Here is a 72,089-nt window from a genome sequence, read left to right on the forward strand (position 1 = left end):
CACCCTTCACTGTGGGAAAAGCATGCATGGAAACAGACTGTTTGTTGACATATTAGTAATGCCAGTTTCTATGTCATTATGCGCATGCTTTAGAAAGTGCTGTGCTCCCAAGGCTGCACAATTGCTCGTGGTTTCCAGGGGAAAAAAAATGTCCGGCCTGCCCCTCGTCTCTGCTTGATTGCTTCACTTCAACTTGTTCTCAGCAGTCCTAAATACCAGCAGTGAAGGCTTGTATTTTTAGTTCATGTCTGTGGGATAGTTCAAGCTCAATTCTAAAAAGTCCATCTATCAGTTTGTTTGTGTGTGTGTGTGTGTGTGTGTGTGTGTGTGTGTGTGTGTGCGTGCGTGTAGGTGTGTGTGTGTGTGTGTGTGTGTGTGTGTGTGTGTGTGTGTGTGTGTGTGTGCGCGTGTGCGTGTGTGTGTGTGCGTGTGCGTGTGTGTGTGTGTGTGTGTGCGGTGCATGCAGGGATACGACTGGCTGTTTTGATTGTATTGAAGGGGGAGAGGGGCTGTGTGGGATTTACCTGGCACCTGATTGACAGGTTGAGTCCCAGGAGGGCGACTATCGGCCAGAATGGAGACCTGAAAGAGGGTATACTATACAGTATGTATCTGTTTTAATAATCAGACTTTTTTGAAATCTCAATGTCCTTGTTTTTTCCCTCCTGCTTCAAAATGAACTGATTGCTCTCTGTGTGCACATAGTCATGAAAAAGAAAGAAAATCGATGTCCTCCCTCTTTGCAGGAAAAACCCAAATCAGTCAATAGAAGTCTGTTTGTGCCATTAGTTCTGCAGCATCATGAGACAGTCACAGCTCAAAAGACTTTGGACACACTGAATTGACGACACACGTATGTGGTTGTAGAGCCAGGGCCACGAGTAGCTGAATTACACTCAAACAAGTGGCTCTTTAACCGTGAAGCCAAACAAGACTGTTCTTCAGACAATTTGTGTTTTCCAGGCCCCATAAAATATCCTTTGATGATGACTAGATACTAGATAAGCTGGTCTCCCTGTGATGACAGCACAATGTTGTGTTTTTTTTATCTACTGAAATATGTCAGAACAGAAGTATTTATATATGAAACAGACTGTTTGCATCTTAGTGACATTAAAACAACAAGTAATGCCGTCAGTAAATATGAATTGATGGTGTTTTAGAGACTTAAGTTGCAAAAATCTACAACTACAATCCGTTCGTAAAAGATCAGTGACAAATGGAAAAGATCCTTCGTATATTGATGCAACACTTGCATGAGCTCCTTTTGTGCTCCAAATGTTCAGCAGATGTGTAACATATGTGTTAACACCTCGATCAGAATCAAATTGTCGAACATGTGTTAGGCAGCCAAAATAATCTTTGAAAGCATTAAAGTATTATTTCTATCAACATGTAATGTCCATACTCATAAAGACTCAACCATTCTGAATGATATTCTCTTTTCCCCCATATGTGTTACCTCCCTTGTTCACTGTGGGTCAGAAACAGTTAAGTATTTGAAACAGGGCAGCAATCGCAGTCTTGTAAGTTGGCCCAAATTGTCTATGTGTAAACCAAATTGGTACCTCTGAAAAAGCCCTGCGGCACATACACTGCAGTGTGGAGCTTCCACTCGCAACATGTGTGGTGCTCAACAGTGTTCTGCTGCCTGGACATCAGTAAGAGCTTGTAGAAAGTGAAGATTTAAAAGTGGAATCAGGGATTCTGGAGAATGCTTGTTATCAAAATCACTTTAAGTCAAAATCAATGAATATCGCCTCTTGATCCACTACCTGTCCATACATTGTGTGCGCTGCAATAAAATCCAGTATTAATACACAGCTTATAGGCTCTGTAAACGGGTATGTAAACAAAGGGTACATACAAACAAAGGGGGCCCACCGTAGCTAACAACATGCCCGTTTACAGAGCCAATTGGCTGTCTAACACTGGATTGTTTTCTCTCACTGTGCACACAGTATGGACAGGTAGCGAATCCTGAGAAGATATTCACTGATTTTGACAAAAAGTGATTTTGACAAACCATATTCTCCACAATCGCTGACTCCACCATTAATGTTTTGCATCAAACTGTGTCTGAAATCTAGATTCTGATGTTTTAATTTCCCCAATGGGATATTTGGGGTCATTTTCAGTCCCTGATCTTTCAGTCAACAATGTCGAAATACTGTTCAAAAATGATTTGCATGTGTGTTGGGGAATTGATGGACTCCCTGTGCGATCTTATGCTGTATTATTTAATTGAAGACACAAGATGTCAAAGGCCAGCAGAGAAACCTGACCTCTTGTCCATTTTTCTTTCCTTTTCCTGTTTATCTTTCTTCACCCGCTGCTACTCTGGTACGTTTGTCATTGTGTTTATACTTTTTTTTTTTTTCAGAGAATCCATACGTCAAAGTGTCTGTTTTGTAGTGCTGGAGCTAACACGGAGGCAATGCAGGAATGGAGGCAAAAGAAGCAGAATATTCTGACTGTGACATTGTCATTGTGTCAACAGCTGCTCTCTCTTTTTCTCTGTACTGCTGTGTGTGTGTGTGTGTGTGTGTGTGTGTGTGTGTGTGTGTGTGTGTGTGTGTGTGTGTGTGTGTGTGTGTGTGTGTGTGTGTGTGTGTGTGTGTGTGTGTGTGTGTGTCAAACTGGCTCCAGCTTGCTCTGGGACTGATGCTTTTATCAAACCATAATCACTACTCTTTATGTTTTTAGTGTAAGCCTCACATTTGACACTGTGTAAGTGTTAGTGGTCGTGGTCGCACCCCATAATATCCTCTGCTGTTCTGTAGAAAAAAAATACAATACGCAGAGAGCTACTGAAAAGTGTCAAGTGATGGATGCAAATGTACTGTACACCTTATAATTTAAGTATCTTAAATCATAATGTATCTTGACAAGGACATATAGTCAGCCTGGGCAACCTCCAGTCAAGCAAGCACACAACTCTTTCATCTCTTTTTGAAATAATGGTCCATTGTTATAAAGTCAATACAATGTTTTATATTGTGGATGTGTTTTGTAAAAGGCTGAAAAAAAACTTATATCCGCTCTAGCTCCACAGTTTTTTTCTATTTTTCAATCTCAAAATGAAAACCAGTGTTTCAGTCTCCCAGCATCACCAATCGAGATTCAGCAATTTCACGAAGGAAGCCATAAACACAGTGTAACATTGTTCAGGTTTTATTTTGGGCTATATACTTTGCATCTTTTACAGTTCTGTGGGAAAGAAAGCCCATCATTATGCCTCATGTGTAAACACAGGGGATTTTTTTGGTGTTGCTAGGAGTGGTGATGCAGGCAGAAAGGGCCAGAGGTGGAAATAATTATTCATTTATCTCGGACTACAGCTGACCATTTTCTTTGCCCCAGGCAGACTGACAGTGAATTAATGGCACTGGCCGTTAATAAACCTGTTGTGTGGGACCTAATCCGAGTTTATCGAGGAATCCACCGCAGGGCTTTACCACACTACATCGTCTATATACAGCACCTAAAGGCTGCAGAAAGGAAGTTGGTCAGTTACAGTTTCCACGTTGTGCATACTTTCGTGCACACAAAGAGATATTCTTGAATATTGCAAAGGAAGATAGGTTTGTCAAAAGAGCTGTTTCAGTGCTGGCCTCCTGCGTGGTCTTCGTAATGTTATTCAGATGGGCCCAACTTCAGTAATGGAAACATTGTTGAAATGGAATGCCCAGTCCTCTTTTGAAACAACTTGTGCACTTATGTAATGTGTTCAAGTTGCATTTGTGTTTCCCTACATTTAACACGACTAAGTAAGGATTCAGAGCAAAACACCCTCTGTTAAATCAATGCATGGGGCTGTGTTTCTGGGGGGACTAGTTTGGCAGCGAGACTGTAGAGAATATATTCCAGTCCAGTTAGAGTCACAGATTTCATCATGATGATCACAAGGTTAACAGTATACATATGACGTCCACTCCACATTACAAAGATTGTGATTGACCAATGCAGCACTTTGCCAAATGATGTTGTGAAACTTGTAGCATAACTTCGGCCTGGTTCCATTCTTTTCCTGGAATTGCTCTGCATTGTTTCGTTGGAGCCCCCTGCATTGACATCCCCTCTTCTACTAAAGAGACTTAAATATCCCTTATTTTAATAGCGAATCGTCACATTTCACCACCAAACAGCAGTGTATAGTTGTTATGAAATTGTTCATACAGTCTGAACCAAAGTAGTGGCCTGATAAAATGGCCAACGAAAATCGCAATCACTATGGAGTCACACCGCTAGCAAGGCTTACATTCCTACATTATTAACACCACAAGGTTCTAATGGTGGAGCAGAAGAGATCAAGGCTGCTGCAGTCTTCAGAAATGATTCATCTTTTCAGTGCACTGCCTGCAACATTCTTTCGTGACAATAAAAGCCTAACACTGTCTCCCGTTTTCAAGGAATGCTCACTATTCTAAATAAATGTAATCCTCACTCTTTTGATTTAGAGTTATAGCGCCTCACTTGACACCGGGATCATCATTGTGATAAACTGAACAGGAGGAATGCGAGCGGTCTAGTCCGAGCGCTTGGATCCTCGTGGCGTTTGGCAAACTACTGTCAGTGTGTGAGTGGAAGAGCTGGAGAGGAGGTAGGGAGGTAAGGGAAACTATATAACAGAGCAGGCAGGGACAGCCACAACCAGTTGCCACGGCGATGACATGTTTATATAATCTCACCCTTCTTTAACTTCTCCTCAGTTTTTGAAATCCCTCCGTTCCTCCTCCACCCGTTTATTCTCCGTCAGTCTCTGTGTGCGTGGAGTGACAGAGGGTGGGGTGGGGGCCAGGGGGGAACACTAGAACCTTATCCTAGCCCCCATGGTGGTCACACTGCTGCCTGCTCCGTGGATTGGACAAGCCTCTGTGAAAAAAAAACCCTGGACCATTTCCTGTCCCGGGCTTCCCGCCTAATACCAAACAGACCTCTCCCTAAATCTAATTTCTGCTGAGCACACTATATGGGTGTGCCGGAACTAAAGTATAACACCATTTTTCTTGACATCTTTCAAAAAGTGTATTTCTTGTACATTATGTAGTCTCAAACTATGCTGGTTGAAAAGGTCAACAGAAATATAGCAAAAAAAAACACATATTTCTTCCTGTGAAGTTTAACTTTTTTGACAGGATAGGAAACCATTGCAGATTATAGCACCACTTGTATTTACCTCGTATTTGAGATGTTTAAACCATGGTTTAAACTGCTCCACATTAGAGCAGGACAGTTACGAGACAGGAGTCGATGGTTCAAATCTGTCGTAATAAACTGAATGACCTCTGCTGACTAACTGACTGACAGTAAACAAGCTTTTTAACACAGAAAGCTTTTCACCATCTTCAGCTTAACTCACTTTCAAATGAATTAAGACAATATGTCAGGGGAGAAGAATGTACAGAACACAGTTAAGAATATAAAGCTTGTCGAGAAATTGTGACTCACAGACTCCAGTTGGCAGGCATCTTAGCGGCTACAGGGTTATAAATAAGACCAAACTCCTCTTCTTTTCCATAAATAGGTAATGCAATTATTTACAATTTCACAATGGAGGTACAGCTACACAGGTTGATATCAGCCCTTGTAATTAGGTATTACTTTGTTTGTGCAGTTCAAAATAGTTTTTTATTTTTTATTTGCGACATTTTGTAATTAAATTAAAGATTTGCACTGCTACCGAATATGCACAGCACAGCTGACTATGGAAGCCTTTTTAATCCAAAAAGGCGCAGTAGTTCCTGGTTTGATTGGATCTAGGTTTGATCATGTTCTCACTATACCACTATACCATTTGTAACCAGACCAAGACCACATCTTCAAGAAGGTGCGGTTGTTTTAGTCCGCTCCCAATTACTTTTGCTGTATTCACCTGTCCAAACTAACAGCACCAAGGGGTAAAAGCTACAGGTTTTGCTTCAAACTAAATAAGCAGGGCTGGGCATGTGCGAACGCACCCTAAGAAAAGTATTTTAAATTTTTCTTTATATAATTGAACTGCCCTTTGAGCTTGTTATCTTAATGATGTATTTAATACCTCAGCAAGGATCACACTGAGCCAGTCCATGTACATGTGTGCCGGTGTGTTTCTGTGTGTGCCTTCATGTGTCCATGTGATTTATTATTTATGCATGCAGAGTCAGTGGAAAGTCACAGCAGGAAAGGATCAGACTTATGATCACAAAACAAGCCCCGTGAACAGGAGCCTCCATGCTCTGGGACCCTAGCTGTCCCATAAAGGAGCTACTTCTGGCAGATGCCTCCAGTGGGCTTTTTTATGGGAGGGCACCAGGGGCCAAAGACAGAGACATGTGTTTTCATGCACTGAAACGAGGGTGAAGAAGAGTATACCTGAAGGGAAAGACCTAGACTAGATCCATCTACAGGTTTGCCAAGGGGAAATTTTAATGTGCAGTTTGTGAACGCCAACGTGTTTATACCTTCACACGCTTGATGATAACCTCCATAAAAAAATGACAAAGAAAGTGCTTTCCCTTCTTTTGCATTTTTTTTTTTTGTGTAATTTTCCTCAACATTGTCACTTAGCAACATGGTTTTTGGAGTTGGATATCACATGGTGTTTTTGATTAAAGAGAGAACAATGATAATTCTCTCTAGAGGGCCCTCCTAGGATATTCATTTCAGTGTGCGGATGAGTCATATTGTGCTGGTGGGGTTTTCTGAGCATTCGCAAAGCTTTAATTATTATGTTTCTGTGTCAATTAGGAGATTATTGGCTTTCGTGAGAAAGAAAATAAATGGCTGCTTTCCTCCAAGCTCTGAGAATGGTAACGTTGTCTGTGTTTTTCTTTTCTTGAATTTCTTTGCTTTGTGACCTGCCCCTATACCAGTCAAACCCAGCCTTGCACAAAAGGTTTCCATGCACCTTTCATTCACACTGCTTCCCTGCATCAACAAAGGCTCTGCGTGGCAACCTTTGGAAAGTGAGGGGGCGGAACAGCTCTCCTGAAATGCATTGCAAATATTAATCTAGGTTAAGGACTGATAGATAAGTTAGATAGTTTTTGTTCCTATGAAACCTGTTTGGAGTCTATGGCCTGGCTTCACCCCGGCAGCTTTTCTGAACGTGTGCTATCTTGTTAACCCACCCCCCCATAATACACACACACATACACACACGCACACACACACACACGCATGCACACACACACGCACACACGCACACACACACACACCCACACACACACACACACACACACACACACACCTCTGCTAGTTGTTTCATCCTTTCGCACACCTGCAGACAGACCCTCCTCAATCATAATTTCCACCTCCGTTAAAGCTTATCATGATATAGGCCTACCTACCGTGGCTTTACATCTTACACTGGCAACCACCAGAAAAAAAGTCTTCCATTGAAAGCGTGCGTGCCCTGTTATTAGACCACACTCATTTTTCTTCAAGGCTTGTATTTGCTTTCTTCTTCTTCTTCTTCTGCTTCTTCTTCTTCTTCTTCTTCTTCTTCTTCTTCTTCTTCTTCTTCTTCTTCTTCTTCTTCTTCTTCTTCTTCTTCTTCTTCTTCTTCCTCTCCATATCCTTCCATTGGTTTATCCCTACGCTACCCAGCCTCCTCAGACCTCTGCTGGAGTATAAATCAGCCCCAGGGACAGGTGGACATCTGCCAGCCATGAGGAGATCCAGCCAGGAATTTGATCGCTTGGTGCAGCCCAGAGAAACATTTTATTCCTGGCACTAGGGACTTATTTAAGCTTTTTTCTCTCTCAAACCCACTGCTCTCCAACCCCTGCACCTCATCTTCTTCATTGATAGAGTTGACAGGGAGGGATATTGGAGAGATGCCTCCTGCTTTCCTTAAATACTTTGTTTGCATCCAGGATTTTATTCAATAGGGGGATAGGGAAAAGCAGAAACTTGAGAAAGAGGCAGTAGGAGGACGGGTGCTTGATTTTAAGTGATGAGCCTTAAAAAGCCCTATGCAATTTTAAACTGAACGGAGACGATCATAAGGTTTGTATAGTCGCTCATACACAGGCTTGCTCAGTTTACCAAGCGGGTTGATGAGTGTGGGATGGGGACCAAATGTTCTCTTTCAAGCCCTCAGCAGAAAGCACAAGAAGAGCTCTGCTGTCCACTTGGAAGAATAAAATGAACCGTTTCCAATTTTTCCCATGAAGAATAAGGGTCACGCAGCACACTAATGAAAAATGTCACCATGCCCTGCCCAGCGTATATATGGCTTTAATAGACTTTGGTCAAAACGTATCATGGTGGCCACAAAGATTAACACCTGAGCCAACTGAGATGGTACATGGCTCTTGATATGACAAGAACTAGAGAGTGTGCTTCTGAGTGTATGTTGTGGACAAAAATGGATGTGACGTACAGTATAGCGCTGTTGTCAGCATTGCCTCATTTGCGTGCTCGATCGCTGATGCAATCTACCAGATTTTTTTTCTTCTCATGTAGCTGGCAGCTGTAAGCAATTAGTATGTCAACTCCCTCAGCATGGGAGAGGACATATTATTGTGATTACATGTTTACCATGTTTTGTGTGGGGCCTTTTTTCACCAAAGCCATATACGGTACTAGGCTATAGCCTTCTCATTACAGCTGCACACTGCAGCTCTGCGAGGAGCGTGACTCCAGTAATACGCTGCAAACTTTCAATAGATTTCTGAACTGACATATTAAGCACCGTACAAATGGAGACTCTTATTCAGAGTGCTGGCAGCATCAGACCACCATTGACGTATACAGCAGTACATTTGCCACTTCAGACATAATGGGGACCATCTCTAACACTTTCTGTCAGCACGTTGTAGATTATATTGCGCAAACACATTTAGAGATTACTTACTTTCAGTGACTTTGATTTCCATTCACACCCAACAAAAGCAGAAATACATGTACTTTTAAATTTACAAAATTTAAAATTGCCAATTTTAAAGGAATAGGTCGACATTTTAAGATATATGCTTCTTCTTTTTCTTGCCAGGAGTTGTAGGGAAATATCAATAGCGATTTCACATCTGTCCAGTAAATATAGGGCCACAGCCAGCAGCCAATTATACTAGCTTAGCAGAAAGATTCTTTCCAGTCTGTTTGATGCCAACTGGCTGCTGGCACAAGCTTCAAATTTGCAATACTGCTCTCGAAAACAAATAAGTGTTAATAATGAGCTCTTCCTTTAAGACTTATAAAGTAGCAAACACAACACTGGCACATCGGTTAACCGTACAGTTTCTTCAGTGTTGTTTCCCTGTCACACTGAACTGTGCATGGAAAAACTTGAGTTAATTTGTCTGGAGTTGCTTTCTGCCTGTTTCCTTAACAACAGAGGGCAACCCACCCCACTTACACCACACCACACCACACACACACACACACACACACACACACACACACACACACACACACACACACACACACACACACACACACACACACACACACACACACACACACACACAGCCATTGCTTTCCTCCCTCCCCTCTTCCCAGAGCGTGCCCTTTTTAGGCTGTTCCTCCTTTTTTCTCCCATTTGAAAAGGCGGATAGTATGACAGCTTTTCCTGCCTCTCGTGGATTGGAGCCGGGGGAGAGAGAAAACTCTGTTACTCGCTTCGTCTCCAACTTTGAGAGGAAGTTACCACCTCTTCCCCAGACTCTACACACACACACACACACACACACACACACACACACACACACACACATACACATACACATACACACGCTCAGTCAGACACACACGCTCTTCGGGACTTGACCACAGCAGCAACAGCAACAGCTACAGCAGCAGCAGGGAATCAACTGAGTCAGTCAGGACTGCTTGTAATGCTGTGTTTATTTAAAGAAATTTGGAGGGAAAGAAGACTAAAGTTTTGCAGTTTACCTGAAGCTTTCTATGTGGACTGAACAGTGAGAGAGGGAGATTTCTTGTCATCCTAGACCGGTGAGTTTGACAGTTTATTTCAGTGCATGTACAGTGGGCTACCATAGAAACACCAGTCAACCACAGCTGTTCTGTCACTCAACTTGTACATTGAATTAGGTTTTCTGTAGTTGAAAGTCTGCAGTTGTAATGCTCTGTATCTCCTGCAAGCTGAAATGTTAGTTTGGCAGGCTTGTTTGGAGGTAGGTTTGTTTTGGGAAAACATCCATGCGCCATAAAGTTTGATGTCTGCTTTCTATCACAGCAGCTGTAGTAAGTTTTTACTTCACATGACATATGGTTTCCTTATGGGATTGTTTATATTTTGCTAAGCTGTGGTTGAATAGTGCAGAGAAGTGAATGAATTTAGAGTAAACACCTTGATAAAGCGCCTTAACCCATGTTGACTTTTTCTTTACAATAATCACCATATAATTTTACTGTATGGCATTATGTTTTTGTCATGATCAGTCCTGGACTAAGCTTATAATAACCGCATCCACCCAAGCAGTGTCAATGCATTGTATTGAGACCTGCTAGAAGTTTGTGTGTTTTTTTAGCATGTATTCCATGAACTGCTGCCAAAGAGGAGCTGATGCAGCATTTATAGTTGAGACAGGACAGGAGAGCCCGGGTATGGCTTTCCTGTGCAGCTGCACATTATTGGCTAACCTTGTGGTGATGTATTAGTTGTCACCTTGCTACAATCAAAGCAAACATCCTGTCCCCTTCTGTATTTTATTGCAAGCCCAGAATGAGCAGACGCCCATCATTCAGGGACAACTGAGATGGGAGATATTACGGGATGCCAAAATAAGGCAGCGATGCATGAAAAGTGCATACATGGTGCACATTTTCATTGACACTTTTATGTTTTTTAGTAGTTTGTCTTGCTATTTAACATGATGTGAGCTCATATAAACACTCAGGCAGAGCAGCAGTTAGCCATAAGTTTCCCCTCCAAAGGCTGTTTTTCTTTCTCCACTGGACATTTGTGGTCAGCACCTCTTATCAAGGGAGAAAGGGAGGGAGGTGATTGGAGGAGGCCGGAGAGGGCAGGGCTGCTCTCAGAGGTCTCCTTTAATTAACACTATAGTAGAGTGGGCTGGCAACACTTTTTGACTGTGCCTCCTCCAGTCAATCAGATAACCTTTCATAGGATAAGTGTGATTGCTTAGTTAAGTAACTCCTTGAAGGCTGGCTGGGATGGGTTGACTGCTGTATGACCTCTCCGAGCTATTCAATCCAGCAGATTTCCCTTCTTCCCTAAAACCCCTGTTAGTCACTTATCAGTGGGCCTGTCATATCCGACCTGAGGATGGTTGTTAACTTACTCTATTTACCCCAGAGGTCAGCGGTCAGGCTCTGATATGGACTCCCAGGGTACCAATCTGTTTGCAGCGGAGATACAAATAGTTTCACCATAAACAAAGCTGAGATAAATCAAGAGGTTAGACGCCCGCGAGCCTCACAAGAAATAAACATGACCACTTGCGAGAAAGGGGGGTACAATTTGTTCTTTTAAATTGTTGTTCTTATTGTTAATTACAATAATGATAAGCAATACATATCCCCTTAAAGCGATAAAACAGAGCATGTGATGATATATTCGATATTGTGGAAAGCCCAAAGCAACTGCATAGACACTGATTTTGGCTGATTTTGGCAGGTTTACAAATGAGCCTAATTCTATATTTGTGTCTTAAAAATACTTTGTTGTCACAAAATGGACCCACTGGAAGCTCTCCTAGTCGAGTACCATCGCATTAACAATTAGGGTCATTTGCAATTAAAGTGTAAGATTTTAATGTATATCCACACCAGTATAATTTGTCTTCATGTTTGAGTATTACTCGGACAGGCAGGAAAAACCTTCTGTGTTGTAGCCCTGTGCAGAAATCAGGACATTTCTAACTGATTAAACGGAAAAGCTTCAACACACTTAAATTAAAATAAGTTATGATTTAATTGTCAAGCTATTCCTGCAAACATGTTTACTCATGTTTTCCAAACTAAGTACACTTTGCATTACCTACAGTTCATGAACAACCATTTGCAAAACTGTATCCCCCAGTGGCTACCTTGCATACCCCAGCAAACTTTATCGGGCAGAAAATAATCACAACTGTTTCCCCTAAATCACTCCAACCTTAGCTGACCTTTGACAACAGAGATGAATAAGCAACCTGAAAGAAACCCTAAATATCCATTATAAAAACATGGTGATGTATTAATGTATGAAGATCTGAAATGCTCTGATAATTCAATGCATGGTGCATATTTAAGCAATGACATGGAGCCTTAGTGTCACCCACATCAGCTGATCACCGTTACCATAAAAGTTGTCCATACAAACACTGTTATTTACTAGTACTGTGCACTGACAACTGACAATACAGTAAATCCCTATGTTATTTGATCAAAGGTGGCTTATTAGCTGTTAGTTTAAACATATAAAAGATATGTTTATATACAAATATTTCTATATTACTTTCTCATCCTGTGTTTTTTTTTTCTTTAGGACAAAGTGTCTTAAAACACAGTGTATTTGCGCATGCCCTTTTAAAACCTTCATAAAAATATATACTCTTATGGTCATGAGATGGTAAGGTTTACAGATAGCGGAAGGTTTACTGATGTGGTCTTGTTCACGGACTGATTGTTCGAATATGAATGGTGACATTAGGAATAGACCTACTTGAAGATATTAACGACAAAAACGAAAGTTCTGCTTACTAATCTCAATTACATTAAGTAACCAAGAGGATATTTCAGATGTATGGTGTGTCATACACTGTGAGCTTAGCAAAAGCTCCCATCAACCACTGATGTCTTACAGGGCTCAAGGCTTATTCCTAGAGCTTCACTGGTCAAGACGCTCCCCTGTTTTGGCTCAAGCAGATGTTTGACATGTTAAATCCAAGGGGCCTAAGCTTAGACTCTTATCTCGGAGAGGGGAACAAACACACACACACACACACACACACACACACACACACACACACACACACACACACACACACACACACACACACACACACACACACTCTCACACAAAAAGCACTTGAACAGCCTAGAACCAACTCAACAACAGATATCTTGTTTTGCTGTTACAAACAATATTAGGAAAGTAAAGTTGAACAAAGATTAATCCATCACAGTCTGGAGGCATATAGCACTGACATCTCTTGGGCTGTAGGCTGGTTTTCTCTCCAATTCCTCTGCACCACAACCTAACAACTGTCACATTACATTTCTTTCCCATGTCAAAAACAGCAAACAACGCATACATTTTTTCATCTTCATACAATGTTGTTGAATGTACTCTGAAAATAAGATGCCACTGTTGATGTTTTTGGTAACTTATAGCTCAGTATAAGTTTTAGAGTATATTGGCTTCTCTAATCTGTTTTCTAAATAGCTGAGAATTGGCACCAGCCTTCACTTTTACCAACTAGACCAATGCAGTTCTTTTCCCGACCACTTTTCTGAACACCCAAAACCCTCATGGAGACACACCGTGTTCATGAGCAGAATAGATTAAATGCTACAGACCCATTCGCATAAAGGGCAAACACGTGTTTTGTGTCACAGAGTAATCCGTAGGGTTCCATGTAATTGATACAGTATGTGGTGTTGGCGTGTTGCTGGATGGTGGCCCTGATCAATGAGAAAGGGTGAGATCATGGCTCTATTTTTAGAGCTTCGAGTCAAGGATGATCTAAAGCCCATTGTACTTTTAGAGACTTATAGAGGAATGTTCATATCAATCAATCTCAACATACATTAACAAACACAGACAACCAGTAACTGTCAGCACACTGACGCACACTCTACGCATACAAATAAACCCTGTCAGTAAATATACAGACACGGCTGTGGTTTCACTGTGGCTTCCTGTTGCCATGAGCACTGCTTGATTTGCTTGATTGCTACCGTGATAATGGCAGAATGAAGATGGTTCATGGGATATCTCCTCTTAATTTACATAGCAAAGCATTCTGACTTTGCCTCACATCAGGAACACATCTGGATTCTATTAACCACTTGCCCTAACCCCCGAGCTCAGTCCCCATATCTCCATTACCGTCCTATAACCTGCCATAGCCTATAGAATGTGGTCTTCGCAGGACAAGCAGTGCACTGTGGTCCACTGTTTTATGACATGAGGATACACAGGAATGCATTGGGGCAACGATTGCAGTTCCCGCGAGCCAAGCTGGCGTCATGTTGGCATAGTGAGTCATGTAAGATCTACAACCCTACCCTTGTTGAAGAGTGCAGTGTCTAAACTTTGAAAGAAACTTGTCGGCAATGCCTTGATTCTGTGTTTACTCCTGGAAAGTTTTTTTTTGTCCTTGAAAGCAAACCTGTTTTTCATTGAGTCTATATATGTCAAATCAAGTACTTGCCCAAAACCAAATACATCAACGCACAAGAAAAAGAAACAAAGCTCTCTTTCAGCTCTACCTCAAACACTTCATCATATTCAAGAAGTTTGGATAAGATCAAATGGCCTAATGGGACAAAAAATGTTTGAATGCTGCACAAATAATATGGGTTTAAATCAGAATGTATTTACGTAAAGGCCCACTCAAGGGGAAACTCAATAAAAGTTAGGCAAGGAATCACTTTGCGTTCTCCGAAGCAGTTACTCTCTGCATTTGGCAGCAGATTGCAGTTTGGACTAGGGTAAATTTTGATTTAAAATGTTTATTTTTATACCTATGAGTGATGTGGTGTGTGTTTTTTTTTAACATCGGGATGATTTAGTGTCTCTCACACTAAAGTCTCTCAAACTAAAGGCCATCACATGCTGTCGCCGAAGTTCTTTGGGAGCAATTTAGACAATTTTAGAACCAATCCTCAGGTCGATATCCCATTGTTGACATGAAAAACAGCGGTTGACGTAACTCTCTCGCTGGCTCGTTCTGTCTTGTCCTGATTGGCAAAGTCCCAGAGTTCCATGACAACTGAGCAAACTCCCTCTGTTGAAGAAGACAGTGTGATATAATCGAAAGCTCAGTCAGTGATCTCGCTTTGAGACTATTTTTACAATTTATTTTTCCTAAGTCAAGATCGATCATTCCTCAATTACTTCAGGCATTTGAAACAGGCAGGGGTCTCTAAATCACTAAATTTCTTGGATGTTCAGACAATGTTCTGGCCTTTTTCTTTCAAAAACCCATATGCGGTTGTTTGAAAATATTTTAGTCCATCGTATTGTCAGTGACATATTGTGTCTTAATGATCCAGCACACGAACAGAATGAAACCAACTATACAAATATTTGCCAACGCTCTTTCGACCAAGGTCTGCTCGAGGTCAGTGTTACGTGGTGCTCCACGTCTCACCGTCCTGATGGAAACCACATGCCTGTCCTGTGTCCAAATGCAACAGTTTTCTTCTCAGTCAGATACTGTGTGGCGGGATTTGACAAAGGGGAAGAAGCACTAACAGTTAGCACAGCTGGAAACCCAAGATCTTGATGTCAAGGGGAACTGGTGAAGAAATGCAACCTTGCTTACTCCAGAAATGTCCTCTGCAACCCTCTTGGATGTGTAGAAAGCTCGCTGCGGCTTCCACAACAGAATTAGCTTCACCCTGTGGACCTTTGTGAATGCTTCCACAGACATTGCGAACAAGGATCACGGTTTGGACAATGTTTCTGTTTACCGGATGGAGAGTAATCGTCTTCACCTCTGTGGCTTTGGGGAGAGCTTGAAGTTCCATTATGTTTTTAGAACTTGGAGACGTTTTTCTTTGTTTTCCTGGCGTGATTACAGGTGTGTGTGTGTGTGTGTGTGTGTGTGTGTGTGTGTGTGTGTGTGTGTGTGTGTGTGTGTGTGTGTGTGTGTGTGTGTGTGATGAATGGCTTGAGGAGACTTACCAATGTTACTTTTGTGATACAGTTTCCTATTCTTTGGCAGTTTGAAGATTGCTGTCAACTAAAATATTTTTTTTAGAATAACTAAGCCAAAGCACAGATTTGACTGTAAATGTATTTCAGGGAAACAGCTTCAGAATGTGCTGCGCAAGCTGGAAATGGTGCATAAATTACCCAGATTGGTTTGTTTGATGCTCTGCATCATTAAGCCTGGTCTGATTTGTTTTCAGTAGCAGCCACTGAATAGAAGCAGGAACTTTTTAATGCACATAATCAAGAGCAAAGATGCTATCAGTTGCCATAAATTCCAATGGCAGCTTATGTGATTTCCCTTATTTGAAAAACAAATTAAATGTGATTAAATTCAAATCAGGCAGGTTTTCAGTATGTGCAGCTTTGTCCAATCCTTTGTGCCAGGAACTGTTGCGGCTGCACAGACATTCAAAGTATTAAAAATATTTCTCTCCCCCTGCGGTTCGGCGTGTGTCATTACAATGAAGAAATATCTCTGATATGATCCCTTGTGTTACTCGACCCTTTCATATTCTGTGTATCAAATGCTTGACTCCCTGCATATATTTCACTGAAGGGCTCGTGACTATTTGATTTCTTCATCGTGGAAGAGGAGCTTCGTGGTTGGATGGTTCATGAAATAAGGATAGCTGGTGATGTATCCAAGAAAAAGTTCTTATTCTGTGACAAACGTTTGCTTTGGAGGTCTGCCACTGTAAACAGTCAGCTGATAAATCATGCAGTCGACATCTGTGTGCTACAGTATACAGCTCAGTCATTCTGTCTTAACAAACTAATCTTAGACAGTGGCAGAGATGCTGAAGAAAGGCATTGACCGGGACGTTGTCTGTGCGGAAAGGGACAAACAGCCTTGTAGGAAGGAAGGACCATTGTGGTTATCTGCGTGTGGATGACAACAAAAATATCCCACTACGTGACAGTTAGGAGTTTTTTCTTCGACTCAGCTCCTCCGTCCAAACCAAAACAAACAATGCTCAGCCCAAAATAGTGTTTGACCTCTTGTCTGAGGGCTACTGTACATAACCACACCATACTGTGTTTATGCTGGCTTCAGTCGGTGCACAACTTTCTGCTGTGGCCTTACATAAATAACTCATCGCTGATTGACAGATTTAGGGGAAGAATCGTTTGAGCTTGGTGCAACCTTTATTATTTTGTTACTGGGATTATATTCTGTTTTGATTTAATATGCCATAAAGCCATGCTGACAAATGCTTCCCCACACAGTTAAAAGCCATGTTAAGACAGTTTAAATGATTATTTGATAGTCAGCAGCGTGCAAAGGACTCAGGAAGAGGATGCCCGAGTGTTAGACCTCAGGATGTGAGGCCAGGAAAGAGCAAATGATAAGCTATCAGCACCAAAAATAGGACTAAACATTAACGTCAGGGGAGATCTATTGTGACACAATGACACACGCTGCCACAGGTTTGGCAAGATGATTGGATTCATTTATTTTAGCAGCCATATCTTTTGTCTTATGCACTTGCCTATTTATTTGTGATCATTATTTGTTACTTCATGCTGAAAAGCAGAGGAACTCTTGCATTAAAAGGTATACATTACCAGTCCCAAGAGAACTGCATTGAAAAACAGTATATTTATACATTTGCCACTCAAAACAACCATATGGTGTCCCGATTCTTGAGATATTCTCACAACGGTTGGTGTGAATGCTCCCACCATTCAGCACTTCCCAAAAGTTGCAGTTAAGAGTGTGAAAAGTGGAAAGCGTCGCATGTGTGTTTGTTTATTCAGGGTGAATGGCCGTCCTGGTACTAACCAAATTGTCCAAATTACTAACTATCATTTGAAGTTTTTTTGCTGTTGTGATTTCTTTTTCACTAATCTGTCATGGTTAGCATCAATATTTGATTGCATCAAGAGCCATGATTTCAGCACTGTTGTTTTCTTTCATAATAATGCAAGTTACTGTTTTGGAAGTTTGGGAAACATATGATGAGATAGAAATTAAACATCAAATCGGTAATGCATGACTCCTTTGTTATGATGAAGGTCTTGTTTTCATTAGAGTAACAACCCAGCAACGTCTGCAAAATAAAAGAAAATTGGGTCACTTGGAGAAAATGACTGGATGAAGTTGAGTCATGGGATAGCACATAGCTGAACTGGAGGGGGTCTGTTAATAATTTCCTTCTTGGGGTAAAACAAAAACACAACAGAACAACAGGGCAGGATAATTGCTGTTTGGATAGGCTTTAAACAGGTCTCCAGTTGTCATTAACCACCAGCAGCAGATGCCTGAGTCCTGATGAAGCTCAGGTTTACTGCATTCCTGTGTGAGAAGAGGCCAGTAACTGTACTGTTAGGTGTCCCATATTAGCGTTGACCTTGGCTCCAAGAAGGACTGTAGTCATTGGAGCCATTCGCTTTATTACCCTTGAGACAAAAACAAAATATCTCATTGAAAGCCCATATATTCTTCAGCTCTGCTTGGATAATGATGAATAGATTCCATTAGGTGGGGAGGGGACTGGGCTCTGCGGGAGGGAGGAGATGAACTTGTTCATAATTGAAAAGAGAGGAAGGAAGCTCGACAGGAAGACAAGCACGTAGGTCCATCCATAAGACAAAAGGCCCATCGGGTTGGCCTGGAAAAAGCTATGTTGTCATAGTGAGCGCTCTGTCACTCTTAGCCCCCGAGCGCTGTCTCAGTCAGGCGCTCTGTAGTGTACATAGGATCTGCCAAGAGTCAGCAAGATCAGAATCTGCCCGGTAAAGCACAGAGGCTCTGCTAAACCAACTGCAGCTGGCAGAGAGAAGCCTTTTTTCCTGAACAGGGCTACAAGTTAGAAAACTTTACAGCGCAGCATTTTTCACTGGCACATTTTTCTAACTCCCACCTGGCATGTGAAGCACCAAACCCCCCAGCAAGAAATAAGAGTTTTCTTATAATACGTCCATGCTTTTTATTGAGTCAAGGAAAGTGATTCGGGGGTTCTTGTTGAAGGATTTTTGATAATTCGTTTTTGAGCTAGAGACTTGAAGTGTAGCAATACAACTTAATAATGTATCACATTAACATAACCTTAGCCTAAGTTTAAATGTTAACTTCCCCTCATTCTGCGTTCCTCCTGCAAAGAGTTGTATTGTTTTAACTGAAATTTTCATTCTACTATTAAAACCTATAAAATCCCTTAAAATGTTAAGATATTATTATCTTTGCTTAGTCATACTGCGATATATACTTGGACATTTTTGTATTTTTGCAGTTGGTGTATTTCACCCTGTTTGAACTCAAGACAGAACAGTTTAACCACTGAAAAATGCAAAGCCTGGCTCTAGTCTCTTGCTGGACCGTGTATCCAGCAGTAGGCCTGTCGTTGTTTGCATTGTAGTCGCCTCAGTGAGTTTGGTTCTAATGTGGCCTGACGTGTGTGTGTGTGTGTGTGTGTGTGTGTGTGTGTGTGTGTGTGTGTGTGTGTGTGTGTGTGTGTGTGTGTGTGTGTGTGTGTGTGTGTGTGTGTGTGTGTGTGTTTGCTCTTGTCTGTTTAGCCTGAGGACCAAAGATCACAGGGCCTGATCCAACAGTGAGGGAGAGACAGAGAGAGGAGCGTCATCATTTTGCATCTATTCCCAAACTCGTCGTTACACAATGAGCTGGGACTGAGGACGGACTGCCAAGATTTATTTAGTGGTAAGTTTTACACTCTATCCTTACTTTCTTTTTACTTCTGATATTAACAGGAAAATGTTTGTTATATTTTGAAGTTTGTCGGTCGGCAAAATTACAGATGGTTTTCACATGTGTGGTTTTTATTCTTGTGTTTTACTGAGACCTGAGTCAACAAATAAGCACAAATAGCCCATCAATCATTGAGGTATTCAAATCATGATAAAAATCTGGCTCAAGGGGGGTTATCATTGGGTACAATTTTGAGGTAAAAGCAAACACAAACATGTGGCCTGTGCAATTTGAGGAGATCCATATGATCCATGTGCAGGCAAAATGACATGTGGTTTGACTTAGAGAGAGCAGCGCACACACAGGTTAGAGTGAGCGGCTTCGGTGTTCGTCATAATTTCGCATGGACAGAATGTTTTTTTCCACAGCCGGCCACAACACGAAGCACATGTTTGAAAAGGGCAATGGTGCTGCTGACATTAGTTGGATAGGATTAAAATGCTCCTCCTTTCATTTTGAAGTGGTCTCTCCTCTGCCATCAACACTCAGTTAGTTAGTGGTGCAACACCATGATGTCATCATCAAGCCAGGGAGGTGGAAATTGTTCACAAAATGGCAAAGTGGAGGAGAAAAGCCAGACTCAGCAGGATTGGGCCACAGGGTGGAGGATGAGGAGAGTCGGGGAAGGTTGACAGAGGACACGACCCTGGTTCGCATGCAGGCAAAATCCAATAAATCATTTTTTTTGTTGATGAGAAACAGGCTTGTTTCTGCTGAAGACAAAGGCTACTGAGTGTGGAGGTAACATGGAGTTAACACAGGGGACTGGTTACAGATGATTGCTTAAAAATAAAAAGCAGACAGCTAAGAAGAATGAACATGAACTTGTCATATGTCTCATGTGGTGCGCTGCTCCACACGTTTTACTTTAAGAAAAAGTCCTAGGAGTCACGACTGAATGTAGGAACAGCCCAAACACAACAGAGCTCCTCAGAGCAATAGGGGAAAAAAACAAGGACAGTCACTTTAAATGTCAGGGACACAATGTCAACACGCACATAAGTCAACAACGCACTGGACTTCACCTCTGAGCCTGCACACATCGATCTGGGAATTCCATCAGAGAGGATGCAGTCCTTTGTGGCCACTTGATAAATTGACACTTGACCTTTCTTTCTAGAGGGCTGTCATGGTTCAGAGAGAATGTCAGAGTGCCATGTGCCAAATGCGTTATGATGATCCCAGTTGAAGCCAGTACTCTAGGAGGACATAGACAGAAGAGCTTTTGTTTGACACTTGGAGGCCTTGTCCCACCCACCCAAAGGCATGACGAAGACGTACCGTGGCCAGCAGTGGGTTTGAAATCCAGGCACTGCACAGAATGTGAAAGTGTAGGATGGGTGCTTGGGAAAAGATTGCGTCTGACTTTTAGCACTATGAAGAACATTTTGCGTTATACACACCAATGTTAGACCTAATATGGTGTGTTTTCTGTATGTGTTTGTTCAGGTGTGAAGAAAGAAAAGTCAACATCACCATGGATGTGAAGAAAAAAGAGATGGACCTCCTGAGCAATAGCATAGCTGCATATGCACATATCAAAGGTAAGTTACATTAGGCCAGCCACGCACGATACCTGCATCCATCTGATTTATTATTTCCTGCCAAAGGTGGTTTCCATATAAGCCTGTACAGGTATTTGCTGCACCCACACATGTACTTGTGTTATAGCACTACGTGTTTTTATATTGTTTGTATGTGAAATAAACTAAACTAAACCAAAAAAACATATCCAGTAACTCTGTAGCTGACATCGTCCATTTCTGTCCTTTTTTCTCCCCCTAAGCCAACCCAGAGAGCTTCGGTCTTTACTTTGTGCTGGGAGTGTGTTTCGGCCTGGTGCTGACTCTCTGCCTGCTGGTCATCCGCATCTCCTGCAAGCCGCGGACCAACGTGGCGCCCTCCTCCACGCCCGAGAAGAAACACTTGAAGGACACCAGTGAGGAGGACGAGGAGAGTGAGGAAGATGAGGACGAGGATGGGGACGAAGGTGAAGCCGCGCCCGTCCTTTTGCCCAGCACGGAAATCCCTGTGGGGAATCACACCGGCCTTTCAGACGGGACACTGAGGAGTGTGAATGTGTTTACTTCAGCCGAGGAGCTGGAACGGGCACAGCGGCTGGAGGAGAGGGAACGGATAATACGAGAGATCTGGAGGAACGGCCAGCCCGATATCCTGGGGAGCGGAACGGGGACTATTGGAAGAGTGCACTACTACTAAAGATACACAAGGCTTCAAGGCGGAGAGACACTGTAGAGCTCTGTGAAGGACAGATGTAGACCTTTGAGTTGGGCCCCATGTCCCCTGAAGCCTATGAGACTCCAGAGCCTGTGTTAAGATACAATGCAATATCATGGAAACAGGATGAGAACGATGTGACACGTTGATAAGAAAATAACTTGGCTCTGACACAGCTGAACTATGTGATATTGCACTTACTATGTAGCAAATTGTTACTTTCCAACCGACTACATGAAATTAAAACTAAAAGGTGTCTTAAGATTATTCCATATGGAAAAGATGGACACTTGAAGTAATCAGCCTGTTAAATTGTAGGGCGCTTAATGACAAAAGAAAATGCACACAACAACTACGTTTATGTGAGTACTAAGGGAAGAATGAAAGCACACAATGTATGTACTGTATGTTGCAATGAAGATGATTTGTTTGCAATGAGTGCAATTATCCTCTATATGGGGGAGTTTTGTGGGAAACTCAGCTCTTGACATTTCTCCAGGAAAACACTATCAGACGTACTGTTAAAGGAAATTACATTGTTTAAACAAGCACATGTCAATCTATTTTTTTTTTGGGGGGGGGGGGGGTCTAATGTAAAGACAATACAATGTAGACAGTATAATGAAAAGACAATTTAAAATGAAGTCTTTAATTTTATGAGTACAGTACATTACATCTGTGTATGTGTTTTCAGGGATAATTCCACCAAAGGAAATGACAGAATTAAAGTATTAAACTGAAAGAATGTAGGCCTACTGTTGTTTTCTCTCCATAATGCTTGACTGTCATACAAATATAGCCTACAAACAGGGCTTGTTTTCTGTGCACCTCTGGGCCATGGATTTGTAATCAAAATAAAGATAGACAGCCTCATTTGCGATTAAGATTAATGGAAAGGTCACTCTTTGTAATTTTGTTATTATCTGCTCAGTATTTCCCCTTTAACTCTTAAAAAGCAGAGACAGCCAATGTTTTTACAAGGCTCTGGTGGAGTCAGACATTTAGGGTTGTAAAAGCAAGATTTTCTGATAACAAAGGGAATGAGAAAGCTTATTTAAAATGTGGGGGGGGCTAAATGCTACTTCAGGTAGGCCTATTTTATTCCTCTCTGTAGCGGCAGTAGCTTATATCAAGCATACCATGTGTGTGCAGGCGGTGAATTTAACCCGTCAACACTTGCTCACTCCTTTGCTGCTTCTCCTGCAAACTTGCCAGCTACAAGTCAACCTGTGTTAATATTAGGACGGTTGTACGTCCTAATAGTAACATTATCCTACAACGCCTATTTATTTACATAATTATTTCATTTTTAATATTGGCTTCATGAGAAACACAGCTTCACTTGAAGATGATCATCACATTTTCCTTCAGAAATGTGTGAACTGGTTTCATGTGACAGCTTGCTTCAGTATTCTGCTCTGCTTCTATAGTTTCATTGCTGCCTTTATTGTATCAATGGTAATCTGCTGCTGGTCACGGCTACATCACATTTCAGAAGAAGAGCCATATTGGGTTGCAAGATGGTATATTCCCTGATTGGAGGTGCTTTGTTTAGGAGTTGACACACAGGAACCAGTCCCAGCCCACACAAAGACAGTGCTCATTAGATACCACATAATAGCCGGTGTCAGGATATGTATCTAATGTGGTTTTGGGGGGAGTGTATTATCGTCCCTCCCAAAACTCTGTTGTCCTAACTTTGGTGCATGCATGCTCGCAGGGAGTGTTCGAGGACAGAGCTTAAAGATGGCCAATCTCCACTCGGTATTAACATAATAAATCAGTTCAAAGTGAGTGGACTGACTGAAATATTGTTTGGCTGCCGATGAAGACCTACAGAGCAGTGATGAATTGCCCACACATGGGTGAATGTTAGTACTGGACATTAGTCAATCTTTAGTGGTTTGGTGATTCAAAAGTTATGAAAGTGAGAATGCCTGGCATGTCAATAAAACCACACAGGCTAAGGGGAAAATATAGTTAATAATCAGTGTATGGCACGTGTCCACATTCTTATTGCTGGCCAACTTGGATCCAGAAACGTAAGTCTTACATCCTTGTGCTTTTGAGGCTGGTGTATAGCGCTGCTTGGACGAAGGTCTTGGTTGGAGATGGAGGCAGACCAAGAACATCCGCTGGAGTCATCCCTCAAAGTACAATCTGTGCTGAAGTATAGCAGACAGGATTCAGGTTTGCCTTGGAGCCTGCTCTGTTTTTAGATGGAGCCCACTCTGTTGAGGTCTTGGGAAAGCCTCTCATGTGGTCACAGGCTTTCAGAAATCACTGGCGTTGATGGTGTGGACTCTTTGAAGTAGCCATGTAATTATATTCGTACAAAGCTCTTGTAAATGTGTTCTACCTCCAAATACAATACCCCGAGTGTGTTCAACTAAATAGAACAACCATTCAACGTTTTGAATAGTTTCCTTTTTCATTTTACAGGATGTTAGAATGAAAGAGGATCAAGACCCACATGTAATTAGAAGCAACATATTTTGGCCTTGTGGTAATTATGCATGTCATGAAACTATACATCAACTATATTAAGTGAATATCAGCATGAGGGAAATCCAGTTAAGGAAAGCCATAAAATCTGAACCACAAAATAACGTGGGAAAGATCTCTGCAAAGACGAACATAGTACGGACTGTCTTTTGTGGTCCTTCCAGGAACCAGCCTTTATGGTTCACAACACCCATAGCCACAAAACTGTAACTAAAGTTACATTCAGGCTAATTAACCACTGCTCTAAATAGATATATTAAAAACATTTGAATCATAATGGCCTCATTGTGAAGTTTTTGTCCAAAATTGCACAACCAATGTAAGCCTAATAAAAGGCTCATTATTAAAGTAGAGACAGATGTTTTTCCTTTTCCATGGGTTTGTTCATAAGAATAGTCCCCACGTCTGTCCAGACCCTTTCTTTGAGAGGCAAACTGTTCTTTGCCAGATCAGCTACTCTCTCAAATTCTAATTTTAACTATTTTTTTTTGTATTTGGCTATCAACTCTAAAATTCCTGTTTTCAGTAAGTACTCCCAACTGTTCCATCCATCTTCAGCACCAGTGCACTGTAGTGTGCTGTGTTGCTGTTGTCTGAGACACACACTACTTCATCCTAGTGATTCAAATATTTGAACAAGCTGTGTATTTTAATTTATGGGCGAGCATGTAGTGTAAGCAGCATCCATCATCACATAAGATTATTGAACAGTTTGGAGGGCTTTGCATAACTTAGATAACTTCAGAAATGTTTGCAATATCAACCGATCCTTTGTTTAGTTTCATTTATTTCAACCCAGTGTCCAACAGGGAGTGTTCCCTTTATGACCATTATTCAACACAGTTTTTTAAAAATAGTTTGTTCCCATGGCAGTTTCAGAAGCACCCGGTCCCTGATGAGCTCCAGATGTCGTCCAGATGTGCTCAACAGTGGGCAATACTAGTAGGCCGAGACAGGAGCAAACCACCACAACCACCACCGCCTCCACTGCCACCATTTGGAGCCAATAACTGAACCTACATGGCTTACTCTGAAGATGGCGTGGTCCAAACATGGCCAAGTTAAATAACTCCCTCTATGGCGGCTGCAAAGAGTTTCTCATTCATTCTCTTCCCACATGCTTTTACATCCATCGAGATGAGTCACTGTGATCAGAGTTTTCAAAGTGAGTCAGTTTTTCTCTTGAGTGATTTCTCTGGATGATTTTTCCTCACAATTGCAAAAGTGCAGTTGACAAGAAACTCGGTATAACTTTCTTTTAGGATATTGTTTCATAAAAGCAACATATTTTACCATCAGCACATTTGCTTAAATCCAAAGACATTTATTTAAATACCTTTTTTTTGTGTTCTTATGCAAGGTCCAGTAATCCAGCATTCACTGAAAAGTTTAGCATCTCTTTTATAGAATTGTCATACAGTGCCCCCCAGTGGATTAATTTAGCATTACATTCTGGTGTATAATATCACCTGCATGTTGGCCCATGTTTTCAGTATTTCGGGTATCAACATTCCGATAACAATGCCCCCATTGCAAATGGCACCACAATAATTCTTCCCATTCACAGCTGCATGTTCTGCTTAGGCATTGATGACGTAAATGTTAAAAAAAAATACAGTAAACCTATGATAAAAGTATTAAAGGTGACGGTTAAAAAAAAAGAATGTAAAACAGTAATTTGCAACCAAGGGTAACCCAGTATTTGTTATTTCCAGCATACAAATATATATATAAATATAAAAGTATTTTATTGATCAAGTTTCCTCTGCTCCAGTGCGGGAATTTCTCGATCATACGTCCAACTGTACTTTCTTATTTTGCCATCCCCAGCTTGGACATCTGCAGTGGGGAAAGCTCGCTTGTCTTCGCCATCCCCCCATTCCACGTCAAATAAATTGTTCATCTTGTTTAAGAATGCAGCACAGTGTCAGACAGGCAGCACGCTCACAGTACGTGTTTGGATCAGTGCTTCATCTTCAAACCTTGTACTTCCTCCTGTATGGTAAAAGGAGATATTTATTTGAACAACCAGTTACACCAAAGTCATGATCTTGGTAACCATAACTTTTTTTTTCTTGTGGCAATACGCAGCAAGCAATAAGTATGAATGGATGCAAGACTGAAGGCACGTATTGCTGACCTGCAGTGCCATTCGTTTGTTTCTCTCCTCCTTCAGTTCTTCTTTCACTTCTTGCATGTCTCGCCTGATGAAACGAGACGGAAACAAAAACAGGAGGTTGCAGACACGGGTATGTCTAGATGTACACAACAAGTCAAGGCGGATGAATAATGTGTAGTATATGTATTTAAAATGTAAAAAAAAACTATATGAATTTAAAATTATACTTTTGTAATGGGAATGAATTAATGAATACATACCAATAAAAAAAATCTTAAGTGTTGTCGCATTAAGATTTAAAGGGTTTATCTTTAGCAGCGATAATCAAGGTTGTTGTTTTCTTTAACAAATTTATTAAATGACAATTTTACATTTTAAAAGGGTTCACTCTGGGGGATGAAACTACTATGGGTGAAGCACTTTTGTTTTGTACAACGTTTGTATTTCTCTATTAGTGTTTTGATTGGTCACTTCCTGTGCATGCTAGTGTCCACAAACTACAATATAAATATGAGGTTCAGTCTACTCCTTCTCAGTAAGGGAAGATGGGGAACTCAATGGTTATGAAAAACCTCTTTGTGATTTATGACAAAGTACAGTAGCATTACTTTTCTTTTACCCCTATCAGGTTTTCAAACACATCACACATGCGTATACTCACTCATGTCGTGTCTGCAGCAGCCCCAGAGCCATCCTCAGCTCTTTGATTTCGTCCTGAAGGCTTTCAACAGTTACTTCTGATTTTTGGGTCACAGTTCTGCTATCCTCAACTACTTTGGGAGGCGCTGGTCGAACAGGAGGCTGTGTCTTGGGTTGAGGATCAGGCTTTGCAGGTGATGGTTGATTTTCTGAACCCTGAAATGAAGTCATAATTACTTTGCATGACATTCTAAAGACCAATGAACAACATTTACGTGACGCTTGTAAAAAAAAAAGAAGAAAAGTGGAACAAGTGCTGTACTCTATCCAGAAGGCAGGCAGTGTCACAAACCTTTTGCAGGTCAGGTAATTTGTCTGCTTGAAACTTTTTTGTCGATGATTCTGTGTGGTCAGTGGTACTCTGGACCTGCAAAGGAGAGTAAGCCATGCTTTTTAAATGGAGAACGTATTAAAAACAATTCCTCACAACCTTCCTTGATAACTAGTTTTCTACCCATGCAAACTCAACACCTTCTGGCCAGTGCAAATCATAAAACATTACTTTAGGAAAGTGATTTATTTATTTCTGAGCATAACTTTTAATAACCCCTAGAAGCCTTGGTTCTCAGCAGGAAATCTGTGGGTTGCCCAATGCTTACTCCAGGTAGGCCAGGGTGTCAAACTAATTTTCACTAAGGGCCACTCTACGATATGATAATCACACTAAGGGCCAGACTGACATACCTTCTTTTTAAATCGAAAAATAAAAAGAACATATCTAAGTATATAAACTGCGTACAATGGCTAGTTTTCGCTTCAACATTTTCAGGGGACAAATTATAGGTGGGGGGGTATGGGGATGCACCCCCCGAAATTTTTGAATGTCAAACACTCAATTTCCTGCATTCTGGTGGATTTTTATCCACCGATCTGTGCCTTTTCGGTATCAATTTATGGTGGAAATGTATTAATTTTTGTAAAGGAAAAGACAACATTCAGGTTCCTGGTGAAACAATTATAAAGGACTATAATGCAGTAAGGCTCTCAGGCATTCTGGATTGAGCCACAATATTTATTCTCCTGGATTTTTCAAAACTTTCTGCACATTCAAAACACATCACATGTTTTTTTAGGAATCATGACGCAGCACGAGTGTTAGCTATTTATGACACTTTACATAGGCAATGAAATGCCAAGCCACCATTAGAAACGAAAGGGGTGGGCTATCAGCAGCTAGCTAACGTTAGCTAGTTGGCTATATTGTAACTTAAAGCAAAAGTTAGAAACCAGATAATTTTGGCATTAATCCTTAGAAACTTGACACAATCAATCATCAATATTAGCACGCTATTTAGCCACATATATTGGCCTATTACCAGCCCTCAGAAAACTGACAGCTCTTTTTAGATGCAAGTTCATCAATTCATGGCTTAAAATCCTGAGCTGTGGAACTTTCAGCAGACATTCCTAGCTGTAAGCCACGTACATTTCCTAACAGTTGGGAGCGTATGCGACGTGCGGATATGGCACAGCCTCCATGAAGAATTAAAAAAATAATAATAATAATAATTTAATTGATTCAAATCGGCCGAATTGATTTGCGGGCCGGATCAAAACGTGTCGCGGGCCAGGGCCTTAAGTTTGACACATGTGAGGTAGGGAATGAGTCTTTACCCCAATTGAACTGGTTCAAATACCTAAGGGTCTATTTCCTGAGTGAAGAAACAATAAATCGAGAGATGGGCCGGAGAATTGGAGCAGCACTTTATCGCACCTGTTGTGACAAAAAGAGCCGAAATCCAATCTCTCGATCTAGCGGTCAATCTTTCTTCCTACTCTCACCTATGGTCACGAAGGCTCGATCATGAATGAAAGAACTAGGTCGTGGGTACAAGCAGCTGAATGATTTTCTCAGGAGGGTGGCTGGGGTGTCCCTTAGAGTTAGGGTAAGAAGTTCAGTCAATCATGTGGAGCTGCGAGTAGAGCCGCTGCTCCTTTGCGTATGGAGCCGGTTGAGGTGGTAAGGGCATTTAGTAAAGATGTCACCTGGGCGCCTCTAGGGAGGTGTTCCAGGAACGCCTCGGGGTCCCCCAGTCAGAGCTGGTCAATGTGGCCCGGAAAAAGGAAGTTTGATTCCCTGCTGGAGCTGTTTCCCCGCTACACAACTCGATTAAGCGGCTGACGATGGCGATAATTGAAAAAAAAACCTGGAAACTAGGCCCAAACTAGCCGTTACTAGTCTAAAGTGGATGGTTCATGGGAATTTAGGGTGTGTCTTTCACTGGAGCCTTTTCTCTGGTTTAAACTAGTTCAAACACATATGGTGTGGCTACATTACATTGTGTTGAGAGTGCAAATAATTGTTATCCCCTATCTTACAGTGATTTCTCCATTATGATTTCAGGTGACATAGCATGGAGCACATGCATTTTTCAACTGCAAGGTCTGCATAACATACCTTGCTTATACATGGAAATTCGTCACACTTGGCCTGCAGAATAACATACCACCAAAGCAGAATATGGGCCTAGAATTGCAAGCTACCACTGAACAAGCTCTGTTCCATTTCAAGAGTCTATCTTACTCCAGGACAAAAATGCAAAACCTCTACCTAACAAGTATGCACAAGATAAAGTAGGGAGTTGCCTGGTTGTTGCAGTGATAATCTCAAGTTGCAAAGGTCATCCACAGAAATGGTGGTTTGCACTGCTTATGTTGTTATGAAGGTCAGTGGTTCTTGCCATGGTTATTCATTTATTGTACAACTCTCCACTATATAGCCTATTGTTCACACTTGAAGTAGAAGTTGTCATAAAGAAATAATGTAAAATGTAAATCATAAAGAGTCGGTCACTAACGTTGATCGGTGCGACCAGGCCTGAGGGAGGTCTTCTCTGTGGGGGTTTGGCTCTGTTCGCTGTAGGATGACTCAACTTCTCAGTCTGCAGATCCACGCCATCAAACTGGTCGCTCTCTTCCTCCTCTGTTTTTTTAGGTGAAATGGGAGCCGCATCGCCATTGGTTCTGAAGACGAAAAGAGTAAGATTGAAATGAAGGGAGGGGGTGGCAAATCTGAATGTCTTGAAGATTGTCTTATAGCATCTTTGGTGAAAGAAATGTGGTGCACAAGCTGTACTTCAGGTTTTCAAAGAGGGGGAAAAAAACACTTGCGGTTTTAAATTTGCTAAACTGATGGGTGCAGGTGCAGAGCATGCCAGCTCAAGTCTTGAAGTATCTCTGTGCATCTGTATTTTGTCCTGGCATACGTTTCACTTCCACACCTCATATACATTGATGCACAAATCTTTAGAGTTACTCCAATAACATACATACATACATTATGAGCTTTATTTTATTTTTTTAATCAGCCTTGAGGCAAAGTCTTGAAATAAGCTTTATAAACATAAAGAACATTTTTTAAGGAAAGTGTAAAGGTATCCCTTCCAAATTAGCTTGGAAACAATTTATTTCTTCATTAGCAACTCCCTCAAGACAGGACCGTTTTTGTTTTCTAAGTTGTGTGTGCGCCCGTTTGTGTGTGTTTTGCTCAGGAAACAGGAAATGGGCTGCTCTCGTCTGTTTAGGCCCAATCTGACTCATCCCAGAGTTTCCACTGAGCCGCTAAAGGTCGGGCATCCTGGCATTCTTCTTTAAAGGACACCATGGCAACTGGTGGCGGCAACCAAAACCTTTAACATCTAGAAAGGCGCCACTCCCGGTGCCAGACCAAAGAAGAGAAAGTCTTCCTGACATTTCCTAAAGGCCCTTTTTGCTTTGGAAAGGTTGCTAATGAGTCACTATTCATGCCTCAGACTTGGGATACGTATTTCATCAGAGACACTTTTGGAAACACTCACTTGGGTAAAACTTTGCTGGGTTTGTCTTTGACTGGAGGCGGGCTGGGCTTGTGGAAGGATGGCAGCTTGACTCTGGTTGGAGGATTGCTTCTCAGGTCCTTAGCTTCTGGTTTATCATCTGTAAAGCAGGTGTTTTAAATGTCATGCTGCCGTTTGTATATTTGAGGATTGTGTCACAATAGCATTAAAAGCCACTGTTATTGTACCTTTTTTTGATGGACAACCTTTCTCCATCGCTGAGGCCTCGGTCTTTCCTGAAAAATAAGTAGTGAATTAAGTTGTTGCTAAAAGCGGCATGCATGCTCAGCAAACCTGCGTCCGGACAAATATAAGTTTGCTATACTCTACTCCTTTAATAACTGAAACTACTGATACGCTTCTGCCTGTGATGAAGTTACCATGTATGATAGGAGAACTATATCACTGCCATTAAAAAGTGGCAGCCTCCTAGTCAAGGAGAGGAATTAGCGTGCATTTACCCCAAAAAGCATTGTGATGTAGCATGGTGGAGAAAAAATAATAGTCTTTAATCTTTAAATGTAGAATTGTAATCTAGTTTATAAGTAATTGCATGGGAATGCAGAGATGTGGAGATCACTTTAGCTCACAAGGGTCTCAGCAAGTTCACAAGCCTAAGTCACTCTGGCTCAGCTCCTAGAGAGAATACAGTCCCTGCGTTGACTTTGCCTTGTAGACTGAGAGAATAGATGCATGAATTAGGAAGCCTCAGTGAACTCAAGGTATAATGAGGTACCTATTTGCTATGCAAATCTATCTTAAACAGAAGAGTGAAGAACCTGGTTACAGCATCACGTAATAAAAACATAAACACAAATCTAAGTGATAAAACACGTCTATTTTGCATAACGATGAGGACTCAGAGGTGCAGAATGGACCGAATGAGAACACAGGAAGCCTACCTTGAGTGTTCAAAGCATTGTGCAACATCCCCTCTCAAGCAAACCATCCACACAGCAGTAGTTGCTTAAGTGCTGCTTCTTGTGCTGGTTGTGAAAAATCTCTGTCACACAGAGCTCTCCTCTGCTCCCTCCACCCCCTTGTTTCCTCCAAGACTCCTGAACTGTGTCACATGACTCTAGTAACCATCCCCCCATCTCACTACAGTCTGAGACTTCCTGTGCAATTCTTGTGAGTGATAATACTGTGTGGAAAAAATGCAGTAATGAGTGTAATGTTGTTACTATACAACTTGTGAGAATGTGCTGACATTCAGTCAGTTGACGGCGACATTTGTATGGCATTGCTTGACCTGCCTGTTAGACCACATAGGTTTTGCTGTTGGTACAACAAATTGACTGAATTTGCAACTTGCATCACATGCATCACTCCACAGCTGAAACTTGAAAAGAAGCCACATCCTGCTCTGTGTGGCTCACAGATTAGATTTCCATATCTTGATTCAAATTATGTTTGTTAATTTGCAAAAACTAATATAGTGAAACGTTGGCAGCACAAAAGTTAAAATACATCAAGACTGACAATACAAATGTTGAATATTTAAAGTAATCTACAGTTTAACAAATAAAATATACCACTCAGAAACAGGCATTCCATTGTTCCCTGTGATATGACACGTTTGTTTTGTCGGAAATGTATGCATTAATGCACTACAATAGCTCCAGTCCACATTTCTGGATAAACATGGCTTAGGACCTAAATTATTTATGCGAAATGTTCTAATAATACAGTGGATTCCAAATTAGTCATTGCAAAGTAAATGCGCTGAGTTTTACCACTGAGAAAATAAGCATAAATGAAAAATGGGAGGAAACGGACGTAGTTAACCAGTGAATGCGTTTTTGGAACCACACTAAATCAGCTACAAGTTGCTTCAGCAGCACATTAGAAAAATAATGACATTGATCAGGGGACCATTTTAGCTGCTTTTACACCAAATGCTGAGAATCACCCAAACAGTTCGGCTGCCAATTCCTCCCATCTGCTATAACAACAGTCCCATCTCAGTCCAAACTGTCAGCACCCTGCCAGGCAATACACCACTGCTGCCAGAAGTCATGATTCAGAGGAGAACCTCCAAAACACAAAGCCTAGCTCCCCACGCCGCTGTCAAACGGCCTCTGTTCCTGTGCTTATATTTGATCAGTGAACCATCCATGTTGTGTCTCTTACCTGGGAGTTTCTTGCTGGCGTTGCGTGCAGGCGGTTGGCTTGTGTTCCCAGACTACAGGAGGAGAAACGGAAAAACTCAAAACAGGTTGGCAAGTACGTCCCCTTGAGATTTAAAGGCTTTGCTATTTTATACTTTTTCCACTGAGGGAATTTTCAGTGAGTAATTCCAAAACAGAGGACGTTGAAGACACCACTGACTCACAGCACACTTGGCTGCCTACTTGCTTTAAAGTAAGGCAAAATACCAGCCAGCTGCAGATAAACATGCATTATTTTGAGCCATTTCCAAACAATAAAAAAGCACGGAAGTTATGAATTACTATAAAGCATGTCCAAGGGTTCATTGCAGCATTCTTTGAAATTAACGACTCTTGAAGAGGGAAGGTCTAGTAGTCCAACAAGAGCTTCTTCTTGAGATTGTGTTTTTGGTCTACTCACTTTCAGACTGTCCACCGGTGGGATCACCATGACAAAGTTATCCGGGAAGAAGCCACATCGTCCGTTTAGCTCTCCCTCCCACCAGCCTTCATCTTCTGCTTCCTTCAAATGGAGATTAAACTCACATTAGAGGCTCAAACATGGCAGGGTCCTTTGGGACGTGAAATTGCTTCACAAGAGGTTACCACGCGGTCAAGCGAGACATGGCTGCCTTATCAATTCATCAAGGACGGCATCTCTAAACTTTTTTTTTTTTCTATGACACCATATGATCTGGGCAACTGCCAAATTTAGGTTATTAGAACATGTGCGTCACCTTATGCAACACAGTACACATGCATTCCTTGAAAGTGCCACAACTGGTTTGGCTGATGAACAATTTTACTGAGAAGTCTTTGAGTTTCATTTAGCGGAAGAGTGACATCGTTGGACAATATTTTGGAATGCCATAAAATAGTGATAAAATCTGCTCAAACCTTTCTCAGGATCACCACAACATCTCCTTTCTTCAGATCCAACTCATCCTCTGCTTTGGCCTTGTAGTCAAACATGACTTGGCAACATTCCACCGCTAAGACGCAGTAGAAGAGACAACATGGTTACTAACCTGAACGAACTTGAGCATTTGTGTGCATGTGTGACGGGAAGAAGACATTTTGACCATGGTGACTTATTGTGTCATCCTTTGTTAAGAACGTTCTAATGTAGATTAGACTACTACTTCAAGGGATAACTGGAAAAAGAATGACACATTGAGATAACAATTGTAAAACTGTTCCCAGAAGGATATTCCCCTCTGATGTAACCCTCTCTGTGAATAATCAAGCCGCGTTAAGTTTATAGTCAACTTGACCCAACCCAAAAACCATTCAGGTGAAGTGCGGGAATTACCACCTAACACATGACGTGCCTGGTTATAAATAGCCTTGTGTAGCTTGTTTTGTTTCCAGTGTCTTAAACGAGGGTATTCCCTAAATGGTTGAGTTTACAGGTCATGATTAAACAGTTTGAGAATTTGTAATTGCTTCATAGAAGCCAATAGTATAACTTAAAAAAACAAATGTGACCTCACCATTTTTGGCTTTGTTCCTCACACTTGCCCTTTGAGATATCTTTATGAGGAAAAAAAACAAAGTACATTCAGTCAAAAGGTGACCAATTCCTACGTTTCAAAAACATCACTTCATCACATACCTGCTTATTGAACACTGCATCACTGAGCTTGGGTCGGATCTTTCCATCGTACTTGCCTTCTGTAAAAAAAAAAAAAAAAAAAAAAATGTGTTTGTGTTGTTCAGGTTGGATAACATGTTCGTAAAACAAATAAAAATAAAAAGGAACAAAAAAGTGAAATGGAGGTTTTGGCTTTACCAACCTTTAAGGGAAACAAATATTTCTTTGACAAAATTTGAGGGAAATGCTCCCACTTTGCCATTTCTCAGCCCCATCCACCAGCCATCTTCAATCTGTTCAGTCGTCACATCAGGGAGAAACAAAAAAACAGAAGGAAGGTAAAAAATGACATGGAGGAACTAACACGTTGCCAAAGAACATAATCATAATCATCTAGCATACATATTTAGAGATTACAATAGGCCCGTTTGAGATCTCAGATTGCATGTTGGCATGAACTCTCAGAACTAGTCTGATCAGTTTCACATGCATCTCCATAAAGATGGTATTTGTCTGAGGAAACAAATACAATGGAATACCCAAAGAGTCAATACTTACACTCATGAGAAATGCTTGGTATTTACCCACAGAAGCTTGGCTAAGCAAACACTTCACACCAATGCCCTGATTCACATAATGCTACGGTTTTCGCTACTGAGCAGCTTTGGCAAACAAGAGGGTCTCAGGCCACTAAGCAGAAGGCCACCACAGCTCATTTGCAGAGCAGCACCGTATGGCAATTTGACACACAAATGAGAGTGTTTACCTCTCTGATGATCTCCACGGTCTCCCCAACAACCAAGTGCAACTCATCTTCATTCATGGGGTTGTAGGCAAACGCCACCTCGCATCTCCTCGTCTGTTTGATCCTCTTGGCTGGGAAGATACCGAATCAACAGAAGTCCATAAGGTTTTTAATCTACTGGTTATTATGCTGATAGAGAAACTACAGCTCAATGATGGTGTGTTTAGCTTGATAGGAGACAGTGGACAACAGATAGCAGAGGAAGTACCAGTTCACGTTTGTGGCATGTCTTAAAGGTGCCATTTGTTTTTGTATACTTATTTTTCATACGTTTTAAATTGTTTTTTTGTTTGGTGAGGATGTGGTGAACATGTATTGTATCTCTGCTCTCTTGCTGCGCTGACACCACCCTGGCCAAACTTTTTATACAAATTTGATCATTTGCAAATGAGAAGTTAATTCTGAATGGAGATATATAACATTTGAAGTCATTTAAACCATCTGCATATAGATAATACACAATTTCACAAAGTGTTACATTTAGGAACAAAGATTGCTTACAAAAACAAATTTGGTCCAAAGTGTCACAAGTGTGCAATACAATAAAATGTATATAAAAAAGGAAAGCTTGCTGGAGTCTGATCACTTCAAATACTATCTAAGGCATTTAACAAGCTAAACATCCCAGAATATAGAAGCGTTCTTTAAGACGGAAATCCTTATGTTTTTTTTTCTTTTAACAATGTGTAAAAAGCTACTTTCTGCTTTGAAAGCTGATAACAGTAAGGAAAGGAGTGCCGATCATTTAGACATATCATACTTGTTCTAAGGCTCCGTGGTTCCCTGTTGTTGTCACCCATCAAAAAGACTGGCACCTCCTGTCATGAAGAAAAGGGGACATATTTTAACACTTGGGGACAGAATTGGAAGCACAGAGACAATACAATGCTGTGTACCGGTATATTAACAGACCTTGACAAAGTTGGCTGGGAAGATTCCTCTCCGTCCTTTCAGCTCCCCCTCCAGCCATCCCTCCTCGCCGGACATGGTGACATTTGTGAGCACATCCCCCGTCTTCATTGTAAGCTCGTCTCCCATGGTGCCTTGGAAGTCGAGCAGCACCAACACCTCTGCAGTGGCAGCCGTAAATGGGGCAGAAAATTAGACTCTCTGCACAAAGGCTGGTGTGCTTGCTTCATCACAAGTGATATGGACTGACATTTCGAGACGAACCACTTTACAGTGGAGGCTATAGCCAAGTATATGGGCCTTGAGTAAAATGTAGATTATTACAGATAAACTGTACACCTTTTGCTCTTTTTCTGTAAAAAAATAAATAATTGGATGAGCAGTTGCCCAGGGCCAAGGGAAGAAAGGAGCACACCTTCTCTCAATCAGCCTGAGCACAGCTGCTCTCAATCAGCTCTGATTGAGGGCTTCTACTAGCCCTATATCATGCAGTCCACATATATAGTCCTGATAATTCCTTACAAGTGGAAGCACATATTGTCAGTATTTTTTTGTTGCACAATTAAGAAAACCTACACTGAAAACTCAAACAAATTACAGAAAAGTGAGGCAAAGGATTTCCTGCATTAATTTACATAATAAAAAAAAACGTTATACTTAAAAAAAAATAGCATTACTCTAAATAAGGTAAATAAACATTTTAGTCAAGTTGTGCAATGGTTTCATTATACCACTGCTGCAATTGTATATGCATGCCAAGTAAAACATTTAAAATTCACCAGCATTTTGTGCAGACAAGAAAACTCCTCAGATTCCTTATTACTTACAATGTGTGTCATATGATCAGAATCTTCATTATCCCAGTAAACAAACAGTGGACAAGATAAAAACATAAATAAATTCCGGTAGCATTCAAAGACTCACCCATGGTTCTCTTCTGTCTGTCTCCTTCGTATTTGAATAGGTAATTCCTTCACAAACAGCAAACAATCCCCCTTGAGCAGAAGGAGAACTGAAAGAGTGTGGTTGTGTTGTTCAGAGCAGAGTGAGAGATATGGCAGCCAAGGCCCTTCTTCCTACTTGTCAAACATTAACGTTGAGCAACTTCTCCTGAGGCGAGTCATGGCATGTCAACAGCAAGGAGTGTGGGACGGGTCATACAGTACAGAGAGAGAGAGAGAGAGAGAGAGAGAGAGAGAGAGAGAGAGAAATAAAGAGAGAGAAAAATATAGACAGTGAAGGAGATGAGACAGAAGAACAGGTAAGACAGGTTTATAGACAAAGAACAAACCTCATAATAATACGTCAGGCTCAGAATAGAACATGACCATGCAGTTCGTCTGCAGCAATGAAAATATTAAACACATCTGTCAGCACTCACAAGCAGCACAATCACACGTTAAAACCAGTTCTGTATATGGCAAGCTTTCACACAATTCAAGATTGATAAGAAATTCAATAAAGTCAATACCTTCTTTAGTTTCTTTGGAGGAGTTTGTTTTAGTGTGTGTTTGTAATGTTGTTGTTTCTGTATGTCCCTTGAGGCAACCCCCGGCTTGCCTTTTATAGAAAGCAGAACCAAGCTACGCAACACTGAATTTCGACTTAATTTTAAATTGAGATAACAATGTTATCTAATGTTTACATATAGGCTGTTGTGTTAGTAGTACGCAACTTCCTTCCTTCCTTCCTTATTATGCTAAATAAGTTAAGTCATTGGGCTTAGTTATCTGATATGGAGACCTATTCCAGTACATCACTATTCTTCACTACTCAATGTTAAACAATGAGTCCTTCCATTATAGTCTTCAAGAGTCTGTTAAACTGGGTATTGATCATTTTTTTAATTGTCCCGTATAAATCTTCTTTTGGGCAATGTTGAGTGGCTAATCTTAAAACCCCTTAATCAAGGGGTAGGCAATACATAAAAACTCCTATTAATACGTACCAAATGCCAGACGACACTGGAAGGGGCTGGTTGTCAGAATGGAGGACATGCATTGGGATTTAGATTGATCAAAGAGTACCTGGAGTCTCCAATGACGTCACTGTCTCCTAGTGAAGCATATGATCTTAGGTTTCTGTTGAAGGTAAGGTGAGGTATTGTCACCAGATTGGGATAAGTCATCAAACCCTGTGATGCTCTGATGCATCTTATTGACAAATGTGGTTTCCATTGATTTGGTGCAGGGAAAAAAACAACTCTGTCAACTACAATTTACAACCAGCAGTTAGAAAAGGGGCCTCTGGTTCTCAAGATTATTACTCACTTCATGACCTATAATTGTTGCCTGTACTGTAATGTTCAGTGTCCCTCTTGTCAGAGTCTAGCTGTGGACATGGTGATTACTGCTTGATTCCCATGAGAAAGCTACATTGATTTCTGACTCTACAGCGGCTTTTACGAATTTACAATTTATAAACCAACATTTTCTCTTGTCGATACAATAAAAGAAACAACAAGGTGAACATTAACGTAATCATTCTCTTTAATTTACATCTCTCTAAGAAACAACCAGTAACACCTTTAAAAAAAAAGAAGAAGCAATATTCTCTAACCTTTTAAACAAATATAGGCCTGTCATTTACAAATAAGGCCAGTGCACCCACAGCAAGGCACACACATTGCGTATATCAATTGATTGTACTGGCAGTTTGCCACACAAAAAAAACATCCTAGATTTAAGGAAATTATTTCATTGGAGATACGTACTGAAAAAAAAAATCATACTCTAGGATTAAACATTTAACCCTTGTTGTCCTACAAACTACCCTGTATTTGTTTCTTACAAACTTGCTAATTCTGAGCCTCTTTTTATCACAATGTTGACACAGCTGGACACAATTTACATAATAGATTAGATCATGATTCAGTGGAGAAAAAACGGCAAGTGAAAAACACATCAAAATCTACAACAATAACAAACAAGTTTTCCCTTTACAAACAACATCAGAATCCTGCCTAGCCAGGTAAAAAAAATACCATGAGCCTCTATGGAGTAACACATATAATCACTATCAATGTTATACATTGATAAGTGATATCTAAGATCATTCAGAGCTACTGTAACGTTTAGAAAACCCAGTGATAGCAAAATGCTTAATGAACATATTGCAAGTAAAAGTAGTTATCCTTATAATAACAGTCCTGTTGTATAATGAAAGACTGCATAGCATAACCTTTGACCCCATACGGTTTGGTCCCATTGTCAGATTAGGGTCATTTGTCAAGTACTGAGATGGTTTAACAGTGATGGTTCAATGTCATTATGAACTGCAGTGTACTTATTGCTATAATTTGAATCAAGACGAGACACAACTCAAGACAACAAGCTTACTTCTTTTTTTATACTTGGTTGATTGGACTAGACTTTAAAATGGTAACGATTACAGCTATTTATTGTGTAACTCACTCACAAAACATTTCTTCATCAGCACGAGTTTAAGGCACAAGCTGATTTGATCTATGATGACATTTTGGATGTCATAAACAAGTCATTTTAAGAAATTCCTATGAGAAGATTGTAAAGTGTAAATGATACCAAAATGCTGCAAAACAAAACAATGTGACGTTATCATATAAAGCAAGAAAATAACATTTAGGTAACATTTATCCCATCCGATTCTTAAAAGAAACAGAAATCCCCCCTCCGTAACAGTGCTTCTACTAGTTATGAACTGTATCCTCATGTGTCAAGTCAGAGTGAAATATCCTACGCTGAAATGAAGGCGTAAAATATTTCCTAGCGTTAGCAGAGTCTAAAAACATTTCCATCTGCATTGATGAAATCACAGGGTCAGATCCCAGGAAAAAAATTAAGATTTTCAGCTCAAGTATTATTTCATTCGTCATCGCCAACTTTATGGTCCTGTTTGGTTTCCTCTTCCTGCTTGCCACCTTGTTCCCCGTTGACCTGGAACTTGTCATGGGCCCATTTGGAGCTGCTGGTGTTGGGAACTGCAGTGGCTTTGCGGATGATGAATCGTGCTCTTCCATGCGAGAAGCTTCCCCGTCCTCCTCGCCCTCTCTGGTCCATCCACTTGCACTCTGCCTCTCCGTCTCTGTCATCGTGCTGAGAGTTAAAAAAGAGAGAAAAACAAAATGGAGGTGTGTCAAGACGGCAATTGCAAAAGTCGAGGTAGATTAGACTAAATGTCACCATGTGGTTTTATTCAGAAATGGATTCAGAAAAAAATCAACGGTACCAAGTAGTATTGTCTGCTCTTGGGAGTGAACTCTGGGGCCCAGTCTTCATTTTTAGGCTGCACTGCCATGTTTGACACTGTGTTACTCTGTGAACAGTTTCCCTGATAATTGCCTCTGTTCCAGCCCCTTCCACGAATTCGTACCTGCTACAATTAGAGAAATAGGAGGAATTAGCTAAATAGTTTCTACAAAGCAAACTATCAAAGTGAAGTGACTTGACCCAGCCATGGACACTAGCTATGCTCTCTCCATTAACCCAACGTCATGCGTCACACTTACAAATCCTCCACGGGGCCTTCCTCCTTCAGCTGCTCCCGGTGACTCTCTTGAGCCCAGTCTGGCTCTGTTGAAGCCTTTATCTTTGGGGTCAGACTTGCCGTGGGGCATATCGTCTTTTTGGGATTTAGAGGAAGAGGAAGATGAGGAAGAATTTGAGCGCTCTCGCTTTTTCTTATTTCTCCTAAAAGGACAAATGAAAAATGCTTCAGTATATAGTATTTAACATATTTGCAGATAATTGAAACAATACAGAGTACAGGGCAGTTGCACATACTTTGATCTCTCGTGGCATTTGGAGAACTTTTCCACAGATCTCTCTCTACTAGAATCTGGGGAATCTCCTGTATCTCTTCCCCGATCCTGAGTATAATCTCTTTCGTGGGTGGGGTATTTTTTACGGCGCTCAATGTCCAAACGAAGGTCCATTGGGTCACCCTTTACTTTTTCCCCGTCGTCCTGAGCAAATCAAAACAGAACACAACGTCGTGGATAGTCTTTGGATTAGCATGTAGATGCTAGCAGTCTGCTCTCAGGCAAGCTGGATTTTAAACTAAAAAGTGAGGTCCCTGGGTAAAAGTGGGGGAAAAACCCGGGTCACAGCCAGCTGGCATTAATACAACCAAGAGACTTCGCTTAAAGAGCCAAACCAGTAGTTTTGCATGTTTTAGGATTAAACAAATCTGAACCATTTTCCAAAGCATATATTTGTATGTTGAATTTTGAACTTAAAATGTGCTTCAGATAGACAATCCATCACTTAAACATCTTAAGTCAGCTTTTTCACCTGTCAAAGGGGTGTGTTTTGAAAACCTCCTCACTGGTGCTTTTGCATGCTTGTGGGAAAGAATCCAAGGCCTCAAGAATCTGCTGCACAACAGCAACAAATAGCACCAGCATATTTTACATCATCTGTGCTTGTTTATAGTCCATGTGTGACAATACTTCCAGAGGCTGCTTCCCACATTTTGAACTTCTTGAGTCTCAGCTCATGCATTGAGGCATTCAAAACGCTGTGTTGTGTCTTCAAAACAACCCCTTAATGTGCACAGTGATGTATTTCCCATTTCTATCAAGGTTCAAGTCACTGAAAGTTTTTTCTTTTCATGCTAAAAAACGACTGTGCTTTGGGAAGTAGTTGCTGGTACCGCCTATAAAGTATATGCAATTCATAGTTATTGACCTAATGCATGACTGGCAAAACCACTAGTATGCTTCTTTAACAATAGTGAGGAAAAAGAACAAGAAGATAGGAACATTCATGCTAATTTAAGTGTACTCCGTTTATTGTGTTTAGGCTTATTTGCGTGTCACGTTTACAAATGCTTGACCATGTGTCCATGCACATTAATAAAGAAATGTGTTAAGGGTTGTGAGGGTTAAGTCAGAAAGTAAAGCATTTCATAATATAAGCACATGTGCACCAACTGCCTGCTGCTGGTTATTTTCGCTCCTTATGTTTTAAATAATACTTACGAAGACAATGTCTTAGAGTCCCTTGAGCAGCTTTGGCACTGTGGCTTCCATTTCTGAGCTTATATGATTCATTAGCCTTGGTCAGGCTTGTGCCCGCAGTCTAACCAATCACCATGTGTGAAGGTGATATATAACACACAACAAAGTCAAAGTGCCTTATGTTGCATTTGCATTTCTTAGGCTTTGTTCATCTCCTTTCAAGGAAACCGACAGGCTTTAAGAGAGCGCAGCCTAAAGGCATTGGGCTTGCTCACTCGTTTGCTCTCGTTTGTTTTTCCAACAATACTTCATACTGCAAAATGTTCAGTCACCTTGTAAGTTCCATCCTCTGAGCTTTTCATCGCCTCAAAAAGTTGAGAGTGTTTCTTAAAAGCTCTTGGTGAAACATCAATTCTCCTGTGAGAAAGAAGACACATATTAAGACAGGATGGTTACATTCACATGGTATATAGGGACCATGGTGCAGCAGCCAAAACAGCAAACTGGGAACAGCAGAGACGACATAACACAGAAAAAAAAGAAAGAAAAAAAGACAAATGTTAGCTAAACAAAACTGACCTCCACCGAGCATGACAACAATTAGCCAAGACAGTCTGTTGATTTTCAGGTAGGAGAGGTAATAGAAATACCTTAAAGCTGTTAAAAGAGGAGGTGAAGCCACAGCACACTGAAAGTGAGAGGGTCACTCAAAAGGCGACTCTACCTGTGTATCTCTGGGCTTTTTCTGGGCTTGGTCACTTCCTTCTCCGCAGCGCGTCTTTGGTACATGGTGAATCGCTCGTTTAGAGTCACTCCACAAGACGGAAAGTGCTGAGCTGTACGGGAAGATAGTAAAAACAGCTGTTGAAGTTGTTAGTGCTTTCAGGTGCTTTAGTGTCTGTCTCACTTCCATCCAACTGGGGCCGCTGCGTTTGGACTGGATAATCCCATGTGCCAGAGGATTTTATGTACAAGGTTGTTTTACAGTCCGCTCAAAAACATAACGCTGCTTCGGCAGAGAAAACTGGGTCGAGATGAAGTTGTTTTTTTCACATATTTTGAAGGGGTCACATGTGGTCATGTGTTGGGTTACTTTCATGGCAAAAGCTTAGTTTAAAGATTTCATCCATTCCTAAAAAGAGATGTTATTAGATTACTCCGGTCTTTGGCATTGACAATTTCTGTTAGGAGAGTGAGAGAAGTGAGGACTGACCTTTAACATGGTGAACGATTGTGACAATGTGTTGAGCAAACAGCTCAGAGGGGCTCCTCTGTAACTGAGCTGTCTGAACATGTTGAAAGATGGAACGAAACTCCTGATCCTTTTTGGAGGCCTGCACAAGGTCCTGTGACAACTGTCGCTCCTCAGCTAAAATATCAGAGGAGCTAGAAAAAACAAAACACAGTCTTTAGTCTGTTGTTTCCCTTTCTAAAAGAAAAAAAGATTCTTAAACAGAAAACATGTCGTCCGTTCAGCTAAAACAACAAGTAGGGAAACAATTACAGATTTGTTTAATATGCAAATGTAGTTTTAAAACAAGGATCCTTTTACCACGGCTATATTATGGTGCTGAATGTCTGATTTTACATGGAATTGCTTGGTTTCTCCCAATAAATAATGATGCAACACCTATTATGGTATAACTATCAGCCTGATATACTGTTAATAAACATTTGAAAAATAACTCAGCTTGAGCAGGAACTTATTCGCAATAAAACAAAAAGACAATGCCAAGTCAAAGGAAACACTGTAATAGGGTGTTTCAGCCCTTCTGTCTGGTGTGAGCAGTAAAAGTCGACTATAGGCAAGATCCGACCAATGAGATTCGACTATGTCAATTCTTAGTCGGGGACAGCCCTAGTAATATTTTTTATAAAGAAATGTGTCTATAGCTCACACAGGAAAGACCAAGTATGGGACAAGTAACCATTATATGATGCTCACCACGGCAGGCTATCTCCGAGGAAATCCATTCTGACATTTAGTTTTGCTTCCTGTTTCCTAGAGGACGTGAAAGACAAGTCCTCTCCGCGGTTCATAAACATCTCTCTGTCATCGGTCCTCCTTGCTGCTGGTGTAGGAGATGAGATGGAGGGAGATTTGGATTTCTTCCTGGCTTTACCACCCATGTCTGGGGAAAGTTCCTCAAACGTTCCTGCTAACTCCCTCTTGGCGAAGGCAGCAGCAAAGGCTGACACGTTATCCTGCTTTCGACCAAGATACATGCCGTCTGCCATGGCGTCAAGGTTGCTGTTGACTACCTGTTTAAAGGTAATATTTGGCCTTTTACCAAAGCCTTCATCAAACAGTTCCCGGCCAGAGTGGATGACCATGCTCTTTGGCATTGGGGACTCGCCCCCATTGGGCCGATCTTTGTGTAGGGATTTTGACTGAGGCTTGATAATCATCTCCTCATCATCCTCCCCGTCGGCAGACAGAAAGGGAGAAGCTTTTAGAAAGCTGTTCAGAGACACTATGTCGGATTTATCAGGGGAGGCTTTGCCATTTACTTTCCCTTTCTCCATATCCCCATCATTCGCTTCTGTGTTCTTGCCATTTGCCCAAGCTTTCGCTTTTTTACTTTGCTCTTCCAAAAACCTAAAAAATGACAAAGAGATAAAGATCTGCATGCAACTTGAGACAACTGCAAAACATTAAACTCACAGAACAGTAAAAGTATAGCCAAGTGACTGTGTGGTCTTAAAAATCCTGTGACATCATTGAGGCAATAAATCATGCAGTTATATCTCTCCAAGTCTATAATTCCTGTCTAGCATAGTTTATTAAAACAATGTCAGAATGAATATTAGAAAAAGATTGAATATTAGAAAAAGACAAGTCTTACTTTCCGAAGGCAATGGAGATGGCCGTTTTGTCTCCATCCAGGTATTCCTCTTTGGAGAAGAAGTCAAAGCTGGAAAGCATTGGATTCAGAGCTTCACGTGAGGGTTTTTTGGTTGAGGAAGAACTACAGACCGTCTGCCAGGAGGGGGCGCCATTGCTGGTGTCAGCAATTGTGATTTTGGGGGAGGGACTTGATTGGCTAGTATTTTGGCTGTTGGGTCCAACAATACCGGCAGAGCTTGCCAGAGGGCTGGCTCTCTTTGGGCTGATTCTGTAGTCAGTCAGACCCTGCCAGTTCCTCTCAGTTCTCCCACCGCCCCCTCCTTCTTTGGCTTCTCCTGCCATCGCCCCCACCAGCTCCACAGGCTCCCCATCTCCTCCTCCTCCCTTTGGGACTTCCTTAGAGGCTGTGAGCTCCTCTTTCACATCTTTGGAGTTCTGGCTAGTCAGCAATATGGCTGACCTGCATTTGGGAGAGGAGGAGGAGTGTGAGGAAGAGGACGAATGCTGCGAGTGTCTGGATAGTGGTGAAGAGGATCGGTCAGAGTGGTGAGAGTGACCGTGAGCGGGGCTTCCTGAGCATTTCTGGGAGTTGTGAGAGCGTCCTCGTGACTGGTTTGGCTGCTGCTGCTGCTGCTGCTGCTGCTGGTACTGTTGTTGCTGTTTTTGAGGGTACTGCTTGTAATTCTTCCAGTTGGGGCGGAAGTTGTTGTTGTTATTGTTATAGCCACCGCCCCCACCACCACCGCCACCACCCCGCTGGTAGCGTCCGCGTGGGAAGTAACCCCGTCCTCGGCCCCTGAAGTTGTACGGCCTCCGGAAGCCGCGGTGGTGGTAGCCCCGGAACTCCCGGCAGTTCTGGTAGCCCCTCGGATATTTCTTGTCCCAATTTTGAGGTGGAGAACGAGAACGAGTCCTTGACCTTGATCGAGACCTAGAGCTGTCAATGAAAGGATGGGGAGGGGAAAGCAAGCACAAAGCTTTTATATTCAATCTCCACAGATAACCGAATAATATATTTACAAATTTGTTTTAATTTTTTTATGTTTCTGACACAGTATGTAGAAATGAAAAGCAACTTAATAAAACAGTATACGAAACTCTTAGTCACAGCCTATGCAAAATGTAGGATTTTCTCAACTGACACACAGATACAGTACATGCACATCAGAACGCTTACACACCTGCTATGTGATATAGCTTGGTGACATAGCACAAAGTTACCGAATGCCACAGAAAACAAAAATACCAGTAGCCTACTGCAGGAACCAAATTGTTTTTTTTACAAAGTGACACCACAGCAATGGCCACCCAAAACAGAATGCTTCTTTAACTGAATCCCAATGTAATAACCAAGGAAGGCTAACCATTGGCCTAACATAAGGAAAAGCCATGACAAGCCTAATACCATATAATGCATGATATATAGCTGTGAAATGGCATCAGGCATCCATTTCCATTACATGGAATTTAGCAGAATATGCAAGAGTATAGCAGGCCACAAAGGAGCATGGCATAGAGAAAAGGAACAATTTCACAGTGTGGCGCTGAGTCGGACTGCAGTGTCAGACTAGTCCACATGGTGGCTCTGCTGAACTTCTCATAAAAAGCCCTGTGGCGTGCTCTAGCCCTATAGCATTAAACACAGTCTCGAGTTCATAACCACGACACAGCATATTCTCTACATATCAATTTGGCTTATTTAATGAGCCAAACATACTTTTTAAGCCTCACTGAATATCAACACAGCCACATATACAACTGTCCACTGACTTCTATGAGATTATGAATGTAGAAAATCAAGTGTGGACATCAAAGTAGTTCTGTTCTGTAAGTATTGTTTATCCGACAATATCTCCAGCAACTTCTCTACAACTCTCAATACATTAAAAAAAGTAATAAAAAAGCTGTTTTCCCTATTCCCATTTTCATACAATAGTATAATGTTGAAGTCATATAAAGACATTTGCACAGTACAAATGCAGTCAAATCCCCGACAGTAAACTGCAGCAAAATATTCTAAAATGCCATAGCAAAGTGCACATGCTGCATGCAAACCCAAGCCAATGCCAGAAATACTTAAAAAAAAAGGCACAGGACTTACCCAGTGTGTTTTTTCATTGGAATACAGGGTGATTAAACAAGACAGCGCACTAGAGCAGCACCGCACACTCAAAGTGCGAGCTACAGATTCTACATCTCCACTGGCAGGCTCTGGCAGAGCAGAGAGTCACATGGACTTTCGGAGAGAGGAAAAAAAAATCAGCTGCAATCCCTTTCCGCTATGCTTACCAGCTACTGGGGCTGTTTAGTGAAAGAATGACCAATTGGACTAAATGTATTATTTAAATTTGTTTCTGCTCTACCTGTATTCTGCAGACATTGACAACTGTATGTGTTCTTAATGTTAGTTAAAAAAAAATAGCTTTTTGTGGGTGTTTTGCCAAGGAGATGTAGGAAAATTAGTAATTTCTCTGTCTTCATGTTTGCGTGTCTCCTTTTGCTTGTGTATGTACAACTTATGCAAATGTATGCATTCAGGCTTGTCCAGCTTCCAGTGTGACCGCAAACCCACTTGCACATGTGCAAGGTGGGTTCAGGAAGAGAGTAAAGTAACCCTTAGATTCTTTCCACGTCTCTTCTTTTATGCTGATTTTAATACGGGGCTGTGACACTGCCAGGAACTGAGCCGCGGCTCTGCCATTTTATTGCCATGCCACAGTCATTCTGCCAGAAACAGCAAAGGCATCAGAGTCAAGCATTGCTTTTTTTTCTTCCAAATGCTCACCGCAGCCAGCAGATCACCCTACAACCGGGGAATTTTTTCTCTTAAGCAAAGTAACCAACGATGAATACTGCCCTCTTGATAAAAGCTTGATCAACTATTTTCATATACTCAGATTGACTGACTTATATGGAAATCTGTTCTCATGCAAAAAAGAAACTGCAATAATATTAACTCTAACTTAATTAAGTTCACTAACCCCAGTGGCTGAACTCTTTTTCAAACATCAAATTCTTCCTGATACAGAAGCCGACCCCACAGTTTGGATCGGACCCAAATCCAATAATACGCTAAAACCCGGCTTTGTCAGCTCATATGTGAACCAAAGACATAAAGTCCAGGACGAGGACGAGATCTTTCAGATAGAAATCAACAGATATGAAGCAAACAGGAAACCTCATTCCAACAGAACACTAAGTTGCTTGTTGACATTCACACTATGCACACTATGTTACAAATGCACTACCTGCATATATACTGTACACAGTATATTTTCAACATGTCAGATCTAAACAGCACATCGCTCTGTCTGTCCCGTTTAAGATGTTCCAGTTAAGTGGAAAGAGCTGTACAAGGACGATAAAACAACTGACGTCTGTGCAACTAGGCAGCACTTTGCTCCGCTGCACCTGCTACTAAGTTTCTTGTTTTCTTCGTGACAACCGAGACTCTTAGGTCATTCATAGCTTTAGTTATACATCTCTTATTGAACCATTTAACACAATGCGTTCGCCCTGGCAACAAAAAGGGGGCCTCTTCAACACACAAGCAAAGGTGATATTGAGCACAAAAACATCATTCAGCCGATACATTGTTGATAAAAGGAGAAGTGTTCATAATGAAAACATGACTCATTCTACCTGTAGCGATGCTTCCTAGACCTGGATCTGGAGTGGCTCCTGGAGCGAGAGGTGGAGCGGGATCTTGAGCGGGACCTCGAGCGGCTCCTAGACCTCGAGGCGGATTTTGTGGATCTGGGCATCACTGCAGCCAGCCCACCTCAAACTGTCACACAAAAAAAGAGTTGGGATTTTGAAAAATGTAATAAAGCAAAATGCAAAAATACATGTATACAATATATAGCTACTATATGTAATAACCTTTTTGATGCGCTGGCCGAATGCTATGGATATTAATCAAATGAATGAGCAATCGAATGAACAATTATTACAGGAGCCAAGAGTCAAAAATCCATGAAATAGAATATCCAACAGAGAGAAGAGAAGCCATCCGAGATGCGCCGCAAAAAGCCCACTTAATGCAAAAGCTGAGTGAAGAGACCGGACAGCTGGGAAAAAGGAAGAAGGCAATGTGTACAAGTGTAGTGCATCCGAACAACCAGTTTTATTTAGTCGCTGATCATTTGCATAAAGGGCAGTCTTAGGTCAGTCATCCAAGTACTTAAATGTTGAGCCTACTATAAAATACTGAAACAAAAATACATTTATGGGCAAGATACGCAATACCTTTTGTATTTACTACACTGCAGAAGATATGCAGCACATATTTGTTCTCTAGTCACACTGTCTTCACAAGGCAAGACAACACAGTTTTCAAACATGGTGAAAAAAGGGACACCACCATGTTCAGTGCTATTCCCTTTAACGTCGGAGTCAGCCTACATTTCAACACTTTTATTTGAATGATTAACCTTTTTTACATGCTTTGCCATTTGAGAGCACAGGTTAATGATAAATTCACAACTGACTGGTTCAAGGTTTTCAATACCTAAAGTCGCCATTGTGACGGGATAATTATTTCCAGTGATGTTTTACTAAGACATCTGTGAATTGTATAATGTTCACACCTTCTGTTAGTTAAGTACCATTTACAAGGGGTGGGCAATAAAGAATGTTTTTGGAAAACAGCTCCTAAAGAGTTCATCAAGAGTTTAATTGTTTTATGACCTAACATGTAAACATTTTTTTTTCTAAAATGTGTTTACCAACTGAGCGTATTTGTGCTGACACTTAAACTGATGTAACAGATGTAAACACATTTAACTGCATATAAGGCTGCAAGTTTGAAGTGATATTTGTAATTCCTCCTACCCTCATTCATGGGAAGAGTGGTCTGACCCTTTTCAGCTGAATCGAATTTTGATTTCTGTTTGTTTTATCTACTTTTATTAAATACGTAAATGTTGAGAAGTTTCAGTTCATTTACTCCCACAAGGTTTAACTGATTAAAAAACTTCCACGACAGCCATCACTCTTCAAGATTCATGGGACACTATGTTATTTCCTCTACAGCTACTTTACCATATCACACTTGGTTGAAGTTAATGATCTGCTGGGTGGGAGATGCAGCATTCTCAGCGCTCTCAGATTTCAGAATACTGAAATAATTCCATGGTAGTTATTGGTAGTTATTCCCACAGGCCCACAATATTTGTGACATAGGATCCTCGGAGCACAGCAAATGCCAGGGGATCAAATAATTGATCTTTCATTATGAGAGTCATCTTCAGGGACTTTGGGAAGGAGGAAATTGCAAACTACACATGACAGGGATTTGAAAAGCAGCGCACACACGCTATCACATGGTGGTCCATACTATGTGTATCCTTTCTACTATTTCGGAGCGTATTGAAATGGATCTATACGCCCTCCGCCTACTCCTGGCAGCTTGTTGTTGTTTTTGGCTTTCAGAGAATAATTTCCTGTAGGTCCAGCCTCAACAGACCGTCAATTTAGCTTACGGTGCACATTTCAAGAATGGCATTCAGATGTGCCCATTTCCATCATGCGGTAAACTTACGGTAATAAATAAATTCTGACAACCTTCTTAATTCTGCTTTATATACCGACTAAGTTGGCCCTTGTGGGAATTTCTAGTGGGGAAGTTTCATTCTCATAGATTATTCTCAGTTTCTTTATAGCTGTAATAACATGACTAAAAAACCAGCACATCTGCGTTTCAGGTATTTTCATATGGCTGAAAATAGTTTCCTTGAAACTTTTGAATGGGCGTCCGCAGAAACTGTATACAAAACAGCTATACAGAGCTGAGATTCCCAAGCCACACTAACACATGCGTTATGACTTCTTTACTAACACACCAACCTTATTCTAGCAGAGTGGGATTACATGTATGTGAAAGTGTTTGCATCCCAAGCACTGTCCTTGCCTCCTCCATACAATATAAAAACCAGTTGGTAGATTGAACAGTAGGATAGGTTTTCCATAGGCTCACTCTGAACGCTCCCGATAACCAGCTGCAGCTGTCACTGCTACACACTGTGTGGTCGGCTGCCTAATCACCCAGATTTCAGCCTCTCCAAAAGAGGCTGCGGTAAGCTGGGTCTTTAATCACTCAACTACTAGACACTAGATTTGGACACACAATGCCGTTACTGACACACATGCACACTAATGAAAACCCGCGTGTCCACTGCTATACTTGTGAGGACTTTTAGTTAATTTTTAACCTGCCAACCTCGTCCGATGTGTTTATGAAGTTACTGTACCATCCTTTCATTCTACAGCAAAAATGGAACAACTGGTTAACAGGAACAACATGTCAAACTAGAAAAGCTAGTCTGCAGCGTTAATCAACCGAAATGAGCACACCTGAACAAAGCAGTAGGCAATGTTGAATAGAAATATATTCATAATGGGCTCTCATTTGAAAGTGCACGTACACACACACATATGTGAGTAAGAGCCCCCCCCCCCCCCCCCCCCCCCGGGTAGAAAACACCAGCTGTATAATCCTCATCAGCTGTTTATTTCATGTAACGGCAAAAGTAGCTCTGATCAACAATGGTCCGGCAACTCGATACACCCCTCAAAGCGTTCTGAGGAGAAACACTCCACTCAATCAACTGCCCTATCATTAAGACAGGGAGGCCGCGGTGGCAGCTGGAATCACACTTGCTATCTATATGTGCCCCAGAGACAACCCTCTCGCTATTTCAGTAAAGCCACAGCAACTGTCATTGGCACAATCGTATGGTTAGTGAAACACGGTAGTCCCTCCGAGCCTTCACTCAAAACGCTCCACATGCTGAGGGCCGTTAATGGATAGCAGTGCTGTTTAGGCGAAGATAAACCTTTCAGCTTCCTTCTTGGGTTATTGAATGGAAAGAAAAGACTTGTGAATAGCCTTATTCATTCAGTAATGTCTGAGTATTAGCTGACTTTGGTCTGCCCACCGGGAGCTAACTGTTAACTACTACAAATCAGATGCAGACCTTTACTGCAACTCTTTCCTTATGCTAATCACCTACAATGATGGACGAGGACGTTAGAACATTTAGCTTGGCATTACACTTGTCCACAAGTTTCTGCCTAACCGAGGCATTTATCATCACTCCCTCGCTCGATTGCCTCTGCTGTTTGTTGTTTTGTTCAGATTCACATCATTCAAATCTATTTGAGGAAGTGCAGACAACAATAATCAATAGTTTTTTAGAAAAAGTAGTTCCTGCCACTGTGTTGTTTCTACAATGGGTGGTGTGACTTTGCTGTGAAAATGAAAAGAGCAGAAGAGTGGTAGAGTGGCATCCTCTCAGCGACATGCTTCTCAGCCTTCTGTCATCAACTCTGCAGCATACAAGAGGGAACTCACAGGCTGAAGGTCCTCTCTATTTTGGTCAGGTGGGAACAGCCCGGCAAATAATGACTTATAGTTCTATGTTTCCACAATGCGTACAGTCGTTGTTCCTGTTTCCCCCGCGCCTTGATGTCTCAGCATAAAGCCGGAGACACGGGTGTGTGTTTATTATGAGTGGTGTGTCGTATAATAGTCAACACACTTTCACACATGGAGCAAATGGGCTCGCAGACGTTAAAGGGATAGTTCATATTTTTGAAGTGAGGTTGTATGAGGTCAGCACAGTCTTAATAAGGAGTTTGAAGAGACGTCTCTGTAGTAGAGTTTAGCATTATACTGTTGCAGAGGGGGCCAGCCACATACATAATTGCTTGTCTAAAATCTAAAACATAAATATCAGTACAATTATACCCTTGATTTAGGATGTTTTCACTGCTGATTTGCAGTCATTGTTTTGCAACAATATCAGGCCACGTAAACCTATGGAGTTAATTTAATAAATTGGCACACAATTACACAAGTGAAAACAAAACTGAATGCATAGCAGCTCTAGTTCAGTGTGTGCCAGCAAACTGGGGAACGTGGGCACACCTTTCCACTTAAAGTGTACTTAAGTGAACCTGGTGTTTGATAAAGAGGATCGACCTCAACCAGGATTTTAACACCCAACAGGAAATTGCACCATTTTTTCAATCTATTTCCCATGACAGGAGAGATATCCCCACTGCACCACAAAAGCCCATTTAGATAAGCAATTACAAGAAGGAACGTGTGTAGAAGAGACAACTCTTGTCACTCTATGACTTGGTTCAAAATGGTCACTGTATAGGGTAGGGTGGAGGGAGGACTTGGTGAAGCCTGAAATTACAGTAGTAGTAGTAGTTACGGGGCCGCTATAAAAAAAACTGAAAGAAAAAAAGCAGTCAAAACAACTAGTAGACTTGAATCCTCCGATGGAAACTAAAGGATGCATATAAGAAAATCAGTGAACGCAAACACAATATTCAAGCAATAACTGTATGACTAACAGTGTAATGCAGTTAGACTAGTAATTCTGCTGAGCGTCCTGCAAATCATTCAACCATTACTTCACAGATATTTTCACTTGAGAAAAAACAGTGAGCAGCCCCCTAACTCCAAATGAGAGCATGTCACAGCCACTGGGTCAAGCTCTGGATGGGACAGACAGTGCCATCCATCCTTATGGGGTTTCCATGAGTGTATCACATATAGGCTATAACGACGCATCGATCAAGACGGAAACGACCAATCAATCAGAAAGACATCAAATCGGGGGAGCCTTCAGAACAATGGCTCCCTTTGAAGATGAATGAAATAAAAAATAATTACATTATGGTAAAACAACTAACTGAGCAAAAGCTGTTTTTTGTTCTTTCTTTTTTATGCCAGTCTGTATGTGCCCCGATATCTGTTTTGTAAACTTAAATAGGTAGGGAAAAACTATTCCATACAGTGACTGGCAGCAGCCCCGAACATCCCTTTTTTTAAACGACAGTAAGCCTCGTTGTTGCCATTAAAACGACATTGTTTTCTTTACGCTACCTTCATATCATCTTTGTTACAAAATATTGCCCAACGTAATGGAGATAAAAGTGAAGTAAATGAAGTATGAGTAGGCTTAATAAAGTAGGCTACGTACCGGTAGGAGTTGTCGTCCAATGTTGTCGCGTCACATTCAGGCAGTAGCCCACGATGTTACTATAACAGAAAGGAGTTTAGGACAATTTCTCCCGTTGTCTCCTGCGTGTCTGTGCTGCACTGTCAAGCGTTTATGTGAAGCGTGCGTATGTGTATGTGTGTGTGTTTGTATCTGGAGTCTGCGGCTTTCGGAGACAGGGGGTGTCACCGTGTGGCTCAAAGGTTCATATTTCCTTCCGCTTTCACCTTCGTCTGTCTTAACGCCTTCGTTACACATCGCAGTGAACGGGAGCTGGCTTCAATAAACCGCGTATTATTATTATATAAACCGCGTTAAAGGCAACAGTCTGATTGGTCTGCGTTGCCCTGTCATTATGTCACTGTCAATAAATGTCCTAAAGGCAGCAGCTACTGTGCGGCAGAATGATTTCAAGTGACATTTACTATAGTGGCATTGTGAAATGTGTGTGCAATTTCCACATATTTTTCATATCTGCATTTGCATGTGCCACTTACCCTCAGTTGCCTCTTTATAAGAAACCTCTGTACCATTTCATCCAATAGACAATTGCCACAAAAGCCCTGCCATAACATCCACCTTTAGAAAGATGATAATCGTTCAGTTTTGATGATTACGTTTTCTTTGTCTCTTAATGGTTTTCATTTCCTTATTTATACCAATAAACATATTGATTTCTGCATGTGTATGTGCCATTAACCCCCAGTGGTTGCTCTGTTGTGAACCCCATATAATCAGATACAACCTCGAGAAAAACAAGTTCAGTTTTTTGTGACAGTGTCAGAAAAGTATTAATTCAATGATATGTTTTTGGAGAAGTTAAACGTTGGTGTCATACTGAGTTTTCCCATTCATGTACATGGAGCTCAGTCCAGCACAACACGGCCACTATGGCCCCAAGGCTTAAATATTCCATTTAATTAATACCACAATGAATGTTGACAAAAACATTAACAGTAAAGGCAGCAAATGTATACATTTTCTGAAACAGTTGTAGTGGATTGCATAAGACTGCACTGTAAGGGTGGCCTACTTGAGTGGCCAAGGGGGCGTATTTAAGCAGGAAATTAACTTTTATCACAACTTAAAATAGCTGATATTAACAGTTGCTACATGCTTACAGATAAGTGCAACAAAAAAGTCAACACATTTTGAGGGAGAAGATAGCCTATAACATATTGAATTGAAATCATGCTTGCATTGGGCAAATATACTACTAAGTATTGGCATTTGTATATTTAGAGATTTTAAAACTGTACTTTTTTATTTTCAATGTAACTTGACGCACTTCTGTTTAAAATATGAGGGAGTTTACTTAGAGTGGGGGTTAATCAGATAATGTATAGCTGTTATCTGCTGCTGATATGATGTAAAAACTAATCTATAAAACCATGCAGTGGAGTTTTCTTTTCTTGCATTCATTTAATGGTTGAACAATATTGTGCTAAATCATTTTAACAGTTTGGCATTAATTTGCTCAAATGTACAGCTTAGGTTAAAGTACTGCTAAGGTAATTGAGGCATTGCTCTTTTTTCATCTTTTAATTTAAGCTCATTTTACAAAACAAGGATGGAATAGATGTTGTTGTGTCTCTTTTAATAATATTCCACTCATTTCTTCTATTTTATTTTATGGTTTCCTTGGCTTCTTTTGAATACCAATATGTATAGATACACAGCATTCCAGAAGTCCTTCCCTTGGGATTTACTCCACAAAAACACTATAATTTTGGAGTATGTCTGCCGTACACAGTAGCCAACAAAAGCTCCTACCGCAGAGACACTTTTCTTTCACAGCTCCACCGGGAACAAAATTATTGCTTATCATCCGAATTGCAGGAAAAATATATCTTGACATGTTTATATGCATTTATCAAACCTAACATGGATAATATTCTTTAAAAATGGGATACTGTCTATCATTTCTCCCCAGACATCGGTCAGTCACCGTCAACATAAACCACATATTTTGGGATTTATAGACTTAAAGTGGAGACATCCTCATGGATTTGGACCTTTGATCTCTTAATGAGCGACATGAATCTTTAAGTACAGCACACCACATTTACAGGGCGTTAACACTCTTAAAAGCTGCAGTAAATTAGACCTCTCGGCTGGATTCACAAAAGTTTAATATTAAACTGATGTGGCATTACAATCATCTGTACAATTGCTGGTCTGCATGCGGGTGGTTGTGTCTATCTGTTCATAAAATAATTGTTTTTTTCTTCCTTCTCACACTGGCCCTGTCTTATGGTTGAAGGGAAATTATATCAAAGCAATAAACCTCTGTTGGCAAACAGATCCAGCAGCACATACTTTTTATTGTAATACTGCACTTACTGTTAAGCTAAAGTACATGTTGTCGAGGAAATCTATCTCTAGTCAAACTACAGCAGCCTATATATTTGCATTGCTAATACATTCACCCATAGATGACTACAGGGTGTCTGCACATGCCACTGATACATCCTGGGAAATGCCACTGCTGAAGTGCTCATTTGGTTAATTCAAAATATGACTTCCATGAAATTGACACAGTATGAGACACAAGTCGGCTAATGTAATCAAAGTGGAGTTTGGAGTGTTTAGAAGATGCAAGGCCAGATTAGGCAGGAAGTGGCGTGTTTTTCTTGTACAATGAAAACAAACACCAGCGAGAGACTACATTGCTCAGTTTGACAAAGGCAATTAAGCTATAAGGTTTAATGCTGCAGCAAATGAGACAAAGCAGCATACAGTACGTTTGTTCAGGGTCATTTATTCATAACAATGCTGTGAATTTCTTATTAACAGGAAAAAACTCTCCTCATAACTGGATTACAAAGATTAAAATGGGTGGTTTGCAATGCAGTTTGACCCTAGACATTAAGGTTATCCATAGGATGATTCCCAATGGCTTTGGTAATGCCCTTGACCTTTTCTTCAGAGCAGTCATTAGGTTAACATTACTGGTTTTGTGTCAAATGTTCCAACTCTTGGAAGGATTAAAATTTCTGCAAAAACAATATTTTCCCCTCAAGATAATAACGTTGTGATCCTTTAACTTCCTCTGGTGCCATCATTGGGTCAATATTAAATGTGTCTATTATTAATTCACCTTCAAAACTAATGAGACACATCATCCTCGGTTGTATTTTGTGTTTAGTGCTAATTAGAAATTATTAGCACGCCAACACGCTAAACTTAGATGGAGAGCGTGGAAAACATTATACCTGCTAAACATCATCTAAGCACTTTAATTGTGAGCATATTAGCATGGTGACATTAGCATTTAGCTGCAAGTCCATGTGTCTAAATACAGCCTCACGGAGCTGCAGACCTGGCTGTACTTTCTTTTGCTGTAAATGTTTCATATTCACATACGGTAAACAGAAATGTTTTGAATTTATTTTAATAACTTAGCCTTCTTCTTTGTTGTGTTGCTCTTGTTGCAACTTACTGCAATGTGATCAAAATGCCAACCATTTCCAAGAATGACTTCTTGTCAGTTTACAACCTTGACTCTGTTGAAAGTCAGTCCAGGGATGGCCCAAGCTTTCGCACCTACAGTTTGCCCTGTGGCTCCTTCCCATCCATGTCTCTCGCCTGTTAGCTCTGCATCATATCGTCACTGTCCAGACACCAGGCAGGTTATTTTGGGAAATCCCCTCTGACACCACTTTCTCCCTCTGTCAGGGGATAAAAGGAGTTCACATGCCCCCCCACCCACTATCCCCCATATTTTATATCCTGCCCACCTGTTGGAGTTGTCTCCTTGATGACATGCCTGAACTCACAGGGCTTCAACATTACTTATAATTACTGCACCTAAAACCCCCTAGGGGCGATAGACTGGGAAGGGTCTTGAGCCATGTGTTAGTGTGGCCTTCATAGAGACCATAGAGACAGTACTTAAAAAAATCAGGGTTCAAATTACCAGGGGGCAATTGGGGTCTCCCAAAAAAAATAACAGGTTGGAGGGGTTGAAACATTTATATATATATATATATATATATATATATATATATATATATTTACCTTTATGTAAATATTAATTTAAAATGTATTTCCCATATTACTGCCTGGAAGATTATTGTAACAGATTTAGAAAAAAAACAACTAAAGTGTACCTTACCATTTCTTTACCTTGGAGTTAGCTTCATCCGTAGGTTAATGTGATTAGCTAGCCAGGGGTCAACACTTTGTTGTGCTACACACGTTTTTGTGTTTTACGGGCCCCACAAGCCAGTGTAATGAATTTGATTTATCATCATCTACAGACTGCAGACTTTACGTTAAACAAGCAAAATCCCTTTCAGAAATGTTAAAGATTGAGGAAGAACACGCCTGCTCTTTACTTGGTGTCCTTTACACTCTGGAGAAATAATTTGAACCCCTGTGATTATCATTGTACAAGTCGCATTGAAACATGACTTGATTTCTGAACTTAGTCTTTAATCAATGCATGAAATGAAATAACCATTCAAGTATTTATATTCCATACAATCAATGAAATTGATGTATTTGACTATAAATCACTTCATTTGGCAGCATAATTATTTTTCTTTTGTTAAATCGCCTAGTAGGTAAACAGAGACTGCCAGACATGAAAAACTGGTTGTTAGGCCACTCGATGCCAATGCTTTTGCATAACATTACTGAGTCATAGTTATGTTGGTTTCGTATCCTCCTGTGAAGAGGAAAAATTGTTTTTGATAATGTTGTTGTTGATGGCTGAGTCATTGTCTAATTTGTCTTTATGGGTGTGGTAGCAGTTTCAGAAATTTCAAGTTGCAAAATGAAATTTCAATTGTATTAAAGATAGAAGCGCTTGTCTTTCACAATAGTCATTTTCAAGTCCTTTCCACTTTGCTGATAAAAGCACAACTGCTTGTGAAAATACACAGGTTATATTCAGTATAACTCAACCAAAGGAGTGTATCAAATTCTAATTTGGTTGAAGTGATTGACAACTCAGATCTACAGCCCTGGTGCGTCCTCATTATTCCACTATGAAAGTCAAGGTAGTGGAGTAACAAGTACTACAATTGCCTCTGAAATGTAGAGTAAAAGTAAAAAGGAACATGTAACTGAAATACTGAACTGAAGTCCCTCAATGTGCATCAGTGTATGCTTGAAAAAAAGAACTTGTGCAACTTGTTAATGGAATATTAGACGCAATAGTTGCAAATCCTTCAACACTTGTATCGCTGTCAAGTAGAGCTTGTGTTTACGATCATTATATTTTGGTCCGGTTCATTTTGGCACGTCCATTCGGATCCATCTTTCCCTCCCAATAAAATGATCATATTTGGCCAGAAAGTGACAAGACACTCGCTATGCCGGCATGGCCTGAACTGTCCTTTACTGTCATCTCACACGTCAGGTTATCCAACACCTGTCCAACATAAGATGGATGTCTCTTGTCCTCTTTGTTGTCAACACAACCGACCCAACTCAGTCTGAGAAGATGGGCGCGCAAGCAGGACAGCTGCCTGAGCCTCCAGAGGGTTCCATGACCCCTGTCCGGTGCCTATTATCACCTTCTACATGTTACAGAGGGGCTTGAATCACACCCATATACCCATCAGACCCTGTGTCAGCGATAGGAGAGAAAGCTGGGAACCCCTTGATGGAGCAGCTTGCATAGGGGGTTAAATAGCTCTGGTTATGAACAAGCTAAATGTGATTAGTAGACAAATACTGTGAGCCAAAAAGTGACATTACAATGTTGCACAGTGTTACAAGTGTTGCAGTTGAGGTACAATTGTCTGTGACCAACATATACAAAACACACCTTAAAAAAGGATGTAATAACTACTATTAATCATCTTCTCCCTGGCTCTCAAAAAAACATTATCACCCAAATATCATAAAGGTTATCTTTATTGTATTCATGTAATGCTGCATTGGATGTTTTACATTTTATAGATGTTTTTTTTTTATTGTGTCTAACTCGCTTCAGTTATCTGTTATCTAGCTGCAAAACAATGTTAAAAGCTGCCACTGGAAGGGCAATGAGCCAAATGAAAACCTTTGTCTGTGTCTTATATTGTTTACTTTCATAATTGAGATATATTGGACACTCTTGTGGAGAATTGGAAAATTGGCACATCGAGCTCAAACACCTCATATGTTACTTTCTTTTTATCTCACACATGTTTTATCACCTGAGTTCATGACATACAGAAGGGCGATGAATTAAAGGAAAAACTGACTTAAGATGTTTTAGCAAGGTGTTGAGCCACTACATGCAGCCAGAACAGCTTCAGGCACCTTGGCATTGATTATCCAAGTCTCTGGGACTACTGGAGGGATGGAACACTCAACTCACTCAGTTAACGTCAACAGCTTATCCAGGGTCGGGTCGCGGAGGCAGCAGCTCTAACTTCCCTTTCCCGGGCAACATTAACCAGATCAAACTGGGGGTTCTTGAGTCATTCCCATGCCATTGTGGAGATATAATCTCTTCACCTAGTCCTGAGTCTTCCTCCTCCCAGCTGGATGTGCCTGGAATCTCCCTAGGAAGGGGCCCAGGGGGCATCCATACCAGATGCCCAAACCACCTCAACTGGCTCCTTTCTACGCAAAGGAGTAGCGGCTCTGCCTTAAGTTCCTCACAAATGACTGAGCGTCTCACCTTGTCTCCAAGGGACATGCAAGCCCATATTGACCGCTTGTACCCGCAATCTCAGTCTTTCGGTCATTACCCAGCCTTCATAACCGTAGGTGGCGTTGGGAGCGAAGATCGACCTGTAGATCGAGAGCTTTGCCTTCCGACTCAGGTCTCTTTTCTACACAATGGTACAGTAAAGCAAGTGCTCCTGCCAATTTAATGCTCCATTGACCCCTCACTTCCAAACAAGACCCTGAGGTACTTGAACTCCTTTACTTGGAGTGTCTCTACTTGAAGTAGACACTCCATCAGTTTCCTGTTGAGAACCATGTCCTCCGATTTAGAGGTGCTGATCCTCATCCCAGCCATTTCACAATCAACTGGTAACCAATCCAGTAAGACAATGGATGGAACACCATTCTTCCAAAAGGTATTCCCTCATATGTTGTTTTGGTGATGGTGGTGGAGAGGGCCGTCTAACACTTTGAGACATGGGTGAGGGCACTGTCATCCTGGTAGAGACCAGTCCCATCAGGATTGAAATGTTGTATCACAGGATGAAAGTGATCACTCAGAACAACTTCTGTATTGATTTGATGTGAACCTACCCTCTACAGACAGGTGGGCCCAAACCATTGCCAGCACAATGCACCCCAAAGCATAACAGAGTCACAGGATCACCTCACGCAATCAGTCAAGTTCTCTTGGTGTACACTACACATGCAGTTACCCACATATGAAGAATATGGTTAAGGGTGATTCATTCATCTTTGTAACGGGGGGTTTACTGCAGCACTACTATAACATCCCTCTCTACGAAATGGTCAAAGCACAAAGTGTTATCATCAACCTGATAAAGAGTCACTCTTCTGTTTTCCTTATATATTGCACTTCTGCACGAGCATCATGTCCATGACTGAAGCTTCTGTCATTTGTGGCCCAAAAATTACCCTGTTTTCAAACTCACTTCAATGTTTTCCTCCATCTTTATACACAATCTGAATCAATTGGGCCTGTTTTTCATTTTTATGGCACAATGCATTTCTCAATTATAACTGCTTAATTGTACCATGCAGTGCACCACAACACTACACTCAATTTTTCATGTTTTACCTTTTCATCACCAGTCTCTATGTTGCTTCTAAATAGTTGTGTAAGAATGTTTAATTATATTGAACACCAACGTCTTACCCATGTCATCCCCCATTGACAGGTTGATTAACTGTAGTGTGAAGTTTTGTCACTAGATGGTATCTTTTTAAACTCTTGTACTGCACAATGTAAGACGCAGGATAAATCATGTTGTGTGCTTTCTGTGGGATATTGCCGGAATACAGCAACAGGATTTGTTTTTATTTACCCAGATGGGAAACAAAGTCACGTTAGCAATTAGGTGTCTGTTTTATATTAAGAGATTGTGATCACGCTACTAGATCTAAATTGCACCAGAACATGAAAACAATATGTTTTGGAACAAAGAGGCTAGTGTGTGTTTCCAAGATACTATTTGCATTGAAAGCACATGTCAAGCAAAGAATAGAGGGGAAAAAATACTTTGTCAAAAATCCAACCACTCACATTTATTCATTTTATTTATTCATTCATACTATACATAATTTAAGCATAATGTTGGGCAACGTTTTCTGTTATTACACCAAATCAACCAGAGATGAGCTGGCCAAAGTGGAAATATGTCAAGCTTTGCTATCGTGAGCTACTATTTTTTTCCCAGCTTCTCATCATAGAATATCGAAAACCACATTGTATAACAACTTCTGATTGTGCATGTACCATATTTCAGTTCCAGTAACTTATAATACAGCATATAGCCCAGTAACCTTTTGTCTCTTTGTTTCCAGAAATGGATGGTTTGGTTTCTGGATCCAAACCCCTTCTGGCATTGGATCAGATTCTAGCAGAACATTCTCTTCTGTGTATTCATGATTTGCTCCCAAGATTCCCACTGTGTCAGTACAGAATACAAAACACCAAAAGGCCAATTGCTTGTATATCTCTTATGATCAGTTTTCAGCAGTGGGGCTTCTTCTTCAACTACGTTTGCATCTGTAAGTCCCTACTTAAAGTCCACACCAGCAGCCTAGACCTAAATAGACTACCCATATGATGCAGCACAGCAGTGTCATAAAAGAGGATTTCTCCCTGTGCATGTTGCTCCCACACGCAGCCCAGCAGCTGGGCCAGTTGGAGTTACAGCTAAGAGCAGTCTGCGTCAAGTAGGGGATTGTTGGGGGGCTCAAGGTTTCCATGAACCATGTTTTGATGAATCGGTACCTGGGGGGGACATGGAAAATGTTGTGCTTAAAGTGTAAGCCAAATAGATGACCAGTATAAACTGCCAAGCAGTTTCGTAAATAGAGAGGCTGTGGTGGTGCAATTTCTTCGATCTAATGTGATTACATTTATGATGGCTAAATATCTAACTTAACTTGGGCGGAGGGACAGCAGGTGGTAGGTGGCCAATAAATGACCAGAAACGGAGCTAATTGGGGCTCTAAGTCCACAAGACACCTCTCAGGGCATCTCACCAAATACTTTGTCAACTAAGAAACATGATCCTGTTCATCGATTGCCCTTTGCTGCTTTACAGCTTCTCAAGTTTGATATTCTATCAGCCCGCTGAAGGATATAGCGCAGGGAGCCTTGCTGTCTGCGCTGGAGCTGCTTATTATGCTCTAGGTGTAGGTGACTATGGCAACACTATGGCAAGGCTGAGAATAATTTGACTCAGAGATACTATAAAGCAGATGTTGTGGTGTGATTCAGCCTCTGTAGCAGCTGACACATGACATTCCCATCCATGCTGAGAAGAAGACATCACATATTTTGCACTGCACAAAGGAACTGTCCTCTAATAATATGGTCTCTGCATCTGAAGTATCATATTGTTACTACCTTAATTCTGGTCCAATATCTGTGAATTATACAACTTGAGCTATAACTGCAGTCCTTCTGTTGGCAATGTAACATTCTAATGTTCAAGTGTGCAGTATGCTTGCATGTGTCAATGCAGCCCTCTTCACCCCATGTATTTGTTTGTGTGTGTGAAATGCACATGGGAAACCATGGTGCACGAGGAAAAACAGTTACAGCTGCACTCTCTCAAACCCTAAGGGAGGTGTCTCCAAGGGCAGCTAGATGGCCAGAGGATGGTCTTCGTGATAGAGAGCAGCTGAGGCTGCCACTCTCCACCTAGCCATCTGGGGTTTGGCTCAGTCCCATGGAGTTTGTGATCTGCTACATCAACAAAAACATCACAAGCTCTCCTGTCCCCAGCAGCAGTCAACAGGGCTGTTTATGCATAAGGTGAGAAGAAGACTGACTTGTTTCCACGCCCATACGCACACCCTTTTTTCCTTTTTTTTATGCAAAGATTCTAACACAGGTGCAACCTTGTGGTGCGTACCTTTCGTCTGTGGTTGTCCATGGATAAAATTAGTCTGTGCAAAGCCACCAGACCATTGGTGCCTGCTCTTCCTGCACTGTCACTCAATATAACAGGCTGTCATTGGTTTCACTTACATTTAGCATTCCAATGGATCACTGGTAAACTGAGAACATAATCAAGAGACTTTTCTGGAAAATGGCAACCGATTCCACCATAAAACGTTCATATGGCGCCCTGACACCTGAGAGGCTTCTTAGCTTGTTTTACCTCATACAGCATGATTACTCTACTTCTGCTAGAATATACATGCATATAGAACAATGGGTGAAAGTCAAGTCGTTAGCAGTGGGCTATGCAACCATTGAACAAATACAGTTTGAAAAAGCTTATTTTTATTATCAATTCAGCCTGGTAGTTTATTTTCAATTAAGGCTATTTCTCGCACTAAGAATATTGTTTTTACAACTGTGAAAGATATACGGGGTAGTTGACATCATATAAATCATATTTATTTGTTGATCTTTTCCTACTGGTATTTTTATGGGGCAGCATTTTTTCTTCAGAGGTCATCTCCTTAGCTGTAACTTAAGCATGGCAGTGAATGGATGGCATACTTTATGTCCTAGAGGTTCACACTCACGGTGTTTTGCCAGACCCTTGAGGTCACTTCTGTAACTGAGTAATGTAGTGAGTTGGGAAACCACAGTTAAACATCATAGAGTTGAGTCATAGCTTACTTAGACTACTGCCCACGTGTCCAGCCCACAATGACTAACTTGCATGAAAAATACCTTTTCACTAGAAGAGATGTAATATGAGCAAGGACAATTTCATTTGAATGCATCATTTATGGTAATTACAGGTAAAGGCTTTAGGGAAGTCACATTATCATAGTCCTCAGTACTTTGAGTTTTTGTTTAATTCATGGAGTAATACATCATCTATGTGTGTTACTGTGGAGTATAAAAGCCCTCTTGGGGTGAATTACATTTCATCATCGGTTCATTAAGTGGAGGCAGATGCCCATTGCATGGTTTGATATAATACAATCAACAAGCAGGATAACAAAGTGTAATGGAAGTTAAAAAAAACTTTACTTTACCAAATTCAAATAATACAAAAGAATTCCGCCGCATTTAGTTAACTCTCCAAAAGGCATAAAGGAAATGTAGGGCAACTGAGGAATGCTTTTGGAAAACCACAGTGAGTCATTTTTGGAAAAAAGAAAAAGAAGAAACACACCGCCAAAACCGCATGTGTAGAGACAGAAAAAAGTCAGCATGGCATACTTCTCCTTTTCTGGCTCATTTTTATAAATTTGAAAAACATTGAACACATGCACTAGCACTGGATGGAAACTGGCAAACACTGGCTACAGTCCTGAGCTGCTATTGTCGAACTCTGTGGGTCTTTCAAGCTGGGGGCAGAGATGGTCATAATACTTATGGCCAGAACATGATGACTTCTTGAAAGCTTTGCCTGAGAAGGCATTCACTTTCTCCCCTACTGTGTGTACACGAGATGCCTCCCCTTGGCCCCATGGTTGCATGAGTGTTGCACTGTAGGCCTTTATAGCCTGCTGACAAGGGGCTACATTTTTCCCACTCGTCATGAAATGGGTGGATGAAAGAAGATCAGTCTGAAAGCCTCAGCATTCACTCATTCCTGATTGTGTAAGCTTCAGTTAAGCCAGGTCTCGCTTCAAGAAGTCCTTACATTTCTCAGCTAGCAGCTACTTTATCTTAACTTGTCGACAGCTCCATGGGGGATGTTCAAATATATATATACGTTTTTTTCTAATTACAACCAAATGTCTTAATTACCACTATCTAGCTATGCAGATTATGTTGGTTGTCAAATAATCACACATGGCACAAAAGGCACACTGGGTTAGTGGCCACCAATGCTGCTACCAGGGCTGGACTGGCCATCGGGCGTACCGGGCAATGCCCGGTGGGCCGGCAGGCATTTTGGGCAAAAAAAATAAAAAAAATAATCAATATATTTATTTTAATTTTTTTTTTAATGGACCCTCGGCTGTGTGACTCGGCCCGGCCCGGCCAAGTCACACAGCCGAGGGCCGAGGTCCCTTCCCTCTCGGGAGTGCCATGGACATATAAATGTGCGTGCAGGCTGTCAACTTCACCTGAAAGTTAAATAAAACTTTGTCCCAGGCCATTACTCATTATGATTGGTTCTAGGCTGGGCCTGGCCCAATCACACACACAGCAGAGGGCCGCCCATTCAGAGGCTGTATTGAATTGTATTATCACGCATTCAACTTCTACTCGGTAATTATGAGCATCTGACGATGTTAGTTACGTTCAGGGCCGTCGGACTGCGGACAGGCTTGGGGGGACCAAGGCAGAGGGGGGCTGCACCCAAAACAATAAAAACTTATTTTTTTTATTTTTTTTACTGGCTCAATATAGGCCCCTGATCTTTGAAGGCCCAGAAACATTTTATTTAGGGAAAAAAAACATATATCAGGGGCCTTTCATTCGTCAGTACATTTTTGTTATTTTTTAATTAACATTGTTCAGGGCTACGAAGATCAGGGGACTATATTGGGCCATTAAAAAATACAAACGAAGGGAAAAAATTCCCGGAGCTGACTGGATTTTTTAAACATGTACATTTCTTCTTTCTGCTTTTTGGTCATTCTGTGTCTATAAATCATTCCAGAAAATAGTACTAAATAGCTTACATAGGAAACAATTGATTTAGCCTTAGTTTTCTCCTCAAAGTGCACCAGATTGATGAATTTTACTCTAACATTTTAAAAAAAATCATCCGGGGGAGCATTCCCCCGGACCTCCCTTGAAGGTCCAGGGTCCACGACACAGTCTCCTAAATTCTTGTGAGAAACACTGTGTGTGTGCATGTTTATTAAGAGTCATTAGACCATGGGTTGTGTTCAAGTACGCGTAATGATTTGGTAATTCATCAATAGAAACACTGTGTTGTTATCTGGCTCAGAGAGGGACCAGTCACTCATACGTTTTGGACTATAGACAGCTTTTACATGTTTGTATTGTAAGACCGCCTCTCAGAGGGCCCATCAGGACTTCCTGTATAGGGGCCCAGAATTTGGTGCAACGCCTCTGCCTCCGCATATCGTATAAATAATCATGGTGGGCTGCCATTGCCAATAATGCCAGGGCCGATTTTTTGTCCCAGTCCAGCCCTGGCTGCTACTGAGCTGTGGTTTTACACACGAGGATGCCTATGCTGATGCTGATTGACAGTTGATTGTGGTAAAATACAACAAATGTAGTAATGTTCCAACAATGGCAAGCAGGAGGAACACTTCAAGATAGCAAACATGGATGGCTTTAATGCACAATTAAAAATACCAAAAGTGTAGTAAGCATTAAACACATGTTTCAGTCTCAAGGATACACATGGTAAGTATTACTGAATGTAAATAGCTTACATTACTTTCCATAGAAGGCACAGCGTCTCGAAATGTTGGAGTTACATTTCATGTTGAAACTGTCTCGCTGCCACCTTGGTCTTTTTGTGGTACTAAACCTTATTGAAATAACTGCAGGAATTGTCTTGCATTACGAATGATCATTTGCTTTTACTAAATCACATGGTCGCATTTATCTCAGATAAACCAAAAACTCTCTGCATTTGTGGCTAAATATAACCAGTGGTATAAGGAAATGTGATTATTTTGCAATTGTGGGTGAAACAACCAACGCTTTAATCCCCCTGATATTATTGGGACAATCAACTTCAACATTTGTAGTTTCAGAAAATTCTGAATCAGAGGCTCTATATAAAGTTTTTTTTTTTTTACTGCAGTGAGTGCACTTGTACACAGATTTTAGGTCAAACTCATTTGGACTTTTTCCACTCTCCTGAATGGTCTTTGGTGTTCCATTTACTTTGGCTGTGTGAGTGTTACATGTGGCTGCAGCACAGAAGGGCCGGACCGTGACCGGAAGATATAACTGAGGTTTGTTTCAGCAGTGTAAACATCAGAAGCTATTCCACAACCAGATTATACCAACCAGCCTAGTCTGTACCCTGCATATTGTAAATAATGTCTCTAAAGTAAACTTAAGATTCCCCATGCAGTCGAGTGCTTCACAGATTTGTCATACATTTGTTGCAGCTGTTCTTGTGAGGACAGTTTTGCTGTGCACACATGCTCCTTTCAAGTCCTGTCATCCCTTTAAATATGCAGTGATAGAGGGGGGCTGCCTGACAACCGCAGCCTTTGCATGGTCCCTGCTGACTGGCTGCGAAGTTGCTTTCTTAAAGGCATTTCAACAGTAGCTGGTTCAGGAAGCGGAACATTTTACTTATTCACATTTCTTCCCAGAAGTTTGGAGCCAGTTTATAGATTCAAATCAGTGACCAGCTGGTCACAAGCCCACTTCTCAAACTCTGATGCCCTTATGGGATGCTGAGTGAACTCCATGGATATGCCAGAGCACAAGTTGCAACTGAGACCACAGAAACGGTAGTTTTATCTGAATACATTTGTAAACTGTGTCACCCTGGGCCTAAGTCTACATTTAAGTGACACGTTAGAACATCTCTGTTCCTATAAAAATATTCAATTTACAAATGATGTGTTTGCGCCTTTTCTTGGTGCCACTGGAATAATAATGACATCTTGAATAATAACCACAGTTTGATTCAATTATTATACCGGATACTATAAACTAAAAATACTTATTATATGGAGCATGACTGACAACATAGCGTCTAACTGTCGATAGAGAGCGACACAAGAAACAAAAAAAAACAATTATCCACAAAGAATCCATTTAGTCAGCAAGGAAAGGAAAATCTGGTACGAATAATCTCCTTGGAAGAGGTACTCCACTACAGCTTGTATTTATTATTTAAGAATGGCTTTCCAAAATGGCTAAATAAGATTTTTTTTAAATTCCCTTGTGTATTATAGGTAAAGTGTTTTGTCAATTGGCTGAAATTCCAGTTGATATTTGGCTCTATAATTCTGGGATTTATTTGTCTCCACAGAGATTACTAACAGGACACTAGCTATGGTCTGCTAGACAGAAGGAAAGCAGTAATTTAAAGTCATGTTGCAGAGTGTTATGGTGGAAGATCTGGTGTTGCGTATTATGGCCAAATGGGTATGTTGCAAATAAACCCACATGGTCTCTAAGTAAACACCATGTGTCAGTTAGAGAGCTTCTAAAGGTTACGTTCTACAGCATTTTAAATAATGAGGCTTTTCACGTGAAAGTAAAATCTTGGTTAAAGTCAGAAGGAGGAGATGAAACCATATCCCTGATGTTAACATGGCAGTTCACAAACATCAGCTGAGGGGAGTTGCTAAGTATCACACGTGTTACCACAATGAGACAACCTGACTTGTAATTGTTTTTCAGGGTGTTTAAGCCCAGAGGAGAGGGCCACAGTGCTCAGGCATACATTTTAATGAGTGAATCCTGTGGGGGGATGGGGAATGATCATATCTGCACACGTGTCTCACACACACACACACACACACACACACACACACACACACACACACACACACACACACACACCTACATCCAAATCCAGCAGTTTGGAATGAGATGTCCTTTGGGATGCATCAAAGAGACACAAATTTGTATAAATAAAATAAAATAAATTTGTTTCAGAAAAAGTTTCTTTCACCTAATGAATAGCACTGGGGTAAACTCATGATAATTTAGAGCAGGCAAGGTATCTGAGAAATGTGCAGAAGAACTCAAATATTCAGTTTGGTGATCGGCTCTCTTCCTGGACTTGCTTTCATCCACTGTGATGTGACAGAGTTCCATCTGGGTTTGATTCCCTTTCACACTGTTACTTAACTGAAAATAATTGTTTCCCCCACACTTCTCTGAAAGTAAACACATGGGGAGAAAAACGTATAAACTAAATTAACTAATTTATATCAGATGTAGTGTAATTACAACTCCTTTCTACCTTAATTCCACATCTTATTGCTGGACTGTGATAAATTGTTCAGTAGTTTTCCTTTCTAAACTCAATACAATTGTAAGCAAATGCTGTTGTTTGCACAGGCATTCAGCTACTTTCTCATACTTTGTACATTACAGTTTAGACAGAGACCTTGTGAAAAATTACCTGAATACATTTGTCAGTAAGGGTCGGTTTGTTCCACGTGAGTTAACAAACTGAGGTAATGCTAATTTGACCTCTTTCCTGAATTCCTGTAGCAGTCCACTAGACTTCAGTCAACCATTACATTGAAAAGTAACTTTTAACCTTGATGGAATATCTCTGAAGGAAAGATGCAAAGGAAAGGTAGGATGAGACAGATGCTACTAACATGATTTAAATAAAACCTGTACAGGGCTGTACAGTGCGACAGTTTTGATCGCATTTGCCACTGAAATTGATCACGTGCGATGATGAATACAATTCCTCTCGCACGAGTGCTAATGAGGAGAGGCTGTCTTTGAAACACAGAGGAGTGATGCACAACACTGCTTAGAGGGCTCTACATTAACACTCGCCAAATGCGGGTGAATGTAGTCTTAGGCGAGTAAGTTATTAAGTCTACCCTCCACTTTGGCTGGTGAAAGATGTGTGCTCGGGATCTGTGCTCGGCGATTATAGCGTCTAACTTCACCAACGGTAAAAACCGGAAGGACACGGCTCTTAACGCAGTTAAGTTAGCGCGTGTGGAAACGGAACATTTTCTGTGCCCCTTCACAATAAAAGCCTGTTACTAGCCAAATGCGAGTTGACTTTTATTTTGAAGCAGGTAAGAACAGGAAGTTAGCGCTTCACAGCCCTGCAGTGCGCTAGCAAGAAAATCAACTGCTTCAGCTGCAGAGAGCAGTCAACAGTAGTCTATTTAAACAAAGTTTGACACAACCTATTTAACTTGGCCTAAATTGTATAAATATGTTTACTAATTTATTTAATAGGCTATTATGTTCAATGTTTTAAAGTTTGGTTTTCATTAAAAGAATGAAATGTTCTAAAAATGTTTGTTATTATTAGCCTACTATAATAATTGTATTTTTATTTAAAAAATATATAGATATAGACATTATTTTTATAGTTCTATTGGGGGAAATAATTCTGAATCAGCAAACAAATTGCCATTGGCAGGTTAGACTCTTTTGTCTAAATTCCAATCAGTGCACCCCTATTCATTCTTCTATAATTATTACTGCACACAAGGATATTCATTGAGAATCTCAAATGAGACCAAGATGACATGCTCAAAGGTAAGTAGAGCGAAATGCAAGGGTTAGGGTCATGCAAATTTTCGATCATACTTTGTGTGCTACCAAATTTATTTTTGTGCTACTGAATTGTTTTGCTTGCTAGCACCAGTGCTACGACTTTAAAAAATAAGCGTACAGCCCTGCTGTAAATAGGCAACACATTCATATTGTCTGGTCTTTTCTGATGTCTCGTTATGCCGATGACATTGTGTTGTACTTGAGTAGTTTTGGTAACCCCCTTTCACTCAGGGATCTTTTTCAAGTTGTTGGGATATTCTTTGGCTTCAAAGTAATGCCAACAATAATAGAAATGGAATAAAAGAACAGTTCTTGCACCGCTAGCATCCTAAAACATATTCTTAATTGGTGGTACGGTGCCAACAGCGGTATTGACATACGCAATCATTTTGATCGCACCAAAATAGAGACACTGGATACTTGGCCAACCCACTTGCTATGTATTTTGTAAAGGACTGTATTATTAGATTGTAGCCATCCACTTAACATAGTAAGCCATAATTGGCCTCCTCAAGTATCTACTTTAGAGTGTGACTGAATGTACACTATGCAATGTAAATGTGCTTAAAGGGGTAATTACATGTTATGTGGTATATCCCTCCACCCATTAATCTGTTTGCAGTTGTGTTTATTTGTTGCAAGAATTTGTGGGCTACGTTTCTT

General features: G+C 40.9%; 3 protein-coding genes across 6 annotated transcripts; 1 reads left to right on the top strand and 2 right to left on the bottom strand.

The window, feature by feature from the left end:
• The first annotated feature begins 9,602 nt into the window (after window positions 1-9,602).
• eva1ba (eva-1 homolog Ba (C. elegans)) lies at window positions 9,603-22,478 on the top strand. The gene is made up of 4 exons (XM_080040025.1): window positions 9,603-9,939; window positions 19,355-19,496; window positions 20,994-21,088; window positions 21,331-22,478. Exons 3-4 carry the CDS (start codon window positions 21,022-21,024, stop codon window positions 21,762-21,764), a joined length of 501 nt encoding a protein of 166 aa, XP_079896151.1. The 5' UTR covers window positions 9,603-9,939; window positions 19,355-19,496; window positions 20,994-21,021; the 3' UTR covers window positions 21,765-22,478.
• Window positions 22,479-25,084: 2,606 nt separating this feature from the next.
• Window positions 25,085-37,471, bottom strand: sh3d21 (SH3 domain containing 21). The gene is made up of 17 exons (XM_080040182.1): window positions 37,303-37,471; window positions 36,382-36,539; window positions 36,230-36,287; window positions 35,431-35,540; window positions 34,867-34,957; window positions 34,686-34,744; window positions 34,564-34,603; window positions 33,968-34,062; window positions 33,492-33,593; window positions 33,054-33,105; window positions 31,109-31,156; window positions 30,903-31,020; window positions 29,904-30,069; window positions 27,398-27,472; window positions 27,068-27,261; window positions 26,428-26,491; window positions 25,085-26,282 (listed from the first exon to the last, which is right to left on the bottom strand). The coding sequence occupies exons 1-17, from the start codon at window positions 37,304-37,306 to the stop codon at window positions 26,250-26,252; spliced, it is 1,467 nt and encodes a 488-aa protein (XP_079896308.1). The 5' UTR covers window positions 37,307-37,471; the 3' UTR covers window positions 25,085-26,249.
• A 1,378-nt stretch (window positions 37,472-38,849) lies between these two features.
• Window positions 38,850-54,303, bottom strand: thrap3a (thyroid hormone receptor associated protein 3a). Of its 4 annotated transcripts, none has more exons than XM_080039874.1 (11): window positions 54,164-54,303; window positions 48,807-48,951; window positions 45,163-46,101; window positions 44,262-44,915; window positions 43,530-43,702; window positions 43,041-43,152; window positions 42,649-42,733; window positions 41,139-41,320; window positions 40,865-41,045; window positions 40,585-40,731; window positions 38,850-40,451 (listed from the first exon to the last, which is right to left on the bottom strand). In XM_080039874.1, exons 2-11 carry the CDS (start codon window positions 48,926-48,928, stop codon window positions 40,221-40,223), a joined length of 2,826 nt encoding a protein of 941 aa, XP_079896000.1. In that variant the 5' UTR covers window positions 48,929-48,951; window positions 54,164-54,303; the 3' UTR covers window positions 38,850-40,220. The 4 variants fall into 4 exon arrangements, with proteins under 4 accessions (XP_079896000.1, XP_079896001.1, XP_079896003.1 ...); XM_080039875.1 differs by lacking the exon at window positions 54,164-54,303 and adding an exon at window positions 49,047-49,166; XM_080039877.1 differs by lacking the exon at window positions 40,585-40,731.
• Window positions 54,304-72,089: the final 17,786 nt, after the last annotated feature.

Source organism: Ammodytes marinus (genome assembly GCF_949987685.1).
Source record: "Ammodytes marinus genome assembly, chromosome: 13".
Taxonomy (NCBI): Eukaryota; Metazoa; Chordata; class Actinopteri; order Uranoscopiformes; family Ammodytidae; genus Ammodytes; species Ammodytes marinus.

Coding starts and splice junctions, on each gene's coding strand:
- sh3d21 (XM_080040182.1), bottom strand. Junction 31,021..31,108: donor AGGTTGTCCATCAAAAAAAG/GTACAATAACAG, acceptor CCTGCTTTACAG/ATGATAAACCAGAAGCTAAG. Junction 27,262..27,397: donor AATTACCTGACCTGCAAAAG/GTTTGTGACACT, acceptor ACTTCATTTCAG/GGTTCAGAAAATCAACCATC.
- eva1ba (XM_080040025.1), top strand. CDS start 21,022: ATGGATGTGAAGAAAAAAGAGATGGACCTCCTGAGCAATAGCATAGCT. Junction 21,089..21,330: donor TGCATATGCACATATCAAAG/GTAAGTTACATT, acceptor TCTCCCCCTAAG/CCAACCCAGAGAGCTTCGGT.
- thrap3a (XM_080039874.1), bottom strand. CDS start 48,928: ATGCCCAGATCCACAAAATCCGCCTCGAGGTCTAGGAGCCGCTCGAGG. Junction 46,102..48,806: donor TCTAGGAAGCATCGCTACAG/GTAGAATGAGTC, acceptor TTTCATTGACAG/CTCTAGGTCTCGATCAAGGT. Junction 41,046..41,138: donor AAATGCCACGAGAGATCAAA/GTATGTGCAACT, acceptor TTGTCCTTTTAG/GAGAAATAAGAAAAAGCGAG.